The 72089-nt window shown below is 43.3% G+C and overlaps 1 protein-coding gene and 1 long non-coding RNA gene across 2 annotated transcripts; both read right to left on the bottom strand.

Annotated features, from left to right (window-relative positions):
- Positions 1-47818: 47818 nt before the first annotated feature.
- Positions 47819-54126, bottom strand: LOC147575018 (uncharacterized). Its single transcript, XR_015242980.1, has 2 exons — positions 51206-54126; positions 47819-50963 (listed from the first exon to the last, which is right to left on the bottom strand). It is a non-coding gene; the product is annotated as an uncharacterized LOC147575018 (long non-coding RNA).
- Positions 54127-60365: 6239 nt separating this feature from the next.
- On the bottom strand, positions 60366-71700 carry TLR4 (toll like receptor 4). The gene is made up of 3 exons (XM_025923413.2): positions 71296-71700; positions 66778-66944; positions 60366-63278 (listed from the first exon to the last, which is right to left on the bottom strand). Exons 1-3 carry the CDS (start codon positions 71386-71388, stop codon positions 61037-61039), a joined length of 2502 nt encoding a protein of 833 aa, XP_025779198.2. The 5' UTR covers positions 71389-71700; the 3' UTR covers positions 60366-61036.
- Positions 71701-72089: the final 389 nt, after the last annotated feature.

Below are 72089 nucleotides of genomic sequence, written 5' to 3'. Positions count from 1 at the left end.
TTTGTTACGGACTTTGAAGGAGGGGAGAAATTTGTACCTGGAGATATCAGTCATTCTAGATATGGAATAAAATATGACTGAAGTCACAGAGGCAGCCATCATGTACTTCCTTCACTCTCTCTAGACCATCTTCTATACCAAACAACGTGGCATGGGTAATTATCTTCCCCTGACATCAGACAGGAACACTAGGCATTAGAAAGTTCTTGAGACCAAAAGCTGGCAGTTTTTGTGAGATGGTAAGGTCCCCAGATGCTACTGCCCATGGCACAGGCAACTGACCCTATGACACATCCAAGCTACAGGCAGGCAAAGAGGACAGAGCTGAAGGGAAGAGAATGGAAGGGAAGGAAGGGAAGGGGAACCATAAAAAAAACACAACCACTCAATTTGGGAGACTCGGGGCAGGCTGACATTCTCCATGACAAGGCAGGGTGTGATGGCAGCTACAGCCCTTTGCCTGCTAGCAGTGGCCTCCTGAGTCTCTGAGTAACCAAAATTGACTCAGAGCGCATTTGGCATAAGAATTTTAGGGGATTTTTGTGAGCTAATGGTATACCTTATACTGAGAAAGTCAGGCAAAACTCAGGTTCAAACTAAAGCACAGAGAAAGAGACTTTTATGAAGATTTTATGAGCACCAAAATTGTCACAACTTCCAGTGCTTCCCCAATCCATTCCGATAGCCACTGACACCAGCATCAGAGCCCATTATATCACAGAGGTACTTCATGACCTGTTTATTGACTATTACCCCCATGAGAATGTAAGTTCCACGTGGAGAGCCACTTGGTTCTGTATCTTCAGCACCAAGGAGAACGCCTGCACATGATGATCACTCAGTGCTTGTTAAATAAGTCAGCACTCGGGAGGGGGAAAAGGGGGCAGAGCTTGCTGCTCTACCTTTTCCCTTAGTCTTGGGAGGATACATCTGACTGTGTGACATTGTCAGTGAGCCACAACTGGTGCTGTTGACACCCACACCCCAATTCCAAATTCTGTGTGGGTAACCTGACTTCAAACATATTTGGGATGCAATCCCACATCTTCTACTTGGTATGTGTGTAACCCTGGCCCATCATTTAGCTGTTCTGAGATTTAATTTCCTCAAAAATCTTTTCACCAGAAGGTCGTTGTGAAAATCAGATCGTGAAAGTGTGTTGAAGGTGATGATGAGGCAGGGGGGCTCAGTTATCTGGTCCAGTAAACCCCCGGTTACTTGCTGCCAAGCTTGGATAAGGGAGGAAATGGAGAAAGGAGAAGCAAGGAGGGAAAAAAAAAAGGAACAAATAAAAGAAACCTGAAGAAGAGGAAGGGAAAGAGGCCAGGCTTCTCCCACAGAGGAGCTCTAGCCAGCCGGGAGGCAGAGCCAGGGTCCCCACAGAGGCTGGGGCTCACCCCCCTGAACTAATCCTTCATTTCATGCTCCCCAGCCCCTCTGATTGGGTCTGACAATTAGCGCAGCCTTGGCTCTGTGTTTATGGCACAATGCAGGCTCCAGCAGACACCATTAGCCCTGACTTTATGGGGATTTATTCAGACTATTACCATGACTCATACTTTAGTAATGAGGTCTCTCTTCCAGGGGCTCGGTGCTTTGTTGCTAGTGTCCCTCCTCCTTGCTTCTCACAGTGGCCCCGTTTCCATTTTCCTCCCAGAATTTTCTGGCTTCCCACTTGGTCTCAACCAGCACCACAGGTGGGGAGCAGACAGTGGTGTCTGTAACTTGTCTTTCACAAGGATTCAGAGACTCACAGAACCACACAGCTAGACCCAGTCTATAAACAACCAGGGGCAAAACATACAGTATGAAGAAAATGGGGCTTATCTTCTAGAGAGACAGGAGATGGGAGGGAGGGAGGGAGGGAGATGCTGGACCTGCTATAAGAACCGCACTTTGGGAAAATGTTTACATTCCCTTACCTTGCTTGATGTAATTTAGAACATCAGAGGTGGAATGGAACTTAAAAGACAGACAAAAATCTCAGTTCATAGATGGGGAAACGGAGGCCCAGGGCTGGGGAGAGACTCGCCCAGGATCTCACAGCAAATGATCTTCCAATCTTGAATTTGTAACTTCTGACTCCTTTTTCCTGCCAATTATTTTAATTTTTTAATTTATTTATCCATTTAAGCGAACACTTAAATCACTGATCAAGGGCCAGCTCTATCCTGAAGGCTTCCAAGACAATTAGGGTTAGCTTGGTTCCTACCTCCCTTTTGCACCTCCTGAGCCATGAACACGTATACCAATATTGTGGACTTTAACATTGCATTTATAATTTTGTGTCTAAGGGGGCATCTCTTTCCCTGGATTGCAATCTTCGGGACGGAGCTCTGGTCTTACTCATGTGTGTATCCTTAACACTGGCACAAGGCCTGGCACAAAGTAGATGCTGTTTGTAGATACATGTTTGATGAATGAATGAATGAATGAATGAATGAACGAACACACTTTATTTTCTTATCACTTGCTAAGTATCAGAGAGCACTATAGATTCAGAGGACCATTCTCTGTCCCAATTGACTCCTGGAATATGGACTCAGCCCTTTGGGAGGCACATATCATCCTTTCTCTTGTCCTCTTGATCTTTGATTTCCCAAACTACCTGGGGAATATGTACCACCTTCCTTCCTCTCAAGAGACTGATTAGTGCTGATTTAGAAGTTTATGGAAATTGATTTGAACTTGAAGGGGAAGAAATAAGCCCTTCATCCCTTGAGAGCTGACATGACCATTTTCAAGGTTCAAAGTTCCCTTTACCTATTTTAGTGAATCACTGAGGACATTGCTAGGCAAACTGAACCAAATACAGCTTTTAAAAGAAACAAAGCTGGGTCATTAAATCCCAGGAAAAAGAAGGGAAAAGAAGGAGCCAGAAAGATGTTTCACTCACCTGCCAATTTGGATGTTCTCGGGTTGCATGATGCCTCTTAAGTCCAAGGGGGGGCGGAGATGACACTCCAGGGGAAAAGACCCCAAGACAAAGACCCACGGTGGGCTGTGAGTGGGCAAGATACAAACAGGCAGCCATTTCTGCCAGGTAGGCTATAAATCCAAACTTTATTACCTTTTATTATGTTGTTTCAACAGACTCTTAAAGACAGCACAACGGTCGGTTGATAGCTGCACTAAATCTCTTTCATTTTCTCCCCATATTACTTTCGCCTCCTGGATTTTTTTTTCCCCTCTCTCTCTCTTCATGAGTCAAATTTTATCGGTCTTCTCTAGAGGATGGAAGTAGAATAGAAACATTGTTTATGATTGGGAAACAAAACCCAACAACCCCCAAACCCCAAAACTGTGAGCAAGCAGTGGATGTGTATATATATATACATATATATATATACACACACACACACACACACACACACACACACACACACACGTGCGCGCACACATAAGCAGAGGAGAAGTATAAATCCAATTATGGCAAAAGGGGGGTGGGGGGATGGCAGGAATGAACTTAGGAGCAATTTACTGCCACAAAGTCAAAAGGCTGAAATGGGATGACAATAAACTAGGGATCGCAATTTCTAAAAGCCCTGCTTAAGGAACAGAATTCTGTTAAGGGCTAGAAAGTATTTCCAAGAATACTCTGCAATAGTGAAGTGAGGCAGAAAGGCAGAGAGATGGGAAGGTAGAATGAGTTAGTTAGGAAAAAAGTAAATTCTAGGATCTGTCTGAGCTCTAAAGTAAGGCTCAGAAACATTTTCATTACATTTGATGAAGTAATTATTAAGCAGATACTGAACAAACAGATCTTTAATCCACTTTCCTTTCCTTTATTAATCAATTATTAGCATCTCTTAAACTGATTAGTAGGTGCCCATCCTTCTCTGTGACTCACACACATGAGCACCCCCTCAGCAAATGCTGACAATCACCTTACTTTGAAAACCCCTCAATCTACCTTCCATTTATTCTTTTTTTATTGAAAAAAAAAATTTTTACTGTTTACTTATTTTTGAGAGAGAAAGAGAGAAAGAATGCAAGCAGGGGAGGGGCAGAGAGAGAAGGGGGCACAGAATATGAAGCAGCTCCAGGCTCTGAGCTGTCAGCACAGAGCCCAATGCAGGGCTTGAACTCACAGACCATGAGATCATGACCTGAGCCAAAGTCAGACACTTAACTGACTGAGCCACCCAGGTGCCCCTACCCTCCATTTATTCTTAAATAGTCAATTATTCCTCCTTATTGTTGAAACTCCTCCCCCCACCCCACTCTGATGTTTCTCTGAGTCCCTTGCCCTATGTTCACACTGTCCATGTTATCTTTGGTTCATCAGATCTGGAAGACTTTTTTTCATCTTTATTCTGTTCCTTCTTTTAGATATGATTATCAGCTCTTTGAAAACTGGAGTCCTGTACATCTTGAATTCGGCTGCCTTGTTCAAAGCCCAGCCCTACCATTTACTAGCTATGTGATCTCGGGCAAGTTACAGTCCCTCAAGAACCTCTGTTTCTTCATCTGTTATGTGGGGGAAATGCTACCATCTACATTGTGGGGTTGTATCAAGGATTTAAATGAAACAACAAATGAAAAGTGCTGGCCCTGCTATGCCACTTTGTGGATGAGAGGAGATAGGCTCTGAAGTTTCCTTTACAAAGCCGTACGAAAAGTAAACATAACAACAAACTATTTGGAACATCATCAGGTAGGGCAATGCAGTGGTTACAAGCTCAGACTCTGTAGCCAGACTTTACAGGTTCAGTTATCAGGTATACCACTTACTACTCTATCACCTCGGGCAAGTGAATGGTACCGCTGTCTCTCACGGGTTACTTAGCCTCCCTTTGCCTCTATTTCCTAATTTAATGATACTAGTAGTACCTGCTCTATAAAGCACTTGTAGCTACTACATGAGTTGATTCAAGTAAAGTCCTTAGAACAGTCCTGGCACATTGGAAAGGTTTTATACGTGTTAACTAGTATTATTGTGATTAAATGAAATGATACATATGAGGGTCCTAGGTACATGGTAGGAGCTTATGAAGTGGTAATCCCCATGCAGAAAGTGAAGTCTTTCTACTCCTAGGGCCAGACTCTGTTAAACCCAGATAATATCTTGCAAGAAAATGGAATTTTTATCTCCTGGAGTCAAGGTGAATGACAGATCCCATCATTACCAAGAATTTGCTTTTCATTTATATTCCTTATGCTTCAATATTTTGTTCAGGTAGAGCACCCATGAGATCGTGCCCAGAACTTGCATGTTCACCAGATAGGAAACTTTTGTTGTTTCTAACGAGGAAACCAATTCTTCAAGCCTTGTTAGAATTGCCAAACAGGGTTTCCTGCTGGGCGGTTTCATTTACTTGGCATCTCCTGCTGAGAGATACCGGTACCATTCACGGAATGGGGAAGAGAGAAGACAGACAACTGAATGAGAAATACCAACTGAAAGTTGTCATCATCTTCCAGAGAATAGGCACAGATTACTTTTAACAAAATGAATTTTAGAACTTAGACAAACTCATTGCATTTACATATCCTGAAAATGTCAGAGTTAAAAAATAAAATCTTAGAAAGCATCTAATCCTACAATGGCAGCGTTCCAGTTGGTTGGTAGCAGCTGCAGGGAGCAGTAAGGAGAGAAGTATCCTGAGGCTACTTCCTAGTTTGGTGGGAAGGTGCTTTAATCCATTAGCGATGTCTGCCACGGGCAAGGAGTTGGGCAGTGTAGGGCCAACTTGCTGTGTCTTTCTATTCCCCATCGAGTCCCACTTCCTAATTTTACAGATGGGAAAACTAATAACTACTAGTCTGCTGATGTTTTCAGATTCCCTGTGTTGGGAAAATAGGGGTTTAGACTGTGTTCGTTTTTAAATGCCATTTTAGTACATGCAAATTTACTGAGATATGAAGAACTGAATATAAATAAGAATGATTTGTGTATTCTTGGCAGGCAGTTGGATACAGCTAAATAGATTTTATCTAACTCTTGAATAACGTCTGATTTCCTGGATAATTTAAACCTTCTTTTTCCTGTCCCCATTGGTAACTTTGTTTTCAATCTTTACTGCCTAGAACTTATTAATAGTCTAATACTTGTTAAAATATCTACTGATTCTAAAATACTAAGACATATAAATAAAGTAGACTTTACTAAGAATTTAGGAATAAGCATAACAAGAAAAGCATATATGATATTTTAGGAAGTCTTCTAAGAGTTTCAACCTAAAGAAAAGTTTTTTAGGTAGTCTATGGACTACCTGAAACAAAACTTCGTGCGAAGTTTTGTTGCAAACGGTTTCTGTTGTTGCCCTAACAGTAATTTTAGCAATTTGATTTTTTAAACATACTCTCCCTTGTATTATCTCATTTGATCCTCATTAGCCTTGTGAGCCATGGGAGGTAGTTTTATTCCCATTTCTTCAGGGAGAATTGGTTAGAAATACCAATTAAATAATACTCCCCTTCCCCCCTTCTTCCCTCCCTCCCTCCCTCCCTCCCTCCCTCCCTCATCTTGGGAAGGAAATCAGAGATTGGACACACGAATGTCACTGATTTGATCCAAAATTTCAGTCTCCTTCATCTCTCTCCTCAACCCTAATATCCCTGGACAATAAACAGGTATAAGTGAAATTGCAAAATGTTCAGTGCTACATGAAAAAGTGAGATGAAAGGCTAGCATTCTAGAATAACTGGATAAAGAAAGTTACGTCTAGTGGTGGAGTCAGAGGACTCGTGGGTTAGAGGGACTGAATTTGATTCTCCAAATCAGATACAACGAAAAGAAGGAGGTGAGGATAAAAAAAAAAAAAAAAATCTCAGAAGTTTCAGAGAAGTGGTGTAGGCTTCTTACCTTGAAAAGCAATGAGGAAAAAGCTACTACATCATCTCCTCAGCGTAAAAGATGAAAGACTGTTTCTGACTCCTTTTGTGTCTTGGCTGTTATTGTCAATGCTGACATCCAGCCGCCATAAGAGCTTCTTCAGTAGTCAGTGACCCTGCTCAAACATACCACATGGCTGTTAGTGACAAATGAACCTGTTTGTGAATCTGTTCTCTGTCATTTGCTTGATGTGTGACCTCAGGTATATGATTTCACTCCTAGGCCTTTCCTTTTCCTTTTTTCCCTACACTTTGCTTAATCTGCCTGGGAGGAATAATGACATCTATCCACCAGCGTTGGTGTGAGAATCATTACTGACATACAAAGAGCACCTGATGTATAGCATGTGTTCGGTGCATTTGTTTTCTTCCTCGTTTCTTGCTGTCAGAAGTATCTATCTGACTCAAGAGGAAAGAAAATATTTGATTTTCCTCAAGTAGAACCAAGCCTGTAGATGAAAGTATCAGTGCTGAAATTGAACTTCGTGTGTCTGTGTGACATAGGGTAGAACATTTCATCAATTTCTAACTCTGTTCAGCTAGAGACTTAGGGTAGGTCTACAGGAAGGCATGGAAGTGACTCCAAATTAAATCAACCTGGTAAATTGCTCCGGGATTGTGATACTTTGCCATTAAAAAAAAAAAAAAAAAAAAAAAAAAAAAAAAAAAAAAAAAAAAAGACTTAGATCCCCAATGGCTTCCAGCTTGATCTAGCAGAAGTCGTTCTTTAGAAATGTTACTAAATACTTATTTAATGAGTGTGAGGCAAGAGATACAATCTAGTATGTATGAGAACAGATAATGAAAGTTATAATGGGTTCCATTTCATAGAATCAAACTTAATTCATATGAAGTCAATGGAGTGAGAAAAGAAAAACTGGAATTTTAGGATTTCGTGATGAAAAACATACACATACAGCTTTACCTGTATCCATACCTATATATGTACGTATGCATTTTTTTTCAGATACAAGTGGTAAGTCACCTACCATATCTAAATATTTTCTCAGTAAAGATCCTTGTAGGATGGATAAGATACTATTATAACTAGCACACTATTTATTGTCATACATGTGGATGTGTCTAAAGTACAGAGAAATAATTTCCACTATTAAGCTGTCTTATCATTGCCTACCCCACAATCTTTTTAATGGTATATTGAAAAGGCTTACTAAATAAAACATTTTAAATAGTATGTGTGAAGGCTTATTTTAAGCTGCAAACTAGGATGGCCCAGATTGACCACCACCATTAGTCAATGTTATCTGGATACAAATGTTCTATCAGGTATTAGAATGAAAGTTCTCTTTAGAGAAGTCATATGTTGGTCTGGCCATTGCTCGTTGCATTGTAACTGGAGAAGCTTATCAAGTATCATCAGGGCCTTAGTGGAAACTAAAAAAGCCCAAGTAGATGGTGTTTCTCTGTGAGGATGGGTAGAACATAAAAGTTACCTTGAGAAAGTCAGATGGTTGGTAAAAATGGGAGGTTGTGATAGTGCTGATCATCTGACATGGACTAGAGATGGATAAGAGAAGAGGAGCGGAAGCTGGGGAGCCCAGGAATCTGTGTTTTCATATGCTCTTCTGGGAGATTTTGAGAACTACTGGCCTAATGCAAAGTGCTCTATAATGTCAGCTCCTCAAAACTCTCCTGGCCCAGAAAATGTGAATGGGAAGCACAGCTTCCTGTAAAGTGGCAGGAAAGGGACTGATACTGTTCCTTGAGTTTTTGCTTCTTTCTTTGCCTACAGTCACTTGGTCCTATTGTAATATTGCCTGGTGTATGGAGTCCCAATATTTTCTGCCCACTAGAATTACTGAAGAGCTGTTTATTCATTCACTCACTCATTCATTCATTCATTCATCCTACAAATACTTATGGAACATTTATATTAGGCACTGTTCGAGTCACGTAGATGCATTGGCAAAAAAGACAAAGCATTATACTTACTCATCTAGAGTTCACAGTCAAAATGGGATCTCAGAATGTAAACAATCACAATAAGAAAATAACCATAAATATTCCACAGGAAAATAAGAAATTATGAAATAGAAAGCTTGTCTGTGTTGGGGGCGAGGGGTGATTTGAGAGTCAGGAAGTATCTCTCCGAAGAAGCAATATTTAAGCCGAGCTGAAGGATGGATAGACATTACCCAAGAAGAGATGCTAGCCTGTGCAAAGATCTTGGGAGAGGCCAAACCTCAGAGCATGCAAGGAACTATAAAGGGAGTGTGTGGCTGGGATGCAGGGAACAAGGGAGAAGATGTCCTGCTTGAGATTGACACCATATAGGTTGTAGAGATCACAGCATCCAACCTGGGGGGACATGGTGAGCAGGGAGAAGAGATGTAATTTAGGGTTTAAATGATCATTGTGGTCACAGGGAGGAAAATGGATTAGAACAGAGCAGTGGAAGCAAGGAGAGTACCTTAGAGGAGCCTGCTGCAGTGGCTGGAGTGCCCCAGGGACTGATGAATGGCATAACGGGGGGAAGGGCTAACAGGTAGTGCCGTGGCTTAAAAAGCAGGACCCCTGCATCTAGAGCAGGTCAACATCATTCACTGGAATGGCTTCCAAGCTGTGTGGACTCACAGATCCCGGCCCCTCACCAAGCCTTGAAGACCGGATAGAGAGAGTGTGCATCTACGTGCTATTCTTTCAGTGACCTTAAGCAGGTCCTTGCTCAGAAGTCCCTTCTCCCTGGTGCCACCAATCCACTCTTACCTCTTAGCTTCCTTTTCCTAAAAGTGTTGCCCTCTCACTGTTCTTTTAAAGTGCACGTCTCCTGGGGAATTAAAGCTCTGAACTGTCTCTGATAATGCTGAGCACATCAGTTTTTCCTGACAGAGGCAGGTTAAAAGGTTCCTCGGTTACAATGCTAAATGCTCTGACATGACCTTGGTTTCCCTCTGACCCAGGTCAGGACAGGGATGTGATGTGACTGACACTTCTTACCCCACACATGGCCTCTGGTGACTGGAGGCTGACACCTTCACCAGCCTTCCCCCTAGGGTGCCCAGCCATATCTCCCTGTGGGGCTGACAGCAGGTTGGCATCGCTGACAAATGACTCATTTCCAGCCACAGAAAATGGCTTCAATCTTCTTTTCTTTGAAGTCTCACAGATTACGTCCTCCACCCCCTGCTTTTCTGACAACTTCACTCCAGCAGTGCATTATGTTAAAAACCACACTTATTATGCCAGAATGGGGCTGGCACAATTAGAGTTCCGTTTTCATCACGGACGCTGATGTGCTGTAATGACCTGCTTGGATCCATGTTCCTGTGGGCCTTTGACTCCCGCAGAGGGGACCATAGGACCCATTGTCCTCTCCTCAGAAGTGGGAAGAGACTATTCCTCCTTCTTCATTCTCTTAGTGCTATTTGATTACAGCATGCCACCATGAACTAAGTCACCCAAGTCAGAAACCAGGGTACCAGTTCAGGTTCGTGCCCCAACTCTATCCCTCTTAGACAATCAGTCACCAAGTTTCCTTCTTTCCTTTGCTTTGGCGTCTCTCCAATGCCCACTGCCATGTCCCTGGATCACACTACCAGCACCTTTTTAAAAGTAAAGACAGCCCCCAACATACAATATTCTGACTCATGATTTTTAGATTTTATGATGGTGTAAGAGCAATCCATATTCTGCAAAAATTATACTTGGAATTTTGATTTTTGATGTTTTCTCAGACTAGTGATATGTGGTAAGATACTCTCTCATGATGCTGGGACAGTGGCATCGAGCCACAGCTCCTGGTCAGTCACGTAGTCATGAAAGCAAACAACCAATACACTGACCACCATTCTGGACCCACACAGCCCTTCTGTTTTTCACTTTCAGTATAGTATTCAAAAAATACCTGAGATACTCAACACTTGTTACGAAAGAGGCATTGTTTTAGCTGATTTCGCCCAACTGTCTGCTAATGTATGTGTTCTTAGCATATAATGTATACATATACATAATGTATATGTAAGGCAGGCGAGGCTGAGCTAGGACATTCAGTAGGTAAGGTGTATTAAATACATTTTTGACTTAAGATGTTTTCAACTCATGATGAGTTTATCAGGATATAAGCCATCATAAGTCGAGGAAGATCTATATTGCAAAATCCTTGATGTCAATCTCTCTTCCTCCACTCTTGCCCCTTCCTAAATGACCCCCAAAGTAATTGTTCTAAAATGCAGACTTATTCATCTGCATTCATTGTCTTCAACCCTTTGCTAGCTTCCCACTAACCTTGGCATAAAGTCTTCAGTTTGGAATTCAAGGATTTCTCTTTCTCTCAAGCCTTTATACCCCACCCCAGACCACTTTCACCTAACTCCTGTTATGCCCCTAGGGTACCAAGCTACTTGGGTCCGCATACATCCTCCTCTTGGATTCCTTCAAATCTTTGTTCAAGCTCATTCTTATCTGGAATGCGTGCTTTTCCTCTCTCTTAAGCTCACAAATTCCTTCTCATCCTGTGGGACTCATTTCACCTCTAAGATATCTTTCATGACATGCCATCCCAAAGGAATTAAGGGTCCTTTGCGAGGTTCTAAGACTCTTTGTCCCCCTCTACCCTGCCATTAATCTCATTAACATATTGGTTCTTTTACTTGTCTTCTGTCCCACTGAAATACGACCTCCATGAGACACAGCTGGTACATTAGGCGACTCTGTACACCCAGAAACACATACACTGAAAAGTGATTAACTACAGGCTCATCCTTTAGGTCTGCAGCTCAGCTTTGATAATGGTTAGTTATCAGAGGTTAGTGTGTGCATCCTGGTCTTCGATGTATGACACATTTTAGCATCTCTCACAACATTTAATCTTCACAGCAAACCTATAAGAAAGTCATTGTAGCCAATCTTACACAGGAGAGAAAGGAGCCTCAGGGAGGTTGAGATTCTTGTTTGTTTTCATGCTGTGAATACAAGGTGGTGTAGTGCATGTGTACCTGCTGAGGGAAATCTACATGGATTTGGGTGTGAAATGGTTATAGTTACAGAACTAGACCGTGAAGGATCAGAAGGAATTTGTCATTTACTAGGGTGATTAGAAAGATTATTCCAAGCAGAACCAAGGATATCTTCCTACACATTGACATCAATATGAAGGAGGGAGGTGGTTACAAAAAAGTCCTAGACTGAATGCATCTCTGCCAAAGACTAGCTGTGAGTTAGGGCAGTTTCCTCACCTCATCTTCCTCATATGTATAATGGGAATAGTGAAAGCTCCAAACTCCTCTGATCATTGTGAAGACAGCATGAAATAATGTACACAAATTCCTAAAAACATTCTCTGACAAACAGGAATGGCTCAATACACAGCAGCTATTTCGAGCACTGATATTCCAATTATCCGTTATTCTGGAAGAAACTACTTCCAAGCAGAGCACTGTCAACCATTTGACTTTGGGTGTCAGGATTCCAAGAACTGGTCAGCTGGGTGGTTTGTCTCCGACCCATGTGGCATGGACTGGAACGTCCACCACTAGGATGGCTTCTTCACTCACTTGCCTGGCATCTGGATTGGGATGGCATTTGCATAGGGAAAGGATGCTAGTTGCCAGATGGACACTGAGCTTAGGCTGCTGACCAGAGAGCCTACAAAGACCAGATAGACTAGAGTGGTCTCTTCAGTGACTTGGGCTTCTCACAGGGTGGCCACTCGTTTCCCAGAGAGGGAAGAGATCTGAGCAGAAGCCACAAGGCTCTTACAAGATAGACTCAGAGGTTACAGAACATCGCTTGAAAACATTCCCTTGGTCAAGTAAGTCACTAAGGCCAGCCCAGATTCAAAGAGAGGCAATTAAATTCCACCTCTCAATGGGAAGACGACAAAGAAGTTGCAACCATCTTTAATCTACCATACACCTAGTGCTACTGATGCTATTATAACATTAGGAAGCAATAGCAGACACTCCACTGCTGTGAGAGTGTGTATGGAAAGGGGATGATGGGGCTGGGGGCATGGAGCTGCTGAGAAACGACTACACCAATGTGGCAGACTAGAAGGAAGAGCACTGTTCCAACCACTCCGCTACACCCCGCGAAGCCAGTGAGAACTAAGCAGGTGGATTTCCCAGCCCCAGGGGGTGCATATATAAACCAGGGACTCTGGGGCAGCACTCTCTGAAAACAGGTGAGAATGCCAGGAGCATCCCTGGGATTTCTTTTCTGAATCACCTGAAATGAAGCAGCTGACTCTCTCTAGCCTCTTTCTGTCTCTTACACGAGGGAGGTCACACTGAGCTATTTTTCCAAACTGTCGAGGTAAGAGGATAAAAGGTCTCCGCTATCTTGGCCATCACAAGCTGGAGTTACTCATGGGGAACAAGGCAGGAGGCATAAAGAGGACACAGCAAAGCGGATGTTGTACATGAAAGACACTTTCTAGCACAATATAGTTCACATTTCTTGTCCTTACTGACTGTGCTCATTTTTTTTAACCACGTAGGTTTTTGTTACCACAAGATATGTATGGCCTCTTTTCTCAGTTCACTGATCTGGTTTGAAAAAAAAAATAACATATCTCTTTGGGGCTGACCTCCTCTTACCTGTTAATTCTATTAATGCCTCTGTTATAAGCCTACAACCTGAGAAATGCCTAAATAACTTAATGACTTCTGTTCTTATAAATTCTGGACACAGTAACACACACAAAATTAAATACAAATGTCCATTGAGAGACATATGTTCTCATGCACACATACACACACATAAATGTCAGTGTGCCCTGGATTGCCTGGGCCAATCATGGATTTCCCCTGGTGTCCGGGTGTAATTATCACACACACACACACACACACACACACACACACACACACACACACACACACTCACATTTCATTCTCAAACATGTCCCATATGAATGATAAATTATATAGTCACCTTCACTTTTAAACATAGACTCCTTAATAAAACATACCATTCCACAGACACATATACAAACATATATATACCAACATACTGAATTCCCCTTCTCCCCACAAACACATACAAAGATATTCAACCATTGTACAACGTACACACACTCACCAGAATGCATGGATGCCCTCAAATTCTAAGTACGCGCTTTCAAATCCTTACCTAAACGATCCTTCCCACACTAAGAAAACACCCATTCATTCACACAGACAATAACAGGTTCTCATACCCACATACATGGAAGACAAATCCAGGAAGATGATGTGCAAGGAAAAATGACAATAAAATACATGTAGACATACATACTAACACACACCCTCAATATTCGTTACACAAGTGGCACCTTCCAATAGTCCACACACACCCCCATGAACACCCATGAATGTTTGTGCCCAAATGAAGCCCTCACACATACACATACTGAGACAAAATCATGCATGTATATTTTTAATTATGATAGAATCAATCATCTGCTTTTAAACACAAAGCCACATATAGGATATAACAAAGTATACCTGTGCACAGTCACACACACACACACACACACACACACACACACACACACACACACACATACACATTCTGGTCCCAATGCTCCCTTCCTGCCAGAGCCCAGACTTCACTCAGATGAACATCACCTCAGAAATCTCCCCAAAACAAACAAGTTTTCTGTTATTTTTAACACAGACCTCCCAATGTAGATAATTCCTGTGCTTTAGATGCCCCCCACCTGCCTCGTGGCCCAGACTCACTGCCCTGGCCACCGATACAGAATCCAGGAACACTTTTGCAAACCTTTAATTGGTCCCAATCTAGACAGACTAATAGCTCTGGAAATCTCAGACAACAAAGAAATGCCGCATAAGAAGGGTGATCATGAATAATGAAAGCAAAGGACCAGGTGCTGAGTGAAACAACTTGAACTCACAAGCAGGACCTGAGCTGCCTCTGCCACAGATATGCTGGGGGACCTGGGGCAAGCTCCTGTCGCTCTCTGGTCCTGGTTTCTCCACCTGTGATGGAGAGGCTTAGACTCAACAGTCTATTTTGTAAGGTCCCCTAAAAGCTGTGATTCAAAGTATTTGGATGTTTCTGAACCAGAAACTGGCAGCAGGTAATAATTTTTATTTTGATTAAGTCAGGACACTGAATCCTTTGGCCTGAGTGGTCTAGGAAAAGGCATGCAGCGCTTAGAATTGAAAGCCTCGACTTAAATCCTTGCTCCGCCCAGAAAAAATGAAATGAATCTTTAATGATGTATTTAGCAGCAACCATGTGCTATGCTGGGTATGGGGACAAGAGACTCATCCGAAACAACCTCTGTCCTCAGAGTCTAGATGGAGAGAACAATACATCCACAAAGAACATGGGCATCAATTGTTTAAATGCTATGAAAGAGGTATTATCACATGACTATCAAACCACAGTGTTATATTATATCATACCATGCTATTACCGTGTTACCACATCTGCAAAAATCCAGCCCCATCTTCTTTTTCATATCCTCCCACTGCCTGTTTACACATATCTGGATCTCTAAAAATCTCAGGGCAAGCTCCAAAGCTGCTTCCCAACCCATCCATGCTTTGGCACTGAGTCTCTGTTTCTCATATGGCAGGAAGGGCTGAGCAGCCCATAACTGGCTCTTGAAGTTGTGCGGCATTGCATGGCACTGATACTTAATTTCATTACTTTTATCCATCCAGCCTTGGGTACTTCAGCTCGTTGGGTTCCAGCCGCGATTAATTGGTAGATCTCCCACTGACTCCTGATTAGCTGCTTTTGATTAGGGCCTAATGACTTCATTCGGTCCCTAATTCAGGGGGATGAGTTGCAAAACTGCCAGCAAACTGCTCAAACAGAATTACATTTTCCCAAGCCCTGAAGACATCACTTAAACTCTGTGTACACAACATTCTCCCTCCCTCGTTCGTCTTCCCCGTTGCCTCCGGACTGTGCTGCACAGAAGCAGGAGAGGAAGGAAGCTTGTGACCCAGCTCCTGGCTGCTAGAGCAGATGTCACAAGAAAAAGGCCTGGAAGCTGACAGCCTGGCTGCTTAGGAGGAAGTCACCCCCCACAGCACTAACTCCCGCACTGTGCCTGAAGGGAAGGCTTGGCGTACGAGAATTTCCCTCAAGTCTACACCTTCTACCCTTACCGCTTGGCTTCTTCAGGAACAAGATACCACCCCGGAGTTTTGCCTTGATCTTTGGCTACAGACACCTAGAAGCCCTGACCCAGAGCAGAAGTCAGAAGACCTAGAGAAGTCTCTACCCAGGATCTAAATTGACCATGACTGCTGCTGGTCCCTGATACTGGCTCTGACCTCCCAGACCATGCCCCCTGGCATCCTACACTAAGGAGCAAGATGCTCAGAGATACACAATTTTGCCTGAGGATGCAAAGCCCCTGTGATACACGTGTAATGTACAGATTCCCAAGTTGTGAAGACCCACCTCAAAAGATTCTTACCTAGCCCAACGTTTAATTCTACACATTCACATATTTTTAAAAGTAATTTTCTAAATATCTATTTAACACTTATCATGTGCCAGGTCCCATGTTAGGCTCCAGAGAAACACAAATGATCAAGACTCCATCCTTGCCTTCTAAGAGCCACTGTTTACTGGGGAAGCAAATCCTTTGATTGACAAGCCAACAATCAATACTAAGCGTTTGGAACATAACAGGTGGTAACTATAATTTGATAAATTTATATGTGTATATGTGTATACATATGTATACATGTATACATATGGGTATATATGTGTGTGCCTACACACATATGTATATATGGTATGTGTATACATATAAAACACAGAGAGAGAGATAATACACAAATAAGAGGATATGCTAAAATGTAAACCATTTAAAATGCAATAACAAGGGAAGTAATTCTCTATTTCCCCAGTCCTCAAGGTGTTTTCTCCAGAGTCGACTGCTGTTAGCAATTACTTGTGTTCCCTTTAAACATTTTATATTCATATGCACACATTTTAAAATGAGGAAAGCGAAATTCAGGGATAAAACAAAAGAGTAACTTGCCCAAAATCACAGAGTAAGATGACAGTGATGGAGGCTGTAATGGGCCCCATGCACTCATGTTTTATTCCAAGAAATCTTTAATGGCCTTGCCTGGCTCAAGAGACTGGTCCAGCAATCTCAGTATTGGTAGACACAGGTTCAAGAGCACAGCACCTTGCAAACTAACAGCTGAAAGAAGGATGTGGGAGGACGGGGGTTAGGAGGCCAATCGTAGAACATCAAAGATCTCCTATGACTATGGGACATTATCCACACAGATTCTTCCAGAACTGCTAAGTGCTCTCCCTCATACGTGTACATTTCCGCCTTATCAAGGTTTAGCCAGGCATCGGGCAGGTCCTTAGATTATGGTGCCTACCCCTACCTGGCCCTCCTTCTGCACTTGAACCAAAATCTGACTCCAGGCCATCCATCATTCGTCATGCTGGTTCTCCCCCACCACTGGATGATCATGTTCCATTCATGTCCCCAGTATATCCCAAAACTTCAGGACCGGTTTGCAAATTCTTCGTGTCTGGGCTATGCCACCTCACAAAGACCGTCTAAGTCAAATGATTGTCACAACAATAGATAATATCTATATAGGATCGCGCTGCATTGAGTGAGGCAGCACAGTGAGAAAAGCATGAACCTTAAAACCATGTAGACCTAGTGTCTAATTCCAGTTTTACCATTATAATTGATAAACATTGGGCAATTGCAGAGCTTCTAATTTCTTTGTATAAAAAAAAAGAATGACCATATATACTTCTTTAAATGTTTTGTATGTCCAGCATTAAACACTGTGCCTGTCTTAATAAACATCCACTAAAAGAATGAATGGAAGAATGAAAAAATGGTCATTCCTAATTATTAGCTCAATTGGAACTACAATGATAAGTCTTGGGGCACCTGGGTGGCTCTGTCAGTGAAGCATCCGACCCTTGATCTCAGTTCAGGTCATGGTTCTCACGGTTTGTGAGTTCGAGCTCTATGTCAGGCTCTGAGCTGATAGCAGGGAACCTGCTTGGGCTACCTCTCTCTGCTCCTCCCTCACTCAATTTCTCTGTCTCTCCCTCAAAATAATAAATAAACTTAAAACAATAAAATAAGTCTTGATTTTGTTCTTGGATAAGAATGGAGTCGTTCAAGGTAGGGGGAGGTTACAAGTGAAGGCTAGTTAGTGTGCAGAGCCAAGGCATTTTAAGGAACTGTAGGAAAATCAATGCATTTGGAAAAGAAGATTGCTAAGCATTGCTCGTGAGTGAGGTGTTGCCTATGACAGCGTCCTGTACAGATCAGGTCCTTAATACATATACTTAATACATTAGTAAGCACACCAAATACTTAATAAATGACGCTGAGAATCAACATACAGCAAACTCAACAAGGAAGTCTGAGGCGACCACAATAACTTTGTAAAATTCACCCACAATACTTGGTTGAGAAAGCCACAACATGGGTCCACTCTGTGTCCTCTCCTTGCATCCCCAGGAGGCTGACACAGTGCTCCAGGTAGATCAGTGGAAGCCACACACACCCATCGGTGTTAGGTAGAACAGATGTCCCGGGGTGGCTGCTGCAAGCAGCCAATGAATAAGCCTGCATCTGGGTCCTGTACAATCTTAAACATTCTATAGCTTGCTTTCCATGCCTTCACCTCTCCTCTGCACAAATTGAGCAAATTGAGGTGGCAATAAATTGATGAAATGTACCAAATTGCATTTTCTTCAGTGTGCTGAATTAAAGTTTCTCTCCCAGCAAATGAAAGTAGGGGGTTTTAGCCAGGCACTATCCCTGGGGGAATCAGTGATGCACTCTTAGCAAATCAAAGACTTAGCACTGGTATTTTTTGTGTTCAGAGATAGGTTAACGGGAGGGGTCGCATCAGAAGGATGGGGGAAGATAGAAGGGGTTGCAGCATAAATAAGCTGGCCTTTGCCAACCCCCTGCTATGATTCTGCCACGACTCGTGTCTTTTTCACTTGCAGTATTTGTAATTATACCTGTCGTTTATGGAGCACTCACCAAGTCCTAGGAATTGTACTAAGCACTTTACACACATTATTTAATTTAATCTCCATAACTACTCTGTGAGGAGTACATTATTACATCCAGGTAACAGATAAAGAAACTTCAAATCAGAGGGGCCAATCAACTTGCCTGGTGTCCTATCGCAAACTGGTGACAAACTGGGGACTCTAACACAGATCCTTATGATTCCAAAACCCAAATCCCAACACTTTCAATCTGCTCCCTCCCATTGCCAGGCCTGGTGGGAGGTCTTGCTTTAAGGCACAGCAAGGGTGTTTGCTCAATGATGAAACAAACAAACTACAGTAAGGAATTATATTTGTCTATATCCTATATTGTTACCCAGCAAATTTGAGGACACTTTCAAAAATACCTGCAATGAAATTGAAAATGGCAAATAGAAGCAAAATAAAAGGACCAGACCAATGTAAAGAAAATACTGGAACTTAGATATACACTGTCTGACATATAAAGGTTATTAAATCAGCTTGAGCATCCTGTCTGCTGAAGCAAAAAGGAAAACACAATTGTTCGCTAGATGTCTAATATTTATAAAGGAAAAGCATACCAGTTCTTGAGAGGAAATATGCTGATAAAAATTTACCATCCAGTAAAAGATGATAGTATAGTCAACAGGCATGCTGTGAGAGTTCACTATGTGTCAATCACAGAGCTAGGTGCTAGGGATATGGTGGTGAGCTAAATAAGCACGATGTATGCCTCTCAGAGCCTTCAGGCTAGTGGAAAGATAGCCTTAAAACAAGTTAGGCAGATACACATAAAGGACTTGGGGCCCTGGACAAGGAGAATGTGACTGGGAGAGGAGTAGCATTTGCAAATGCCCAGAGGTGTGGGAGAGCATGTTCTGTTCAAGAATCAAAGTTGTGGTGCCTGGGTGTTTTAGCCCACTGGGCATCTGACTCTTGACTTCGGCTCTGGTCACGATCTCACTGTTTGTGAGATTAAGTCCTACGTTGGGCTCTGTGCTGAGAGCACAGAGGTTGCTTGGGATTCTTTCTCTTTCTTTCTCTCTCTCTCAAAAAAAAAAAAAATAGGTAAATAAACATTAAAAAAAAAAAAAAAGAATCAGAGAAGTCCAGTGGCTCTAACAGGAGTAGGGACAGAATTAAAGACAACAACAGAACACACATAAGCAGAGTGTCCTGGCACCAGTTCATGCCAGCTGCCAAGAGCCCATTGTACACATCTGTTCCTACTTGGGTAGTGGTTTGAAAAGTGCTGTAATGGAAACATTTATACCATGGGATTGACTATACACGTAGAACCCTTTATTTTCTCGGGAAGAACTGACCATGTCACCATCACATTATAACCATATTTCAAGAAAGTGGTCCTTCCAAGGAGCTATCTTGAATGGAGAATCATGTGAAACTGAAGAGATCGGAGACAGCTTCTTAGAAGAGATAGCATTTAGGCTAATGATAGGTGAGCAAAAGTCCAATCCAACAGGTTGGCATACGGAATCCAGAGAGTTGAGAACCCACAAGTGATGGGAAAGCACAGATGCGGAACTTTATGGAGAGGCAGCGTGCAGAGATATGAGAGTATCATGCTTATATATGAGGGTATCAGAAGACCTAACAGATCATTGTTACCAACCAGTCAGCAGTCTGGTGTTCCAGAAAAGGAATCTAGCCTCATGAAAAGAAGAGGCAGGGCCATAAGATTCCAAGCAAAAATCAGTCCTATGGTAATGTCAAACTGTGCAGGGACCCAGGGATGATATTTGGAGCCCAAGATCAATGGCTGTCCCTCTTAGGAAACTGAAGGAGTCCAGCAGCTAGACAAATCTGGAGGACAAGTACATAATCTAGTGCAGATTGACCTAGTCTCTGTTTTGCATCTCCAAGTTTTGTGATGCATGAAATAGGCTGAGGTTGAGGCTATGTGTGAGCCTCTAGTAACACCAGGTGTGTGGAGAGGTGAGGCAAAAGCAGGAACAGACTAGGATTTGGTAATTTGGGGAAGGGGATGACTGGTGAAAAAAGGGGTGAGGGCAGAAAGCCACGGGGGAAATATACAAAGCAGCTTCTGATGAAGAAGAGTGGCAGTTCTAGGAGATAAAGTTGGAAAGATTAATTAGGGCCAGCATGTTAAATGCCTTAAATACTTGGCTAGGAGGCTTTGACTTTACCCAGCAGGCACGGCAGGAGGGGGCTGGGCAATGAAGGTATCCAAGCAGGGCCATTAGTGATGTGCCCAGAGCCATGCTTTGAGACTAATCTGGTACTGATGCATACATGTGGGACTGGACTGGGGAGAGGCTAAGGGCCTTGCATTCTCATACAAGTCCAGCTGCACTATGCTAACAGAATATGCTCCTAAAAAGTGGTAAGGGAAATGGCAGCTGAACATGGTGAGCACCATTCCCCCCATATATATACATATATACGTATATACATATACGTATATATGTATATATATACGTATATATGTATATATACGTATATACATATATATGTATATATACGTATATATGTATATATACGTATATACATATATACGTATATATACATATATATATATATATATATATATATATATAATTTATTTTAGAGAGCATGAGCAGGGGAGAGAGAGTGAGAGAGAGAGAGAGAGGGTGGGAGGGAGAATCCTAAGCAGGCTCCATGGCCAGTGCAGAGTCCAATGTGGGGCTTGATCCCATGACCCTGGGATCATGACCTGAGCCAAAATCGAATTGGCTGCTCAACCAACTGAGCCACCCAGCTGCTACACCATCCCTCACTATTTTAAACCCTTTTGCCCTTTTTATGTATTCTTCTTCTGCTCCCAGAACACCCATCAATTTACTGAAATCCTTCTATTAACCATAAGATTGTTGTATAAGGAAATAGTGCCCCAGAAAATTTTGCTGTCTTATAGTTTTCTTGAAATTTTTAAGTTTTGCTCTGTGTAAACATGGCCATGGTCTCTTCCAAAACATATGTACCATTTTTTTTTCTGTGTTTTTCTTCCTTCAACTGAGACCAAGCATTGGAAGTAAGGTTGAATTGATGAGGAACCCTTTCATTCCTTCTAAAATGCTACAAGGGGTGTCCTATTACAATTTCACTGAAATGACATTTAAGCAACTTGACCTCAGAACTCCATCTTTTGCAAACTCATTGGCATCACTATGGAGATAAATACTCTCATAAAAGTAATCATTGATGAGTATAGTAATATTCCTGCATTTGAGTCAGAAGATTTGGATGTAAATGTTGGCTCCAACACTTTGTGAGCTTTCAGGCAAGTCACATGGCCACTTTGAACCTCAGTTTCCCCCTCTGTAAAATGGAATGATTATGTCTGTCTTGCCTGAGACAATTATTGTGAAGATCAAATGAGACAATGTGCAAGAAAGATTTTCTCTTTCTTTCTCTTTCTTTCTTTCTTTCTTTCTTTCTTTCTTTCTTTCTTTCTTTCTTTCTTTCTTTTTTTCTTTCAACAGTGAAGGGCTTCTCAGGTGACAAAAAGCAATTCCATCATTGGTGGCTCCTTTTCTTTGGGGTCGCCATGTACTTCCAAGCCCAAAGGAAAAGCCTCATTCCACACTGTATGTGTAGACACATTTTGAGGGACCAACTGACCTTATTGACTACAGGGAAACCATAATTGTCCTCAAATCCTGGTACAGCCTCTTTTCTCACTTGAAAGCCAAGATTCAAAGGAGAGGTAAGGAAATTGGCCTCAGATAATGAATCCCCCTCCTTCCCTCACTCACCTGACTCTGGGTTGTAGATGGCCAGGAAGGTGCTACTCCTGATTCTAGAAGCTCTTCCCTCAGCCACTGTTGGCTCTGCTTACTTTAGCTTCACCCTTGAAGGCTCAGGAATGGGGAGGGCACAGCCTCTGGATGCTCCAATCTCTGGCATCTAGGAGGGATACTGGAAGCCTTTCTCCCAAGATGAGACATCTCTGTCAGAATATCTGAGGGGACATTTATCTTCCTGAAACACACACCAATCTGTCAGCCCTGATGAAGATAAAGGGATAAGGAGCAGAAAGGGAAAGGAAAGTAGCCATTTGGATGGGTGCTTGGTACATTCCTGGGGTCATGCATCCTCCCCACACTCAATGCAAAGAGGACAGCTGATACAGCACTCAAGGAGGTGAAGGAAGAGGCCTGAGAAGTGCCATAGTACCTATGAGAAAGAGAGTCAGAAGTCCTGAATTCAAGGGGCACCTGGGCGGCTCAGTCGGTTAAGCATCTGACTTCAGCTCAGGTCATGATCTCACGGTTTGTGAGTTCAAGCCCCGTGTCGGGCTCTGTGCTGACAGCTCAGCCTGCTTTGGATTCTGTGTCTCCCTCTCTGTCTGCCCCTCCCCCACTTGTTCTCGTTCTCTCTCTCTCTCTCTCTCAAAAATAAATAAACATTAAAAAAAGAATTAAAAAATAAAAAGAAGACCTGAACTAAAATCTCAGCCTGGCCACTTCTCAGCCAGGTGACTTCTATGAGCTTCAGTTTCCTAGTACACAAAATGGACGCATTGCTGGTTGGTGATGTTACTTCCTTCACATATCACAGGCTGGCCTGACAACTCCATGACATAAGACATGTAAACACACCTGCCCCTATGCCTTCCCCATAACACCATCATCCCATACCCTGAACTGCATCCCGCTCGTCCCGTCAAAACTGCCCTGTTTGTGTGACTGATGAATCTGCCAGTCCTGGATTGTAAGCACGTTGGTGCAAATGGTTATTATTTCATCGTTCTGATAAAATAGGGTTGCACATTGGCAATAGCCACATGAGGTCTTCATTCTTTAGTTTCCTAAACTAACGGGGTCCTCCAGAATCCCCGCAAGCCTGCAGAGGATGGAAGGACAGGCCCAACAGAGACTGAGCAGGCAGGCTCCATTAACCTGACCCTGATTTCCACTACAACAGACCCTGTATCTGTTTTACATATGGGATTTTCTAGCAAGATGTCTTCTGAATACAGCAAAGGTGCTGCAAGGAAAGACCGAAAAAAAAAAAGATAATAATATTTGAAAACTACCTTAGAAGTGCAGTGGCAGTCAGGGGGTAACTTAGGGCAGGCCTCTTCAGAAGTCTGTCAGGAACTTAGCATATCAAACATAAATATGTTACAAATGGGTAGAAGAATGAATGAACGTTTTAAATAGGCGACGCATTCCCAGATGGAGGCAAGGAAGCTCCAACGTTACTGAGCTGACCAAGCTTTGCTGCCATCATACAGACTCTTCACCTGTTTCTGCCACTCTTCTAGATGTCACTACTGCTGTCCCCACACATGGGCCCCCAGGATCTCCACAGGGGGTGATGAAAGGGAAGGCTAAAGCATCAGCAGTTTCATTTTATGCTGAAGGCTTCCTCAAGGAAGGCCCATTTTTCAGCTTTTATCTTATGAGACTATCAGAGTATCTGTGATTCCCCAGAGGACACGGGGACGCGTCAGCAATGCTGTCTGGCTGGGTCTCAACTCACCTTCACAAGTGAGCAGTAATATATTACCAACCACAGCAGTGGTGTGCCAGGATCTGTATAAGTATGTACGAGTATTTTCTCTTTCCCCGGATCGATATCCGTACCTCTCTTTTAAAAATGAGAACAGTGAGGCTCCGAGCAGTTTAAGCAGCTAACCCAGAGTCATATGACTGCTTAAGTGGTGGTGCTGACATTTGAACTCAGAGCTTTCTTCCACTCCCAAAACTAACTTCTTTTATATTACACTAAGCTGACTTGCTCATTAAATACAGCCTCAGACCTTCAAACAACCCTGGATGAACACTTCTCTGGGAAGTGCAGTGTTACACAGATTTTAGGCCACTGCGTGAGCTCCCTCCAGCCGCTTTCAGTAACTCAAACAGGCATGTGCATGCAGGAATCCTTATACTTCTACAATGACTCTAGTCAACTTATAACACATGCAGTCTCCTTGGGCTCAGTCGGTGAAAGACTAGACACGAGACCAAAAAAGTAAACGAATGCTTGAAGGAGTGCACGGATGAATGAGTGAAGGAGAAATTAAGTGACTGAATGCCTAAGTGAATGAATGAGCACGACATCTTACAAAACCCTGAAATCCAACTGTGAAGTCAGTGAGTCATGTCAGTGAAGCTGAGACTTAGGACAGACGTGAGAAATTATCCTGGGGTGGGGGGAGTTCTAGAAGGGAAGCACAGAAATGCTCACAGAAATAGGTGAAGGCTGAGAACACAGGCCTGTATTGTAGAGCGGGAAGATGGCCACGGAGATCAGGGCTAGGCTGCTGCAAATGTAAGTCACACCTAAAAACATATAGGCAGAGCTTTCACCGTGGTGTAAAGGGAGAGGCAGCAGCTAGGACATCCAGCTTGGTGCCTTTGGCTCGTCTCACTGCAGGCTTTGCTCCAACCTGTGTCATCAGGAACAGGATTCAGATAATGGGAGAACCACAGGTCCTGGGAAGATCAAAGACACACGCTTTTATGCCTCAATTAACGTTCCCCTTGTAAGGCTTTCAAACACAATTTAGCTTTTCTCTGCTGGGCTGGGCGAGACACAAAGACAGGCCCTGGGTCTTTTTGGAACGCGGAGCCCATGAGCCAGTGTCTGTAATTAACAGTTTCCTCCCACCAAAGGGAATAAGGTTTTGGTACACAACATAGGCTGTATGTGAGAATGCAAAGGACTATTCACAGGGTACTGAGTGGGCCTTCTGCCCAGGACTGCCTGTCATAGCCTGATAAGGCTTCAGGGCACAAAAAGTTTGAGGTAGGGAATTAAGAGATAGAGTTGTAATCAGGAAGAGAGGAAGAGGGGTGGGGACGAGGAGGACAGCAAGTCACTGTGTGTGGACAGAACATCCACTTAGAGTCAGAAAACCTACATCTGTTGTGTTCTGGCTTCCCCACTTTCTGTGTTGCCTTGCGAATTCACAGAGATCTTTCAATCATACTTTCTTGTAAGAAGGGGCTAATAAGATCGCCCTCAAGGACTGTGGCATTGAATCTATATCCCTTTTTTGGGGGACAGTGTATCTCAATATGCTCTTCCAAGCTCATACTGATTCACTGATAAACTTTCTGCGAAACCCTGAATAAGCCATTGTCCTTCCAGACAGAGGGGTGTCCTGGAGAAGAGCACTTAACATTTTCTTTTTAACCCAAGTATGATCTGTTTGATGGCTTTGGATGTCATGGGGTGGAACCATGCCCCTAGAGCCAAGAATTGACTGCCACATAGACTGGGATGACTTGGAAAGAGTTGGGGTTATAAACGTCTTATAAGAATATTAAAGCAGAGGCCTCAGGTGGCTCAGTAGGTTAAGTGACCGACTCCTGATTTTGGCTCAGGTCATGATCTCATGGTTTGTGAGTTGGAGCCCGGCGTCTGGCTCTGTGCTGACAGCACAGAGCCTGCTTGGGATTCTCTCTCTCTCTCTCTCTCTCTCTCTCTCTCTCTGACCATTCCCTGCTCCTGCGCGCATGCTCTCTCTCAAAATAAATAAACTTAAAAAAAAAAAGAATTTTAAGGCAGTTATACTGAAGACCACAGTAAGACTGGTGCAAAGGAAGGCACTGGAGACCTGTGCACGTTAAAAACTCAACGTTTGGGCAAGGAAGAACTGACAGAAACACAAGGGAGCGGAAGCACACTCGTGGAGGCGCAGGTCGCACAACTTCTGGAGTTGAGGGGGAAAGTCCAGATGGCCACTGTGGGTCAGGCACCTTCTCTGCGTTAAGTGGCGCAGAAAATTCAAACCCAATCTGTCCTTCTCAGCTCTGTCTTCCCCCTCCTCCTTCCCACTGTGTGGAAAGACCCCTCATTCAACCGGGGACCAAAAGGCCTTGGGCAAAAGCAGGAGAAAGGGGGTTGAGTGGCAGCGACCCTCCCTTCGCTAATAGAAACTGGGTTTCCAAACCTCAAACAGGGTTTGAACTCTCCATGTATCTGTCTGTTCTTTGCCTCCCAGATTGGGTCCCTCGGTAAGGCGGGATCACTGAGTGTTGAGAGAGAGAGAGAGTTATATATATCCCAAAGAAAAACTTTCAATGCTCTCACTTCAAACAGCCCATTCATCCCCCCACGGCCGGCGAGGACTCCGGGAGCCGGGCCCGTTTCCTCCGTAAATAAAGGGATGGAAGCGTGGGCGAGAACACCCACCAGACCGTCTCCTCGCTTTCATGCTCGCTGGCAGCGCGCGCGGGGGCCGCAGAGGCGGGCACGTGCGCGCCGGCCCGGCCTCCCCGACAAGCCCGGCTCGGTCCTCCAGCGCGCAGCCGGGGGAGCCCGGCCTTTCAAAGCCCCGTTTTGAAAGCGGCCGGCGGCTTGAAAGACGGCTCAGATGTAATTTGCGCGCGGCGCCGGCGGCACCGGGGGCTCGGCGCCAGCGGGGGCCCGCGGGCCGCCCCGATCCCCGCAGCGCGCCGTCCCCGGGCCCCCGCGCCCCCGCGCGGCCCCGGCGCAGCGCCCCGCGCGGCCGGCGGAGGCGCACTCCCTCCGGCGGGGCCCGCCCGCGCGGCGCCCGGGCCCCCGCAGCCCGCGCTAATGAGCTCCGCCAAGAGTGGTTACTGTGGCACGGCTGCCCACGGGACTTCGGGGCATCGGGCGGAGTTTTCAGTGCTTCTTTTAAGTTCGCTCACTTCAAAGTTTTCCATTTGAAGCTGTTGAGAAAGCCTGGTAGACACAAGAGAAGAAAGAACAGCAAGATGTTTTGAAATAATGTTAAAACCCCCAAACACCCTGAAAAAGAATGCTTCAAGCAAAGAAATAAGGGAAGGGGCGGGGGGGAGCGGTAATTAAAAAAAAATAAATAAATAACTCCAGCAATTGAAAACGACGAAGGCGTTAAGGGCTGCCTCCCCTCCTCCACCTCATTCCTGACCGGATACATTCTATCTAAGCTGAGAGAGACTTGGAGAGGGGGAAAGGTGGGAGCCTGGGGCTTACCAGGAATTGAGGTAAACCCAGTTGAGGGGAATTGAGAGGGAAACCCACCAAGGGGAACTGCGTTGGCTTCTAAGAGTAAACCACATATTTCCTCTTTGGTAGTTTTGTAGATTGGCAAGTCAGTGTGAAAATTATCCATCCCCCAACTAGGCTTCCTTGTTACGCACTTCCCCAGCGTCACTGGGGACACGGTTTGTACTTTGCTTCATCACAGACTGGAAACCACAGCCCAGAGACTTTAGGTACTTGACCCAACTTAACACAGCCTGGAGTGCAAAGGCCTGGATTCAAACACACCGCTGTGTTTTTCAACACGCCTTTCTGTCTGCAGGTAAATAATTAAGGAGATAAGTCAATGAACACATGAAATAAAGACAAAGGAAAAAAGCTGACCGAGGTAGGATTCCAATCCAGTGCTCTAAAGAGGCTGGCACCTCAATGCAGACACCCAGTGTATACATGCATTCCTATTTCCCAGAGGAGGTGACTGAGACACTGAGAGTTTCTGCCCCTGCCCAGGCTCATTTACCTAGGAAACAAGGACCGAAGCTGTAGACCCAGGTCCATCTAACTCAGGTTCATTCTTTTTATGACTGCATAATATTGCCTCCCGGAACTCATAGCAGAAGTGCAAGTTTAAATCTGACTCATTCAGAAGGTTTTCAGATCCATCGTAAAGTTTCCCTGTGCAGGGCATCTGCTAGGTGTTGGGGATGCAGAGAAAAACAATATAGTTCTCAGCACCTACTTTGAACGAGGACATCATATCTACCATATCCCCGTGGCAATTGACGATGTTAAAAAAAAAAAAGGCATTCCAACACTAGCCCCCACAGTTCTTCAATGCAAGTCTTTCCTTCAAACAGACTCCCATCTTAGACTCACCTCTCTCTACCTCCACCCATTCCTTCTATGTTGCCTGTTACACTGAAAACTTTGAAGTAAAACAAAAGTATTAGTAACTTTTGGCAGGACCCAAAAGAGGGGCAGTTACATATCCAAGATGATTGAATAAACTTCCTATCCAGTACGAAGAGTGTTTTACAACATCCTTCATGGTTCTTAAAAACCTACAGAAGCAAGAACCTGAGTACCTCTGGGGGCCACCTCCTTCCAGAGGCACACAGTTCCAAGTCCCAAGGATTTCTTCTTAGGCGAAACTGGAAATTCCACCCACAATTCTAGTCTGTCCATTGAAATACACACATTCAGTCTGATCTCTCTTTTCCTGGCTTTTTTTTTTTTTTTTTTTTTTTTTTTTAAGTTGCATCCCTCCCTTAGCCCCACCTTAATCTTTTCTTCTCTGAATTCAATATCTCTGACACACTAGATCCTTCCTTGGAGAATATGATGTCTCAAGTATGTCAACATCCCCAATCACTCTCTTCAATAAGATCTAGACCTTGTCTACATCCATCTTAAGGTAAAGATGCCAGAGAGAGGCAAAACTTTGGTCCCACCAGAGCGTTATAGCTAAACTTCTATTTGGGCATTCTACTTTTACGAATGCTGTCTGAGTTGCGTTAGCTTTCCTCCACCTTGGGAAGGGAGGATTTGGTGCCAGCAGCAATATTGTTAGTTCATCTGCATCTCTGTTGGGGACAGGAGGAGCAGGTAATTAATTGTTTCTCTTCTGCACTAGGCAGCCGGCTTTCTTCGGGAAAGTTGAGCATCCCTCATCCAGCAGTGGTTTCTGCAATTAGAGCTATCCACAGCCAGGAGTTTGATTAATAGCTGGGAGGTTTCTCCTTTGCTGACAAATGAGAAAAAGAGAAATCAGATAGGGAGAAGCTGAATGCATTTGCTTAGCACAGGGTCTGGCTAATGTTCTTTCCAAAGAAAGAGCTGCAGTAATTTCCTAGGGACTGGCAGGGAGGGAAAAATATCCCTTAAAAGTTTGCAAAGTAATGGATCCAAAAAAACAGATGTGCCTGTTCCTTGGGAGCAGAGCGGAAAGGGCTATAATCTGAGGTCTCTGTTGCTGGAGAGGGTTGCTACGCCCAGAGCACAGATGGGGAGATAAGGCCCAGAGAACAGGACCTGGTTTTCCCAAGGTCACACAACCTGCCAAGAGCATTGAAGCCAGTTGTTGTTGAACTTTACATTCCCCACCATCAGAGAGCCACTTCCTTCCAGCTGGAAGAGAGGGATTAGATGGTTGTGCCCAGCTATCACAATGAAAGAAGCTAAAGCCCCGAATCCAGGACCGGAGACCCCCCAGCTCAGCGCTCGCACGCTCTCTCTCTCTCTCTCTCTCTCTCTCTCTCTCTCTGTCTTTCCCATATCACAGCTGCTTGTGGCACAAGGTGTATTTAGCAGCCTAGAATAAGATCTGTAAGAGAGACATATGCCACTTTATAAATTCCACTCACTGTTCCTAGTTTTTCCTTCCAGGATTGTCCTGAATAATTAAAGTCTCCCGCTTCTTTGCAGATCAGGAGACAGTGACCCTGTTATCCTCCTCTCCCTACTGAGTACCTCAAGTTCCTGGAACCTCAAAGGTCCTGGAAGGGATGGAGTTGGGGCAGGTAAGAATAACTGGCCAACGAAGGAAGTCTATGGGCTTATGGGACTTGGGGCTAAGCTGTCAGCATCAACACAGGCCAGCAAAGGAAGCAGAGGTGGGAAAGGTAAATGGAGGTTGCCCCAACTGCTACAGGCTCTTCCTGGGGCTCAGCCAGAGCCTGGAGACAGTAAATGTGTATAAATCATTATATGTCTAGGCAGAAAGCTAACCAGACATTAGAACCATCAGGAGATATCAGGGGGCGGGGAGGCTGGGGTGTGTAAGACCATTCCCGTGAATTCTTGTGGATTTTGGATCATTGCAATGAGATGGCTCTTAAAAGTTCCCAGGCCCTGTTCTTAGAGGTGTGCTTCTGTTGGATTTGCATTTTTAAATTTTTTTTTTCAACGTTTATTTATTTTTGGGACAGAGAGAGACAGAGCATGAACGGGGGAGGGGCAGAGAGAGAGGGAGACACAGAATCGGAAACAGGCTCCAGGCTCTGAGCCATCAGCCCAGAGCCCGACGCGGGGCTCGAACTCATGGACCGCGAGATCGTGACCTGGCTGAAGTCGGACGCTTAACCGACTGCGCCACCCAGGCGCCCCCGGATTTGCATTTTTAAATAGTTGGGGGGGGGGGGGGTGGGAGGAGATCAGAAGAAGAATACTATTTTATGACCTGTGAAAAAGTATTCAAAATTCAGATTTCAGTGTCCACAAATGAAATTATATGAGAACACACCTGTCCCTTTATTTACATTCTGTCAGTAACTGCTTTTGAGCTGCAAAGCAGAGTTCCATAGTCGGAGCCAAGGTAGTAGGGCCCACAAGCCTGAAGTACTTACTGTTTGGCCCTCTGCAGAGAAAGTTTCCTGGATTAAATCCTTCTAGTTTCTTGCTGGCTGTCTCTTCTAGGCTCCGTGCTGTCCTGGCCCCCTGGCTCTCTAGGCTGTGCACAAGGGAGTTCTGTGAGCTCTAGATACATAGAGCTCATATAACCCATAGGTAGGGTGCCCGCGTCCTCTGACACACGCATGGTGATAATTCTTCATGTAAATGTGGACTGATAGACAATAGTCTCCAATTCCCCACAGAGAGTTGAAAAAACTCTTTTCCCTGGAGTGCGCCGCCCCCCTTCTCTGTGCAAACGCACGTGCTCTTTGCAAAGCCCTAACAATTCAAGTCATAATGGAAGGGAATCTCACCCATTTTATTGCCATAGTTACCAAGATTGCAAGTTTAGATGCTGTATTAGCAGTAAGTGCACGGTAATAATAGAAGTCAGGGAGGAGGGGACGAAAAGGATTCTGGCTCCTGTTTCTCCCTACAGCATCCTTCAGGGCAAATATACCAGAGACAGTTTGCATTAAATTGCAAAGTTGGCGGTTTTCTTAAAAAAAAAAAAAATCCAAATAATTGCTTTAAAATCTCCTGTCTTCTCCTGACTGGTTAACCCTCACGCAGCTCGCCTCATCCTGAAACAATGAAAAGGAGGTTAAAAGAAATATAAGTGGCCAGGGTTACCATGGAAACCAAAGTGGAAGGCAAGTGAAAGTCAATTTAAGGTTTAAATGCATATGAAGCAGATGTATATGTGTGGACATATTTGCATATAGATATCTATCTCCCCTCCTCTCTGCTCTCCATAATGTGCTCTTCCTTCTGGGCCCACCTCAGGACCCTTCACCTCCAGGGAGATTGTCCTGACAATTTCAAGCCCCAGTAATCTCTCTCTTCCGTTACTTCAGTTGAACTGCAGTCTGGACGCAGGAATCAACCTTTTAATGCACACTGCCCTGTTAAGGAATCACAAGACCCTTCAAGGTCACTGAATACTCCGCGCTGTCTTATCTCTGTGCCTTTGCCCTTGCCGTTCACACCACCTGGAATGTCCTTGCTCACTCCTTCCACTTGACTAGCATTTATTACCCTCCTTGTCTCAGGGTGAACAGCAATATCTGGGCAGTTCTTTCCTCCATCCCTCAGTGTCTCTGTGCTGGGTTAAGGGCCCCTCTTCAATGCTCGTGTAGCCCCTACCACAGTTCTGATTACACGGAGTGTGAGTGCTGCTTGCAAGATGGTTGCCCCACCCCTTACCCTCCAGATCAGGAAACACTTCAAGACAGAGACTGTGTCTTACTTTGTGGACCCTCATTACTCAATAGAAATATATATATTGAATGAATGAATGAATGAATGAATGAATGAATGAATGAATGAATACTAGAATAAATAATTTACATTGCACAACTTAGGTCAAGACATGCATTTCCATATGCCAAGAACAGTTGCTGATAATGATTATCGTTGCTAATTGTTACTGTTCTCTTTAAACACACAACGCACAACTTTCCCCTTTTGAATCTAAGAGGAATCGGGGATATTTGAGGAAGGTGCAGAAAGGTAAGCTGGAGAGAGTGGAGATGGGTAAAATCTTAGCTTGTGAAAAATGGTTAAAGGACCCTGGCCACTGTGGCACAGATAAGAAGCTCGAAGCTGTGTTCCACTGATTTCATTTCTCAGAAAGTTTTGGGACTGAACATATCCTCTAAGACTCCAGAAAGTAGACACAGGGACAGCAAAGGAGAGTCATAGAACACAGTTTGTGTTTCATATGAAAAGACTTACAGAGCTTTAAAACTGTTCAGTATTAGAAAAGGCTATCCTGTGAGGTAGTGAGTCCTCAACCACAGGGAGTATTCAAGTGCACATGGAATCATCATATCCTTCAGGACACTAGGGAATGAAAAGTATGGTGTACATTCGGCAAATTACAAAGAGAAAACTAGATGTGGGGGTGATGGAGGCTGTGGTGGCAAGGAATGACAAGAAATATGCAGGACTGAGTGGAAGAAATTAAAAATGTGGCTCACAGACTAAGCGTGAAGAACTGTTTATGTTTACATTTTTTCTGTAGGAATGGGGAGCGTGGGAAAGGTTTGATGTGGAAAGTTACATGATCATTGATATGCTTTTTGAAGATCATTCAAGATTGGCTGTGACCCAGAGGGATGGAGGGGATAAGCTCTGAGTGTTTAATATTATGCAACTGCTCCAATAGCCCGGGTGATACAGGCCCCGATTAAGGCAGGGGCAGCAAGGATGATGAAGAGCAGGAATGCTGGGGACATAAATCAAAGCAGAAGAGACAGGCCGTATCACCCAGTCCCTCTAAGTTGGTTCCACTCACTGTCAGCCACCCCTGTGTTTGTCCTCCTGGAAAACAAGCCAGTCTTACTTGTTTGCAAGAGCAGCCTCGGACTGTCTGCTCTGCTTCGAAGGTTGCAGTCACCTTGAACGGATTCCCCATGCAGCTCGGTGAGAAGCAGAGCCTTCCCTCTGCTGCTCTGTCAGCTCCACTTTGCATCAAAACTGCTTTGTATGTCACCAAGTTATTAAAGTTGTGGATTGCAGTGCTGTGTCAGGCGATGTTGTTCTGAAACTGGGTCAGCGAGGGCTGTCTCTCCAGCAAGACGTGGGCTCCTGGTGTCCCCGCATGCCAGCCCTGGCTGCAGTGACTTCCTGGCTGCCTCTCCCCAGCCGGCTTTGAGAGGAGGACATCGTAACCCCGTGGATTGGCCTTTCTTTTCAGAACCTCCAGTGGCAAATAATGCCTGACACGAAGATTGAAAGGGGTTTCTCTGTTCTCCTGGTCATTGTTTTTGCTCACAAGGATGGCAAGGTCTTGTTTTTTTCAAGTCTCTTTTGAATCATTCCTTTTCATGGATAGACCAGCTATACGAAGTGAAAAATAAGTTGTTTCAAAACCCTGAGCATGCAGGTTTCCCCTCTGCTCCAGGAGGCCCAGAGACTGAGGGGGAACAGACGCACACAAACGAATGGAAACGTAGCTAGGGAGCACGGGGGCATTTCAGAGAGGGACCCAGAACTCCACTGAAGAAGGAGTTGTCGCACAGCAAGGGAGACACAGAGATGTGGATTTGAGACCAGAAGGAGGAAGGAGAATTCCTAGTGGCCCTCCTCCAAGACAGGAAGCTACTTCAGTTTTTTTCCAATTTGATCCCATACATCTTTGTTGAACGTGTACTCTGTACCAACTGTAGGATAAACAAAACAGACAAAAACAAAGGTTCCTGTTCCTGTAGATCTTCTATTCTAGTAGAGGGACAAAGACCATAAGTGATGAATGTGTGGTAGATAATTAAATAACATAAGTTATATGCAGCTGATTCTCTTTTTAAATATTTTTTAAGTTAATTTTTTGAGAGAGAGGTGGGGAAAGAGCAGGAGAGGGGTGATAGAGAGGGAGAGCAAGAATCCCAAGCAGACTCCGCACTGTCAGTGGGGCTTGAATCCTCAAACCATGAGATCACCACCTGAGCCGAAATCAAGAGCTGGACCCTTAACTGACTGAGCCACCCAGGCACCCCTATATGGAGTTGATTCTTGCACAACACAGATTTGAACTGCATGGAACCACTTACATGCAGATTTTTTTTTTTTTTTTGATAAATACAGCACAGTACTATAAATGTATTTTCTCTTACAATTTTCTTGATAACCTTTTCTCTAGCTTACTTTATTATAAGAATACGGTGTATAATACATATAACCTACAAAACATGTGTTAGTTGACTGTATGTTATCAGTAAGGCTTCCTGTCAACAATAGACTGTTCGTAGTTAAGTTTTGAGGGAGTCGACCGTGCAGGGTGTTGGTGCCTCTAACCCCGTGTTGTTTCCAGGCTCAATTGCAGTATGTTAGAAGATGATAAACTATGAGGAAAAAATATATGTGTATATATACAGACAGAGGCAGAGAGAGAGAACAAAGGAAGAGAAATGACAGAGAATAGGGTTAAAGTTTTATAAAGGGTGGTTACCATAAGCCTCATTGAGAAGGTGATATTTAAACAAAGAATCAAAGAAGTTAATAGAATTAATCAAATGGCTTATCTAGGGGAAGCGTGTTCCATGCAAAGGGTAGAACCATTTCTAAGGGCCTAACTCAGTGTGGCTGGCAGATCCAGGATGCAGCAGGGAAGACAGTGGGGTAGGAATCCTGGGGAAGACAGGAGTAACAGTAGGAAAGTCAGAGCAGAATGGAGGGCAAGATCAGAGAGTCTTACAGATCCATGTAAGGACTTCATCTTTCACCAAGAGTGATATGGGAAGGCATTCCCAAGATCATGAGCTGTCAGCAAAAGGTAGAACATCACTGAGAGAGAACATTCTACAATAGTAGTTCTCAACTGGGGATGATTTTACCCCTGAGGGAGCAGTTGGCAATGTCTGGGGACATTTGTGGTTGTTACAACTGAGGCAAGTATGCTATTAGCATCTAGTGGATAGAGGTCAGGGATGCTTTTAAATTTCCTACAACGCACAGGACAGCCCTCCTCAGAGAACCATTACCCACTACAAATAAATGTCAGTAGCCAAAGCTGAAAAACCCTACTCTAGAAGGAAGTCTAGCTTCAGATGGCTGGCAGTCTACATGTTCTTTGAATAAAATGTACCAGCACTTGGGGCTCCTGGGTGGCTCAGTGGGTTAAGCGTCTGACTTTGACTCGGGTCACTATCTCGCGTGAATTGAAGTCCTGTGTCAGGCTCTGTGCTGACAGCTCAGAGCCTGGAGCCTGCCTCAGATTCTGTATCTCCCTCTCTTCCGGACCCTCCCCTACTCATGCTCTGTCTCTCTCTGTCTCAAAAATAAATAAACATTAAAAACAAAAAATGCACCAACATTTTTAAGAGAACCTAGCAAGGCCAACATATGCATTAAACATAATAGGAATAGTTCCTAGGGTCCATGACAATTTTTTAGGGCTACTAAAACTTTTACTGTTTTTATATCAAAAGAAAGAATATATACTTCATCCTGAGTTATAGTCATCTTTATACCAATGCAGTCGTAAAATATACTTTTTATTTATTTATTTATTTAGTTAGTTAGTTAGTTATTTTTAATAAATAAAAAAGGAAGGGACCCATGAAGGCATATGTGCCTAGGGCACCAGAAGTCATGCTGGCCTCCCCTGATATTAGACTTGGGACAACTGTGCCTTCTTGAGTCTTCCACCCCCTAGCTGTGTTCCTAGGCCTAAAGATTTCAGTCCTGTCCTCTGATACTTCCTGTCGAGGTGTGTAAAGTTATAAACACAACTTACTACCAAGTTCAGGCAGACGACAGACATTTTGTTGGAATCAAGAAGAACACGATCAGAGCTAGAAGGATCTTTAGAGCTCCTCTGGTCTGGCCACCTCATTTTCCAAGATATGGAAATCAAGGCCCAGGCAGGGGAGGTGAACAGACCACATCACACACCTAATTTGTACCAGAGTCAGAACTTGGGGGATTAAGGTTCACTTTACCAGCTTTCATTTGGTTTATACCAGTTTCCTCAGAATGAAGTTGATGTTACCTGATGGGAAAACAAAACAAACAAACAAACAAAAAGCAATGCTGAATGTCATGCTTTGTTATTTCTTATCACTTCTCAGTTTTCAAAGCTCTGTAATATACTAGTTTGTTTGATCTTCCAACAACTCTATGAGAAGGGGTTGGAGAGAAGACAACTCATATCTTGCCTGTTTCTGAGATGCACAAACAGATTTGGGGAGTCCTCGTGATTTCTCCTGCATTACAGAGCTAATAAGGGGTGGAGTACAGACTTGAATTCCAAGCCATTGACATTTCTTTCAGGACTACCTTCCAAGCCATCACCTTTTATTAGTCTTGATAGGTCACATGGTGCCTACATCAGACTCTGTGTTTAATAAATGCTTGTTAAGTGACTAGTTGAACTGTCCTGTTCCATAGATTAAATCATGCTCCCAGAAAAACAACAAATCATGTGGTCAGTGCCTGACACATAGTCATATGATGTTGGCCTTATTCATGGAAGTGTCAGCAAAGAATGGGGGATTGGGAGGCATAATTTTAGTTCACGTTTGTTTTTTTAAAAATCCCAGCATGCCTTAGTTTTTTTTCCCCTGGGCCATTTTCATAAGTATAAGAAAATAAGTACAACTTTAAAGAAATAAAAATGATAAGATGTCAAAACTCCAAATTGTCTAGGAACTACTAATTGAGAGAGCCAAATAAATCATATTACTCTAGTGATTTGCTTGTCTTCTTGCCTGATATTACTCTCATCCTCTGGGCTGGGGCCATTTAACCCTATACCCATGCTCCAACCTACTCCACACTTAGGAACAAGTCAGTGCCTGGCCTATAGAGATTGGAAAGATTCTAGATCAGCAGCTCAGGGCCTCAGCACCAAATCAGTCAGCCAAGTCTGTTGGGCCAAGTCTAACCTAGTTCTACACACTGGGACCAGAATGCCTGGATGGCCTGGGTCTATTCCCCAGCCATATGGCCTAATTATAGAAATGGGGAAACTGGGTCTTTGTCTTCTTCATTCTCGCATTCATCACAAACTTAGAATGAACATCTACCATTTGTCTGCATGTGTTCTTACAATTATTAACAAATGTACGTCTAGCACCTACTCTTTGCTAGGCATTGTGTCTGGTGCTGAGAAACAGAATAAAAGACTCAGCCTAGCTCTCTGAAAAGTCCTAGTCTAGAACAATGTGTAGGATGTATCCCTGTAAGTAAACTGTAAGCTGCAAAATAATGTGATTGGACATACAAACCGAGCAGGGACAAAGCGCTCTGAGGACAGACAGTGGGGAATGACTGGTTCTGTTTACAGCACAATGGGGTGGTTAGATAAGGCTTTGCAAAAAAGTGCAAAAAAAAAGAAAATGTCACAAGAGGACACTTCAGGGATGATGTTAGTTAAAGGACATTCCAGGTCAAGGGAACAGCAAGAGCAAAGCCAGGCACGTATGAGGGGCCATGTCACTTCTGAGAGACGTAGAGATATCCCAATGATGATAAACCCCAGTGCTGAGTGCTTCTGATGGCCCAGGCAATGGGTTGAGTATTTTGCACAGAGGATTTTATCGAGTCTTCCTTCATTTCTGAGATTTACCTGTTTCATAGATGTCATACCTTGCACTTACAAAAAGGTGCTTGCCATCACGAGGAAGTGGTAACCTAAGCAGTGCATAGCCATTGCGATGGACCAGTAAGTAGCGGGGCAGTGTGATCTGTCCATCTACAAAATCCTATTCTTAGACCTATGCTGTGCTGCTTTCCTATTTTACTGATGAACAGAGGGAGGCCTGGGGAGATGGATTCCTTTGCTGAGGATTACACAGCTGTGGTAAGCTGAATCTGAAAGTAGGCCTGGGTCCATGTGCTTTCCACTACCTAAACTGTCATTCTGTGCAGGGATTTATTAAAGAGATTTCAGTGTAGAGACAGAAACAATACCAACCCCCCTCTCAAGTTAGTGACAAGAATCCAGCTACTCAGCCTGAAAAGGAGTGTTACCTTTATGATGCAAAATAGATAATATCAATGCAAATTGGCCCTGTGTCCTTTGCATCTTGAAAGGGAAGACTACCCAGCTAGAGTAGTTTCAGGGAAAAAGGAAAAGGAAAGACAGATAATGGGCTGATGGAAGAGAGATTTGGAAGTCCTTTGGGAAGGAAAAGGAAAACTAAAGACAATGGATTTCACATGGAAGCATTTGGGAGTTGGGGGCAGACAGGTAGGAGCAAGGAATATACAAGATGCAAGAAATAAAGAGGACAGTGAAGGCTGCTCTTGTCTAGAGAAGCAAACAGAACACACATCAGTAAAGACGACTTTGTCTGAAATCCACAGAGGAGTAATGGGAAGGGGAATTGTGAGAAATTAATGGAGGAAGAAGCAAAGAGTGGAGACTAGGAGTCCCGCTGGTGAAGAAGCACACATCCCAGTAGAAGGAGAAAAGCATGGCTGAGGAAGTTACAGCCTGAGAGAAAAGGAGTCACACAAAAAGGAAAAAGCTAAGAGGCTTAGAAAGGAAGTCTTGGAGGAGGTAAATAAAATCACACAAACAGAGAGAAAGCACAACTCAGAGTGGGAGACATACACTACAAAGAGAAAACAGAGCTTGTGGGCTCTGAGTGAAGAACAAGTAGAGATCATTTGAGCAAGAAGGCAATGTGGATTCAGAAAATGTAAATGATTCATGAAAGGAGAGAGGGTCCATAGCTAACATTTATTGATCATCTGTAATGTACCCAGTGTTTTACATATGGTCTATCACTTAGTTCTCCTGTTGTCAGCACGTTTAGTCATATATTCCAGATCCCGCAGCGATCATGTGTCTTGACTAAGGTCACTCTTTCAGTCATACTAGAGCTAGGACAGAATTGAGGGTGTGCCTACGTCGAGACAGTGCTTTCCCCATATTTCAACCTGTCTCCACGAGGTCTGATGGCTTATACACTGGTCACTAGAGAAGAGCAATGGAAGATTGGAAATTCTATTTATTTTTTAAATTTTTTTTTTCAACGTTTTTATTTATTTATGGGACAGACAGAGACAGAGCATGAACGGGGGAGGGGCAGAGAGAGAGGGAGACACAGAATCGGAAACAGGCTCCAGGCTCCGAGCCATCAGCCCAGAGCCCGACGCGGGGCTCGAACTCACGGACCGTGAGATCGTGACCTGGCTGAAGTCGGACGCTTAACCGACTGCGCCACCCAGGCGCCCCTGGAAATTCTATTTAACATACTCTTTGATGCAGAATACCACCAATGGTGGGGCACCTGGTAGCTCTGTTGGTTCAATGTCCTGCTCTTGATTTCAGCTCAGATCTTGGTCTTAAATCATGAGATTAGAGCCTGGGGTTGGGCTCCCTGCTGGGCATGGAGCCTGCTGGGGATTCTCTCTCTCTCACCCTCTGCCCCTTCCCCACTCGTGGTCTCTCTGTCTCTCTCTCTCTTTCTCTTTCTCTCTCTTAAAAAAAAAAAAGAATACAACTAATGGTAATATTATGTCAAGTGTTTTGCATAGCCCTTGGAATGCAGACATCACTCTGTAAATGTTGGTTCCCATGATTTTATTTAGTCAGAAATCAGACCTGGAAAATTGATGTGATTTTTGTGTGAGCAAGAATAGATACTTTAAAGGCTAAAGGGAGAAAATGCTGCAATTTCTGATAATTTGGCTACTGAGAGCTGGTCATAAGCATCTCTTCCTAATTGCATGTTTGGTGACATCGTGTTGGAATCGTGAAATTAGCCATGGTGGAAATATTTACACCACAGAAACCAGCCAACAGTCAAGGCTTTCTGCTTCCCTCCCCTGCCCTGGAGAGCTGGTTGTTAAACATTCACCAGCACACCAATAAATATTCCCCATGTGGGTGGGAAGCTGCATGATCTCAGTTATATAATAGGAAAGGACAAACATAATGTTTTTTAATGAGTTTGCCTTTCCCTAAAACACACACACACACACACACACACACACACACACACACACACAAATATATTTGTAGAAGCAAAATGAATTTTTTGAAACAGTAAAACAGATTTATTTGGAAGAAGATTTCAACTGTCTAAAGGAAGAGGAAGGCATTGGGAAATGGAGAAGTATGACCTATGAAGCTACATGTTTAAAATTGGAATTGAACAACAGATCCTCAGACACATATGTTAAAATTCTGAAGTGTAATAGTGATATTTATGAGGGTAGCTTCTGGAGTAAATGCCTCAGGATTTAAATTCTGGCTTTGCCACTTACTAGCTGTGGAATCTTAGGCCAGTTAATGAACTTCTCTGTTGCAATTTCATCGGTAAAATGAGGATAATCACAATGCTCCTCTGAGGGAGTCCATGAAGCAATGCAAGTCAAGCTATTTACATAGTGCCTGGGACACAGAAATCACTCACTAAATGCTGGCTCTAGGACTGTTCTAAACCACAAACTGGGCCAGGTAAATAGGTACAATGTATGTGCAAGCAAGAATAGCTGTGGTAAGAGAGGAAACAGTGCTCCTTCTTCCGATCATTCTAGGGTAATAGCTAAATTAATCTTTCAAATGCTGGAATATTTGACCATAACATCAAGCAGATGCTTAAACTCCTCTTAGAGCTGGAGAGGAATGAAAATGCGTTAAGAAGTTCTTAGTTTCTTTCCTATGGCATCTAGTGGATGGTTTCTATCACTACTTCTCAAATCTGCTTATTATCAGAGTCACCAGGTAGCTTTAAATATATATACTTCCTATTTCTAACACAGAAAAGTCTTGTTCAAGTCCTTAGGAGTTGAGGTCATGAATCTTTCTCTTTTCTTTTAAATTTTTTTTTTCAACGTTTATTTATTTTTGGGACAGAGAGAGACAGAGCATGAACGGGCGAGGGGCAGAGAGAGAGGGAGACACAGAATCGGAAACAGGCTCCAGGCTCTGAGCCATCAGCCCAGAGCCCGACGCGGGGCTTGAACTCACGGACCGTGAGATCGTGACCTGGTTGAAGTCGGACGCTTAACCGACTGCGCCACCCAGGCGCCCCTGAATCTTTCTCTTTTCTAAAGCACCCTCTCCCTAGGAGATTTTGGTGATCAGCCACGTTTGGTGACCACTGAACTATATGTCATCTCTGTGTCTATAAACCAAAGCTAAGGTGTTTTTTTATCTCCAGCGGCCAGCCCAGCTCCACCCTGGATGTTTCTCTTACACCAGCCCCTGCACCAGCATTTCAGGCCACTGACAATCGAGGTGAGAACTGTTGGGGAAGTCACAGCTTGCAGGGAAGATCATTCCAATTCTGGTTAGGTCTGGTTCCCATGAGAATGATGGCTTGTGCTGAATCCACATCTGTCTGCCTTCCCTTTGAAATCCATTTGTCACGGTAGCTGTATCTCTCAGGGTCAAATAGAGCCTGTGTAAAATATTAAGTCATCACACAGCCTGGCATCTTGGGAGGGCCTAGAAGATACCCATGGGAGACTTTAGGCCAGAAATCCTACTGGGGTTCAGTGTAGTGACAAACTCTGGGAGCTATTCAGGTCGGAGAAGGCTTGCCCCAAGAAAGAGAGTTTTAGCTGGACCTTGAAGGATAGAAAGGTTTTGAGGAGATGGAAATTGAGGCTGGGAACTAGGGAACCTCCAATTTGTAGGAAGGGATGATGAGGGACCATAAGGCAAGCTGAGGGTCAAACACGACCTAGCACACCACCCCCTCCAAAGGGGAGATGCGTCTAATATTCCTCAGGAACTCCTGGCTGCCCAAGAACAAAGGAAAGGACAGAAAACAGATGGTGAAACTGTTAAAGAGTCTCCATCAGTTTACAAATATCTTAGTACAATTACAAAAAAAAAGGGCAGAGGGGGGCAATCTTACCAATAGCCTAAAGTCCAGGAACCCTCTACTGTCTTAATGTTAATGCTTTGCTAGAGGGAAAGACAACCTTAGCTTGACAATATGTAGTCCTCTAGTAATCTGTGAGTCTTTAGCATATGGAAAATCCCTTTAAGAAACTTCCTCTTAACTTTACCTCCCCCACTCCATAGTATATAACCACTCTTCACAACCCCAGTGCAGCTCTTTCTGCCCATGCACTGTCCCTGTGCTTTAATAAAATCACCTTTTTGCACCAAAGACATCCTTAAGAATTCTTTCTTGCCCATCAGCTCTGAACCCCACCATCACCCCAAAACCCCATCAGCATGATGGGAGGATTTTAAGCCCATGAGAGCCAAGGGGGTGCCTTGTAGTCATTGAGTGGGGCTCTAGTATTTATATAGCCTCTATGATATGCCCCATTCTACTCTTACCTTACTCCATTACCACCCTAACCTGAGAATGTAAGCAACCTTATCCTCACCTTAGGAACAAACTGAGGTTAAGGAAGGCCATGTGACTGTCTTGAAGCTACCTATGCAGAAAGTGGTAAAAAGAAGGATTCAGACCCAGTTTGGCCTGTCTCCAAGTCTCAGGAACCTTGAGGCATAGGACTAAACCCCAGACAAATAAAAGAAAGGTGACAGCAGTTTTATGCAAAGAAACTAAGAGATTATGTAGATAGAAAAAAGGAGGGGAAAAAAAAAACAGACACACGCATCCCCACACACATGCACACACACACACACGTGAATGTATACCAGTACTTATTACAGTGTGAGAAACTTCTCCACTGTCCTATGGCTAATATATTCTGGTCCAGGTTTAGGGGATCTAGGAGAGAATGACTTGTGAGCTCATAGGAAGTGAATGATAGCATGGGAATTACCAATAATCCTACTCTCCTCTTTCCAACCCTCCAAGGGACTAAGAGGCCTGTTTTGCTTTTGTTTTCTTTTTTCAGAATGGTTTCTTTCCTTGCATAACCACTGACCTAGATTGTGTCTCTCTTCCCTCTGGTGTTTGGCCAAATGCAACTGGAGACATGACGAGACTGAGCCTTTGCTAGGGGATACAGAAATAATAAAAACAAAGCCGTGCATGTTAGGCGTTTACATTCAGAAGGGCCTCCTGTCTCTTCCACTTGGGGCTTTTGCTCAAATTAAATTACCTTCTGCCTGTTGTCACCACAGTTCTATATATATCTAGTGCTTGAGCTATTGAGACGAATGAGCAGAGCCCACATTGTTGGGTCAGACCACAGGAGACACTGCTGCTGCTTTCTCCCAAAAAGAACAGATTGTTCTGTGGCCCTGAAGGTCCCATTCTATGCTTTATGAGATGGAGATAAAAGGGGCCCAGGTTCCCAGGTCTCCTGATCTTTCAGTCCTTCTGTCACAAGATCAGGAATCAGGATCCTCTTTGACATTCAGCAAAGCTGATGAGGGTATGGCCTCCGTGCTCCAGCTGACTGGCCTTTGGCTCCCCTCTTCCTTCCATCCATCCACCACTTGATCCTCTGATCTTGTCCCTTCCTGGAGAAAAGAGCTTCACCGTTTCCCAATACCTTAAACAATTTCAGTGTCCTTCCAGATCTGGTCCCCTGCTATTTTTCCAGCCCTTTATATCCTTTATGTCCCCATCCTATTGATGGGGTATTGAACTGGGAAACAAAGGCAGAAGGAAATAGCAGATAAAATTAAATTTCCTTATAACCTGCAGCCCATTGACAAATACTTGAGGCAGGAAGAATGTTATATTCAATATATTCAATATAATATTCTTCCTGCAACTCCCTACTGTCTTAACGGTTTGCTGGAGGGAGAAACAACCTTAGCTTGACAATAGCTAGGCCTCCGGATCCTTTGAGCCTTCGTTAGCATATGAAAGTCCTTTTGGAGACTTCCCCTTGCCTTTACCTCCCCCTAACTCCCAAGTGAATAATCAGTCACTCCTCACAATCTTTCCCTGTGCTTTAGTAAAATCAACTTTTCCGGGCGCCTGGGTGGCTCAGTCGGTTAAGCGTCTGACTTCAGCTCAGGTCATGATCTCATGGTTCGTCGGTTTGGGCCCCACATCGGGCTCTGTGCTGACAGCTCAGAGTCTGAAGCCTGCTTCAGGTGTTCTGTCTCCCTCTCCCTCTGCTCCTCCCCCATTTGTGCTCACCTTGCGCAAGCGCGCATGCTCTCTCCCTCTCTCTCAAGAGTAAACATTAAAAAAAGAAAGAAATAAAAATAAAATAAAATAAAATCACCTTTTCTCATTGGCTCTGGACGCCCACCACCACTCCAAAACCATGTCAGGTATCACTTATTGAGGGCTTAGTATGTGACAGTGTGCCAATCGCTATTAATTATGTCTCTTTATTTTACACCATTCTGATTCTCTGAGGCAAGTATCTGTGCTATCTTCATTTTACCAGGCAGGATGATGAAACCTAGGAACAGAGGAGTTAAGTAACCTGCCCTGGGTCACACAGCTTATATATAGTACATCTGGCATTTAGGTCTGTCTGTCACCCAACTCCATACCCTTAATCACTGGTCTTTGCCTCCAGTGTATCATGCTACAGTGGGGCCAAAGTTCATATGTCTTTCTCTCTTTCAACTCAGTCAACAACTCTGATAGATTAAGAACAATGTTTTCCTTCTTTTCTCCCCATTGATTCTACTCCTGGCAGGAACAAAGACCTGGCAGACATTACAGAAAATGTTTTCCAGATTGAACTCTATTCTGTCTCCTTGTGGTAGAGGCATGGCAAGAAGTAGAACCTAGCTCCAGAGTACTTCAAATCACGCTTCAGTGACCTCTGGGCTTGCAATGATCTAGGGCTCAGTTGTCCGCTGCTCTGTGCCTTGTGTTGCTATCTATATAATGGGACGGATAAATGAGTGCATTCACATCATGCACATTGAAGAATGCTGGCCATGGAGGAAGCTCTCCCCATAGGTAAGCCCCAGTTAGCAATTGGCTGCCTGGTCAGCCATGGCACCACGTGTGCACTCTTAGGGAAGGGTCCATTCCACTGCCCTTTCCCGTATACTATGCTTGACTTTGACCTTCCTGAGCGAGGAGGGCATGCTTTGTTTTGTTTTGTTTTGTTTTTAATATCACTCCCCTTCAGAGCCTGGCAGATAGCATGAGCTCAGTCAAGGTTTTTAAATGAGTTGGCAAGGGATTCTGGTATTAATGTCTATTCTCCCTTCTGGGCTATGGGGGGGGGGGGGCAGGGAGGCTACCAGATAGGGATTCTCAGTTGCTTCCTCCAGTTTCCATGCCTGTAAGAACTCCAGTCTACTGCTTCTGGATGCCCCATTGAACATCTGCTCAGAAGCTGGTTACAGAAGCTGACCACACATGAACCATGTAGGAAGTACGTGCCCGGCACCATGCTGAGTGTCTTACATGCACTGCCCTATTTCTTGTAAACACATGACATTAAACACCCTAGTATACTGGAGAGGAATGGGTGAGCAGCACAGACAAACTACATTACTGTGGAGGTCATAGAGGAAGGAACCTCTGTGTGCATTCCTTAAGCATTTCCTACCTCCCAAACAGCTCAGTCAGTGACTTGTAGAGGGGGGAACAGCCAAGTTGGAAAAATAAGAGACTCGGCAGGAAACTTCTCCAAGAATGGTGTCCCTACCCCAGGACAATGGTTTTTTGCTCCCAGCTGGCCAAGAGCTCCTGATGAGCAAAGGGCGGAGTCTGACTCCAACTCCCCTTCTGGACAAGGCTCTATTTCACCTCCCCACACCTGCGAAGCAACAAGTATCAGCGCTTTTCCACATCACAGGTGAAAAATACTAGTCCAACAATGATGCAGAGGAAGGCTGACTTGGGCTCCATTTAAATCTTTCTATCCCTTCCCCTGTCAACAGAGCTGTCAAACCATGAAATGAGACGCTCTGGAGAATAATCAGCCCCATCCCTGGAGTTGCAGGTATAAGCAGAACAGTTATGTGTAAGAGATATTGAAGGGAAGGGTTTGGAATCAGGATGGATTCCTGAATCCACATGGATTCCAGTCTTACATCTCACTGGCTGTGATATACTGGCTAAGTGGTTTGGAAGAAGCCGTTCAACCTCCCTGATGGTCATTCTCCTCCTCTGCCCAATGGTGATGATGACAGCCACCTCTCAGGGCTTCTGGGGACATTAAATGGAGTGACGGCTGTAAAACACCCAGCATTACTGCCTGGAACATGGTAACAGCCCAAAGGCTGCCTTATTTAGTATACATGAAATTCATAGTTATTTATGTTTTTCATTAGTATCATTTTAATTCTTACTGTTTTAAGATAGTGGGAGGAATTCCTACATTGAATAGAGTGTTGAACAAAAGTTTCTAAAATGACCACACACACGCACACACACACACACACACACACCACAAGAGTCAGCAGAAATGCTCCAGTTATTCCCCCACACGTTTCCCCACCCACATCCTTCCACCTCTGCCCAGTTCTTTTCTTATCAGTCGTAGTGGTTTTCATATCATTTTGCTACCGCTAACTACCACCTCGACTCCGGTGTCTGCCTCATACACAGGCAGCGTCCTGCAGTGGACCAGGCAGATGTGATTCCAATCTAGATCATGCCTCTTTCTGTCCCTGTGACATTACGCAGAGCAGGAGATGTGTAGAGAGACACAGGGGAGCCCAGGCCTAAGCCTGCCATGTGAACACACCCTGTTGTACAGAGTCCTTTGGAAGATTTCTTTTTCTGGTGTTCCCCCTTATGTCCCTATTGCTCAAGTAGTATCTCCTTGAGGGCAGGAGGTAGTGGTCTCTTCTCTCTGTACCTTTTCACCATCTGGTAGGAAACTGTGCACTCAGTGAATATTCTCTGGTCGCTGGCTCTACAGCTGCTAATATCTAAGTGATTGATTTTAGTCAACTGCAGTGTCTCCTTCGGGGAAGTAAAACTGCCATGTCATGAATCTTTGACTCTCTGGCATAGAAATAGGGGAAGGAGAAATTATATAACCCTGTTATGCAACTGACAATGGTTTTACCACCAGTGACACATTCCCCTTACTCAGTGACTCCTCCACCCCAGATGTTGTGACATTCCAGAATGTCTTGTTTCTTGAAATGGAGGGTGGGGTCACCCCCAATTCTCAGCTTTTAAAACACAACAAATCACAAGTCACAGTTTCTCAGATCTGATCTATAACATCCCCATAGTCACACAGCCTGGTTGCAGCAACACCAGGATGAGAATTTGGGCCCTATAAGTTCCAGACACTGCAATCCAGTGGGCCTGATGCTGGGGAATTATCTGGGCTTTCATTCTCATGGTATCTTCCCCATCTCTTAACAAAAGTACACAAAAAGAATCAGTATTTTTTAAATGTTTATTTATTTTGAGAGAGAGCACAAGGGGCACAGAGAAAAAAGAGAGAGGGAGACAGAGAGAGAGAGAGAGGGAGACAGAGAGAGAGAGAGAGAGAATCCCAAGCAGGTTCCACACTGTTAGCAGGGCTCAATCTCATAAATCGTGAGATCGTGACCTGATCTGATATCAAGAGCCAGACACTTAACTGAGCCACCCAGGCACCCAAAGAATTAGTATTTTTGAGTGACTGTTGGGTGGCTTGCCCTTTATTTGTGTTAACTTGTTTAATACATTATCCTTAACTGAAAGATGAACAAACTGAGAAACAGTCCGTTAGATGACTTTGCCAGGGTCAACTGATGTCAATTAATGATTGGCATCTACCCAATTAACTATTTCTACTATGTTCTTTTCCACCCCTCTGTGCTATAGCCATGCCCTTGTATTAATATTTCATGTGTGTGCTATTTCTTTTATTTTAAAAACATCTCTTTATTCATTTTTGAGAGAGAGAGAGAGAGCATGAGCTGGGGAGGAGCAGAGAGAGAGGGAGACACAGAATGTGAAGGAGGCTCCAGGCTCTGAGCTGTCAGCACAGAGCCCAACGTGGGGCTCGAACTCATGAGCCATGAGATCATGACCAAAGCCAAAGTCGGGCTCCCAACTAACTGAGCCCCCAGGTGCCCCTATTTCTTTTCTCAAGAGTTTCTTTTCCTCAGCCTCCACTATGATCTACCTGCAGAGCTAGTCTTTTAAAATGTCTAGGTCAAGGGGCACCAGGGTGGCTCATTCGGTTAAGCGGCCGACTTAGGCTCAGGTCATGATCTCGCGGTCTGTGAGTTCGAGCCCCGCGTCAGGCTCTGTGCTGACAGCTCAGAGCCTGGAGCCTGTTTCAGATTCTGTGTCTCCCTCTCTCTGACCCTCCCCCATTCATTCTCTGTCTCTCTCTGTCTCAAAAATAAATAAACATTTAAAAAAAAATTTTTTTAAATGTCTAGGTCAAATAGCACCCCCTCTGTAAAGCCTTCTGTGATTGCTTCTAAGCAGAACAAGCCACCCCCACCCCCGCCATGTTGGCTTAAGAGTGTGTGTGTGTGTGTGTGTGTGTGTGTGTGTGTGTGTGTTAATTATTTGTTGGCACATCTCGCTAACCAACTTGAATCTTAACCCCACAACTTCGGGAACATGTCTTGTTGTTTATCTGCCACCTCACGTGCCTTGCAGTGTGCCACCGTAGGGTAGCTTCTCCGTAAATAACAGATGGAAGGATTAATAAAATAAGGACAACTTTCAAGGAGATAAAGGAAAGTGAGAGCTTTACTCTAGCTAATGAAACTGCCAGCAAATCTGAGAGGTGGGTAGGTCTCAGTATACTCATTTTACAGCCGAGGTGAACAAGTCAGGTTCTCTAAGCCTTGGCATCAGAAAACAGATCTGATTCCCGAGCTCGCATTCTTCCCAATATGTGAGAAGAAGAAAAGGCACATTCTTTGGGGGAATGCAGTAGGCATTGTCACGTGCAGAAGCAGGTAATGAAGTTCACAGGTAAGAAGGGAAGGGAAAGAGTAAAGGGAGAAAGAAATTCAAAAACCGAGAAGGCAGGATACTGGCAGTTCACGACAGAGTGGGAGACAGGACTTCCCGGGCAAGCACCGACTTTGTGCCCAGTAAGAAGGTGCGAAGGAAGGAAGATCGGAGTGACATTTAGACAGATGAGAATGGCACCAGAATTGAACACCAGATAATTGGACAAGTTTCTTTTCAAAACTGTTCTGGGAGCCAGAAAAGGGCAAAGACAGGGGCCTGCAGCAGGCAAAGGAGGAAGAATGATTTAGAGGAAGATGCCACAGCTTGGGAAGGCGGCGGCTTGACCTCGCCGCTTGAGAAGGGAAAGTGCCTGGAAGGTCTGGCAGCCTGGCCACTGAGCGCATCTTTGGTGGCTGTTTGCAGTGGCATATGGCTGAGGGGTGATAGCAGCCCCACGGTGATAGAAGGACAGAAGGGATAGTGGTGGATGGCATTTTAAGAAAGAGAGCAGGAAGGAATGAGTAACCAGAGGTCTCTGCTATTATCAAGCGCCAATTATGAAATTTACACAGAGTGTTTACTCTTAACTGGCAAGAATTCGCAGATGGTGGAAAACACCAGGGGTCAGACCGTGCCTCCATAGCTAACTGTTTGGGAGCTTGTGAGATATCACTTTACATGTCAAGTGCGGCAAAGGGGAAGGATAATAGCAAGCGTTGTAGTGCAAGGAGGTGCTTGGATTTAGACAAACTGCAGTTTTCTCCTTAAGGTAATTCAAAGTAGCCAAGTAACATGTTGCTAAAATATAGAAGAGTCTTATAAAACCGACACATGTGTTAATTTTGCAGCTTTTTAAATGAGTGGGAAAGCTGGGAGGTATTCTTGGTTTATACAATTGAACCATACAATTTGGAAGAGAAACCCTCCCTTCAAGGACTTTTGAATCCAGTGTGATACTAACTTTTCTGATTTTACATACTACTTGCATGAACTTTCTTGAATCCTCTGTTCCATTTGATTCATGCAAGTGATTCCTATCTGTCAAAGTGCCTGTATAAACCATGCACCCCACGGACAAAGAGACACCAAGGGACAAAGAGATCGAGAAACTGTTTGTTAAACAGATAGTGGTGAGGTCAGTGCACCATCCAGTTGTCCTAATCCCTTCTTCCATAGTCTTTCACCTGCCACTCAACTCGGTTGATAGCTGAGCCTTTACCAGAAATGAGGGTGAATGGGAGAAATTATAAATGCATGAATAAACCCTGAATTTACTATTGAGTCTCCCATTTTCATACAATATCACAAGTTTTAAGATGCTAGAACCACATGTTAAGGGTGATGGAACATCTGTATGATGGAGTTATGCCTGGAATCATAGATAGAATGGCCATAAAGGACATTTACTCCAACCCCTGCATTTTAGAGATAAGGAAATAGTCCTGGAGAAGTGAACATACTAGAATGTCAGAGAGCTGGCCTGACCCTCAGCAGCCATTTGGTCCATTGCTTTCCAATAGGCAAACTTTCTCATGCAATATCAATTTTTTTTTCCACATCTGCGTACCTCTTGCATTATTCATTTTGTTTTCTATTTTTGTTCTTGATTTTTTCCTAAAAAGGCTTGCATTATAAACTTAAAAATATTTATTTTTTATTTTTTTTTTATTTTTTTCAACGTTTATTTATTTTTGTGACAGAGAGAGACAGAGCATGAACGGGGGAGGGGCAGAGAGAGGGAGACACAGAATCGGAAACAGGCTCCAGGCTCCGAGCCATCAGCCCAGAGCCTGACGCGGGGCTCGAACTCCCAGACCGCGAGATCGTGACCTGGCTGAAGTCGGACGCTCAACCGACTGCGCCACCCAGGCGCCCCAAACTTAAAAATATTTTTAAGGGATCATATTCCTTACTATTTACAACCTATCATAAGTAGGAAAAAAAAAACATGAGAATATATAGATAATCATTAAAGGTAGTTACTCATCTGTTAACTGCATAAAATCATCTCGATTACCAACATACCACACTTTGGAAAATGCTGGCACAGCCCCAGTGTCTCATTTCATAGACGAGAGACTTGAATCCAGGGCAAAGCTCTCACCCACACTACATCTGCCTCTGCTTACTTACCTAATCTCAGCAGCAAATATTCTAATAACTGAGAAGGGTGTTCCCTGTTCTTTGGGGTTAGTTCCCAGACCTGGACGAGACACTGCAACTACGGCCAATCCAGCCAAAGATGATGTGTGTAAAGGATACACAGCTCTAGCCAGAGAGTTGCTCTCTGCCATGAATTTCAAAAGTGCTCTTTGCAGTTGGAAAGTTTCTACAGCAAATACCTCCCCACTGGGGAGCAGTACACTCCACCAGAGGATTCAGGATCTCCGCCTTAAAGGACAAAATCTACTGAATATCAACCTTCAGTGCTCACTGCCCCACTTGCCTCCCAACAATATTGAAAAAGAGGTTCCTGGGAAGACTGACAATGACTCAGCTAGCCTTTGCGTCGGAGATCCTGGTGTTTCCCAGAGAAAACTATTTTTGGAATCTTGATTGTCAAAGGCAAGCTGAGTGGTCAGTTTGTGAAAGTACAGCGGGCAGATTTTATTTTTATTTATTTTGCAATAAAAATCAGAAAACCAGAATTGGCAGCGGATGGCTCAGAGAGCCCAGAGCAGACCATGACATGTTTCTGGTATAAGCTTATGCCGGGTCTCAGCTATTCTAGAGCGTGAAGAAGGAAAATCGGAACCACACTAGGAGGAACTAGGAGAAGTGGGCAAGAGCCTAGGTCACAAGATCTAAATGGATATTGTAAGCTCAGAATCAACTAGGCCACCATTAGCATCCCATCGGGTCTGACCTGGGAGGATGAGGGGAATAACCATACAGTGTGAAAGAAAGAAACTGTCTGACCAATAGGGAGTGTCTTATTTCCCTTGATAAGAAGGATCACATATTCCATCCCGTTGACCTTGCCTTGGCTGTTATGAATAGTAGCAATAAATCTCAAGGACAAAACCAGTAACCATATTAAATGTGGGGTATTATCCTCCATTTTCTATTATGACTGTCATTCTCAGATCTGTCTGTGCCTTAAAATCACTTGGGCAACCTTTCAAAATACAGATTCCTTAAGCCCCATCTCTGATACTAAATCAGAATTTTCAACAATAAAGATCATAAACACATCTAGAAAAATGGATGGAAATAGATAATTAACGTCCTCAAGTGATTCTTAAGCCAAGCGCTTTTTAAAAAGCCGGAGGTGGTAAACTTCATCATCTTGATACACTGCTTCCATTTTTAATAGTTCTATTAAAACTATCTCAATTGTAAGCTGCCTAAAGTCCTTGGTGGAAATAGATTGAGTACAAATGAAGGGTGAGGGAAGATGCTAGAAGAACATAGAACAGATAGAGAGAGTGACCTAGAGACACAAGAAAACATGGTAGGTTTAGTAGCTTAATGTAACTTTGGGATTTTGGAACAGAAAAGAGAGACTTCTGTTACCCTTCTAAGAAATGAAGTCAGAGACAGTTTCTCTGGGGATTTTGTGAGAAGTTCAGAGCCTCTAAAACTTTTTCACATCCTTTTTTTAAAAACTCCTTATTTCCATATAGTGCCTCCCAGAAAATCCCTTTAACAGTAAGTGCTCATTCTTTCTTTGTGTGGAGGTGAGAAGACCAACAAGAATCTAAAGGGAAAGATAAGATAGAATCCTCTGAAGAAGATGGGCTTTGCAACCGCATCTCACAGGGCCCCCAGGGAAATAGAGGAGCGAGGTTCTTGGGGGCAGTGGATAAGATCCAGGCTGGGTTTTTTTAGGTCAGTCATGTTGCTTGGCTCATGGGAAATGGGGTGTCATTAGTGTGAGACAAGAGCTCAAATTGGCAACTGACTGGTTTTGATTTAATTACATAGTGAGTTAGTTTCTTAAGAGCATACAACACAATCCTTTCTCCTAAACGTGGGTTTAATTTTCAACAAAACACTTCTCGCATAAACAACATGTCGTTTCCAAACCCTTATTGCCATTCCCAGAACTGCTTGCAGCCTTTCAGAAACCCATTATTTTATAATTATAATCAAGACTATTAGGACAGGACAATTTGTGCCAAAAAACACATTTACACTCAGAATTGTCACTTAGCACTGTCACAGGGAGGTATCATCTCTATTTCTGCAGAGATCAAGGCGAGGAGCAAACACTGCCTTTTAGACTTTCCATTTCTAGATGGCATGGGGGTTACTGACCTTGTCTACATTATCCTTCAGTCCTTCTCCCCATGGTAGAGTAGCCAGGGCACCATGGCAGTCGTTACATGGCGGAAGGAATGTAGCCCTGGGAATCAGGCCAGCTTGGGTTCACACCCTATCCACCCCACCTTCCAACTGGACAATTCACATTTGCCCCTCAGTTTCTTAATCCAAGAAATGGCAAAACTTGGTAGCTTAGCTACCAAGTACTTGCCCAATAGGGTCATTTTAACAATTAGGTGAATTAATACACTGATTAGAACAGTCTCAGGCACATGCCGAGGGGAAGAAAACAGCAAATGTCAGTTATTATTAATACTATAAACTGTGTGACCTTGGATAAGTGGCTTATCCTCTCTGAGCATCCATTTTAGCAATGAGGAGAGTAGTACCTAACTCACAGGGGATCAGTAGCAATCAGAAGAGAATGCTTGGTGCTCAGTGTATTTGGTTGCTTTTGATCAACTACTTAGTCCACAGGGTTTCCCTTTGAATTAGAAAGCTTGGGGATCTCCTTAAGAGTGTGTGATTGAGGGGCGCCTGGGTGGCGCAGTCGGTTAAGCGTCCGACTTCAGCCAGGTCACGATCTCGCGGTCCGTGAGTTCGAGCCCCGCGTCGGGCTCTGGGCTGATGGCTCGGAGCCTGGAGCCTGTTTCCGATTCTGTGTCTCCCTCTCTCTCTGCCCCTCCCCCATTCATGCTCTGTCTCTCTCTGTCCCAAAAATAAATAAAAAAAACGTTGAAAAAAAAAAAAAAAAAAAGAGTGTGTGATTGGGGCGCCTGGGTGGCTCAGTCGGTTAAGCGTCCGACTTCAGCCAGGTCACGATCTCGCGGTCCGCGAGTTCGAGCCCCGCGTCGGGCTCTGGCCTGATGGCTCAGAGCCTGGAGCCTGTTTCCGATTCTGTGTCTCCCTCTCTCTCTGCCCCTCCCCCGTTCGTGCTCTGTCTCTCTCTGTCCCAAAAATAAATAAACGTTGGAAAAAAAAAATTTTTTTTAAAAAGAGTGTGTGATTTATTCCAACCAGCCGGAAAGTCCTTAGCTTTTGGAACTTCCCCCCATAACCTCTGTTAAATCACCAGTCTGTGATTCCATTCAGGAAGTCAGACTGACTAAGAAATGATACAGCTACTTAAGGCTGTTGTTTTCAGGAAAATCATCATCTTCTGGGCTTGATTTGTCCATTGTTAAACAGCTTTCATCATGCATATCTTTGATTCACTTTTTCCCAGGCTCATATGGCTGTGGTATTAATATCCAAAAGTAGCAATAGTAATAATTCCCTTCGGTTAATATTAGTCAAAATTACGATGGTGAGATAGGAAGTTTTATGCTTTTTTTTTTTTTTTTTTTTTTTTTTTTGAGAGGACCGTGCTCTGGTACAGAACAGAATTAAATAGACCTTGCTATGAAGTGGACGTGGCCTTACATCCTAACCACAGAACTTGCATTTGTTAGCAGGTGACACATTAGAGAATATCTTTAAGTGTCAGTCTTCTCATCTGTAAATTTGAAATAACTAGTATCTTCTTAATTCATTGATGTGACAAAGCAAATGAGTTAGTACATACAAAGCCTTTACATGAAATGATTGGTTAGTTAAATCATTTTAACTAACAGCCTGGGTGGCTCAGTCAGTCAAGCGTCCGACTTCAGCTCAGGTCATGATCTCGTGGTTTGTGGGTTCGAGCCCTGTGTGCGGACAGCTCAGAGCCTGGAGCCTGCTTCAGATTCTGTGTCTCCCCCCGTCTCTGTCCCTCCCATGCTCATGCTCTGTCTCTCTCTGTCTCTCAATAATAAATAAATGTTAAAAAATATTTTAAAAATAAAGGTAACATTATTATTGTCACCATTATCATTATAGCCCCATGAGGTCTGCCAAGAAGGTACTGTTACTCCTATTTTATGTATTGAAATCTGAGCCTCCAAGGCGCTTGAATGGCTTTCCCATGGTCATATAACAAGTAAATAGAGCGCCTAGACCAGATCTCACTTTCTACCCTCCCAGGTGGTTCGCTGTCTGCTACAGCAGGATTCTGCTGCATTAAAAATAAACAGAATATGGCTTTTGCCCCTTTGTAAATTCTGGCAGCAGCATCTGGTAATTCAATGTGTTTCAGAGCTAGGGCTCTTCCTGTGTTCTCTTTCCAGTCTCCCTCCCCGAGATTCAATTTCTTGAGTAAGCCTCCTGCCTTAGAGAACTTCAGGATGCCAGGTTTCTATGTCAACTTCATGTGAGGCTTGGGATATTACCTATTCTTCAGGTGGACCCTTCAAGTGGGTAAATTTAGGGTTGTGCTGTGTCTCCCTTTCACTCTCTCTTTTATCTTCATAATAGCCCTGTAGCACAGGAGAAACTTACTTACCCTTGCCACTCAAGAAAAGGAATTAGAATTAGCATAAGAAACTGGTTCCAAATTATACCGCGAGGGGCACCTGGGTGACTTGGTTGGTTAAGCAACCAACTTCAGCTCAAGTCATGATCTCATAGTTCATGAGTTCAAGCCCCGTGTCACGGCTCCATGCTGACAGCTCAGAGCCTGGAGCCTGCTTTGGATTCTGTCTCCCTCTCTCTCTTTGCCCCTCCTCTGCTCAGCTCATGCTCTGTCTCTTTCTCTCTCAAAAATAAACATTTAAAAAATTAAAAGCAAATAAATTAAACTAAAAATTTCAAAAAAAAAATTATACTGTGAAAGTGTGGCAGAACCAGGATCCAAACCCAAGTGCGCCATACACATCTACTGGGCTAACAGCTCCATAAACAGGTCCACATAGAATTTTGTTTTTATCTACACCCCCTATATTTAGTAACAACAGCTAGAATGTTCCACGAGAAGAAAGTAAAAGTCAGACTTTCTAGCCACTTCTGATTTTCAAAGCATCTATATTCTTCTTTAGTTAGCAAAATAGACTCTTAGTGTTTTAGGTGGTAGGCTGAAATTCACACTCTCAGACTCTGAGCTATTGGGGTCCTCTCGTTTATCTAAGCCAAAAGAAGGGAGAATAACACTGCCAGTGGGAAACCCAGTGCAAGGTTCATGCTATGTTGCTCCTCCTCTAGACTGTCCAGCTTAAATCCTGTGTCAAGATACATTGCTAAAGTTGATGAACTCAGACTATATCAGCTTTATATCAAATTGCTTTCCAATGTCATTTAATGAAGACACTGAAAGGAATGGCCGTATATAAAGCCATGTGGCAGAAAGGATCACTGAGTACAGGGTGGTAGGTAATTGCTATAAATACAGAATCAGCTGGGCCCATCTGGAAGGCCATTTGGATGGGCCTATTTGCTTGAAAGCCCTGGGAGCCTCATGGACAAGAATGTGCTCTATTGGAAAAGAGCACTGAAGTGAGAAGGGCTTAGTCCAGCATCATGGGAGGAAATGGTTGATTTCATGGACAGCCTGCTGTCTCTTACACAGTTTAACCTTTGGCCCAACACCCATCCTTTGGTTTCACCATCGTAGCTCAGTTCTGGTGTTGAGTGCTGGCCATAACAAAGAGAAAATAAAAATAAAGAACAGTAGTACTAAAATCTCTATAAGAAATAGAAGGAAGGCATTAGAGAAACCATCTAGCATAGCTGACTTTTAATTTCAGAGAGACTTATTTTAAATCCAAGCTGTGCATTTACTACTAGCTATGTGACTTTGGGTATGTTACTTACAGTTTCAAAGTCTTTGTTTCCTAATGGGTAATAATGCTGATATTACCAGAATCAATCTCATAGTCATGGTATGGGAATTTAAATTAGATATCATACATAAAGCAGTAGAGTAGGACCTAAAAATAGCCACTACGGGTAAGTAACTATTATAACTCCTCTTCCTCTCTTCTGCAAAGTAACTTTTGGGATACTTGGAGTTAAGGAACCGAGTGGAGGAAATAGTTGAGACCATCTATGCAGACAACAACAGAGACAGGAAATAGCCATGGAAAGCTAGAGCCCCAGATACTGCATGGGTGGCAGAGAACAGTGGCCTGGGACCTGGGGGCCTTGACCAGGAGGTGCAAAGGACAACATCCCCTCTGGAGATGTTTCTTCATTCACTCATTAATTCTTCAAATAGGCAGATGTTGTTCTGTCTGCTGTGTGCAGGCCATTGACCTCAGGGCTGGAGCAACAAACGATGCATGCACATGCCCTCTGCCCTCACAGAGCAGTCAGTCATTTTTGTGAGAACTGTGTTTATGTAAGACCCTCCAAGGACCTGCTGGTGATTTCTAGAAAGGTGATAAAGTCCAGAAGGGGTCTAGGGTTCTGACAATCCTGTGTGTGGGTGGAGGCCAAGTCAGAAAGAAACTGCCTGATTCCAGTTACAGTCTTCCTGTGGTTCCACAGTTTGGGAAAACAGCAATTGCTAAAATATTGTTTTTGAGAAGACCACTTAGTGTTTCTTTCTGTTCGCCCTGCATAAAGTCCCAGAGGATCGCTCCTCCATAAAAGTAGTATCCCTTATATGTGCAATTATTTTGAATACTTACAACAGTTTACAGAGTAATATTCTACCCTCATTTTGTATTTGAGTTGGCTAGACTCTCATAAAAGTGAAGCCCAAAGCATACAGGATACATGGTGAATCTGAATTTTGGCTTTCTCCAGAAGCCACACTACCCAAAACACCAGCGGGGGGTGGGGGTGGGGGGTCTTTCCAACGGTTGAATGGGAAAACAGTATGCTAAACCTTACGCTTAGTGTCTTCCTTTCCCCTTTTCATTCTTTGTCCAGCTTTTCTGGTTCTAATCGGTTATTGCCCATTTGAATCTCCCTCACATCCTTTATGGAAAGAAATGTGTTGTAAGTAAATCATTTGATATATAATATGTATTGCATATGTATTTGCCTAAAGATTCATGGTTTCAGTGAAAAACCCTTGACTAGCGTCAACCACACAGAAAACTACAGGGGTTTCACTTCTTGTTTTACCAACTCTCAGCATGAAGCAGTGGGGTGTAGTAGAAAACTGAGCTGCCCTGAGGAGGCTGGAGGCCCAAGTCCAGGTCCTGCCGTTCACTTACACTGTGGCCTATTGACAATAAATTTACTTCCTTTAACTTCAGGTTTAATGTCAGTAAAATGAGGAAACTAATTCTTAACCTGCTACCTCACCTCAATGATAAGAAATTTATATGTGGTCGTAATTGTGTGACTATATTCCAAGTTGTAAGGTATTACACAAATTTAAGGCATTCCAACTAGTATTACTTTCTCTCTATTCCACTCTTCATGTCTTTTCAATCCAGAGGACTTAAATAGCTGCAAAGAATTTGCCCTAGGCCTGACTTTCTTCTTTCCTCCCCTTACATTTCCGTCGTATCATTTCTTTCCTTTCTGGTCTACCTCACCTGCAATTTTCTGAATTCCCATCTGGGAGAGGAGGCTGATGGGAAGAAGGCCAGCATCAGCCTTGTATACAAGAAACACTCTAGTTACATTTTGATTTTCCTCCATGGAGTCTTGTATGTTTGCTTGAACTAACACACATGTGCAAAACACACACTCACTATAGCGTGGACACGCGCAGAAAACACATGCCTTCAGGCATACTCAGAATCTAATGTAGACATTTGTATATAAGTAATCACATACAAACACAAGAGTAGAGAACCTAACTCAGACAGCTGTAGGGGCACCTGAATGTCTCAGTCGGTTAAGCATCCGACTCTTGATATCAGCTCAGGTCACAATTTCACAGTTCCTGAGATGGAGACCCACATCGGACTCTGCACTGACAGCATGGAACTTGCTTGGGATTCTCTCTCTCATCCTCCCCCGCTTGCTCTCTGTCTCAAAATAAATAAATAAACGTTAAAAAATAATAAAAATAATAAAGCAACAGCTGTAGACATTCACATCAATCACATATTCCCCTTGCAATATAATCACACTGTTCCATACAGACATAATCACACAGACACACACACAAACTCTTGCATCCACACACAGACAGTAATACTTAGAGACATGCACAAATACATAGATCCACTATCCACTTTCACTACCACGTAAGACTCAGAAGCACACCCAGCTGTGTGCAACACCTCCCACTATATTGCAATGAAAATGCACTCTGAAACACTCCGTCACAAGCACGCTCTTGGGTGTGGCCATGTTTTCAGTTTTGACAAGCATATTTTCCAAGTGTCTTCACTGATCTTCCTTTGAATGTACCATTCTGGGGAAGATAAGTGTGTGCTCTTCGAAGAATTCTCCTCAACATGACCCACTTTACCCTCAGTGACATTATTTTCTCAGTCATAACATCCACTCCTTCCTAAATGTGGTCACAGAGTGATACCCAACAGGAAACAATGTATGCTCCCCACCTTAAACTATTTCACAATCCCTGAAGGCTCCACCTGCTGTCAGGCAATATTCATCTGCTGTGGAAGAGACTGCTGCAGCTCTCGTCATGTGGTCACCTCAACTGTATCAGCCATATGTTTCTAGGACCATCAAAAAATGACCTCCTGAGGCCATCCTATTTCTTGGCCTGCCCTTAGCCTGAATTGCTCTTTATAAGACCAGGAATTTGGACTTGTCCCTCTCTCTTACAAAAAGTGCCACTTTAAACAAAATCATTGTAATGCTTCCTTCATGACAGTCATAGCGTAGTAGTTAATAACTTTAGAGTGACATCAAGTGACAAAGTGATGGAGTGAATTTCACATATTTTCTTGAATGATAGTGCTTAAATATGGAAATTTCTAGCATGTCTCTAAAAGCCTTATTTATGGTAAGAGTTTATAGAGAAGACATGAAAAATGAGAACTAGATTTATAAAAACAAAAATATATCAGGCACAGTTAGTTAATATTTAGAACATACAAAAGAAAGACCAGGATGTTTGTGGATATGTATTACTCAGATTTCCTTCGGAATTAGTTACAGACTTTAGCCTATGTAAGGAAACAGGTTGAAATTGGAGGGGAGGTGGTCTCAATCAGGAGCCTTCTGAGTTATCAAGTGGAATTTAAATTGCATTCAATAGAAAAGGGAAAAGTGAGTAAAGACCTCATTCAGTTAAATTTAAGCTGGCTAAAATGTAAAACATGAGGTAGTTTCCATTCAGAAGACTCAGGTGAAGAACTATACCTTCTTCTGATTTCACTAGGGCCCAGGGTCTTAGGTCTAATTCAGTTTGATGGGGTAAGTGTTGAGTTGACTTTCCCTGTCATGGACTCCTTAGCTGATTTGGTTGAAACATCCACCTGGAGATTCTGTAATTTAGCACAGTACTTACTCCCCCTGCACTGTAAACCCCATGAGGTCAGCAGTCCTGGGTTCCTCGGGCACCACTGAATCATCTGCCCTTGGCACAGCGCCAGGTATGTCACATTTAATTCTCATTTAGTGAACGAAGGTACTGGGTCAAGCTGGGCAAGAAGCACTGCAGGAGTGTTTCCTCCTCAGGCAGAGGTTACTCTTCCACGCTAGCTGCCTTCTGCATCTGCCATTCCTTCTGGACTGCGTGGTTTACCATCCAGCAAGGCTTTTCTGAGTCGTCTCCAGAAGATGTGCCTCCCCAGGACACTGTCCTCCCACTCCAGGTAGGTGTTCCTGTTGAGAAGGCGATACAGCTCCACCTGCTGCCGCAGCAGGGACTTCTCCAACTTCTGCAGGACGATAAAGATGATGCCGGCACGGCTGCTCAGAAACTGCCAAGTCTGGGCAATCTCATACTCAAAGATGCACCATCGACTCTGGATAAAGTGCTGGGACACCACGACGATAACCTTCCGGCTTTTATGGAAACCTTCCTGGATGATGTTGGCGGCGATGGCCACACCAGGAATAAAGTCTCTGTAGTGAAGGCAGAGCTGAAAAGGGGGCACCCCCTCCTCCAAGTTCTTTACCAATTCATTCCTCACCCAATCTTCATCCTGGCTTGAGTAGATAACGAAGGCGTCATAGGTGCTTTCACCTCTGCTATACTTTTTACAGCCAGCAAGAAGCATCAGGTGGAAATAGAACTTATACACCAGAACCACCACCAGAGAAACCAAGAGTACAGTGAAAACCGACACAGTAATGATGGTCTTTCTCACCTGACAGGTAGCATTCCTAAAATTCAGCATGGGCATGCCCTGCATGTCCAAAGGTTTTGCACACACCATCTGTTCAACTTCCACCAAGAGCTGCCTCTGGTCCTTGACCCACTGCAGGAAACTCTGGTGTTCACAAACACAAGCAAAATCATTCCGAGTAAGATTTAAGGAAGATAGATTACTTGGAAAATGCCGTAGTTCTTGCTCCTTAGAGGCCACTATACGATTAAAACTGCAGTCCAGAGTCTGGAGGGAGTGAAGAGGTTCATAAGGAAGTGTATCCAATGATAAGAGGTGGTTGTGACTCATATTTAGCAACTGAAGTTTAGGGAGTGAGTTAAATGCCACTTGGGACACCTGTTCCAGCTGACAATCAGAGAGGTCTAGAATGGTCAAGTTAGTCAGCTCCATGAAAATATTTGGAAGGAAGTTGTCCTGGAAAGAATTGCCAGCCATTTTTAAGATTTGGAGGCTGATCAAGCCATTGAAGATGCCATGGAAGGCAACTTGGGTGTGAGTGTAAGAAATATCAAGGTAACGGAGGTTTTTGAGGGGTAGGAATACTGAAAAATCACTGACCTGTTTCAAACTGGAATGCTGGAAGTCTAGGTATTCTAACTGTTCTAAGCCCAAGAAGTTTGAACTCATGGTAATAATATTGTTGAAGCTTAGATCTAAATGCTTCAGTCTGGTTGTCCCCAAATCTCTCTCAGAACAGCAACTCTTGAAACTAAAGTCATTTCTACTGAGATCTAGAAACTCAAGGCTTTCCAACTTAACCTGAGTAAAAGTGTTCCCAACTTTGTTGGCAGAGAAAACAAGCTCCTTGAGAGAGTCCAGCTTCCATGTGGGAAATTGTTCAAATTCACAGTTAACCAATTCTAACCGTTGCCATCCGAGATTTTTAGGGAGCTGTTTTAACCCGTTGAAATACAGATGCACCAGAGAAATGGTAGAAACGTTTGCCAAACAATTAAATGAGTCAGTAGCGTCCTCTGAGAACTTGTCAAAGTATGCTATCCGGAATTTTTCTATGATCAAATTGCACAGTCCCTCCAGGATAGATTTGTCAAATCTTTCCAAGTTCCTTTCATTTTTAAATTCTCCCAGAACCAACTGATGGATCTGTAAACCTGCCAGACCTTGAATAGAAGCTTTCATTACATCTGTACTATTAAAATTACTTCTCAAAATCAGTTCATGGAGCTTAATTTCTTTAAAGGCACCTGGTTGGATAAAGTCTAAAGGGTTTAGGGACAAGTCTAAAGAAAGGTTGAGTAGAGGCTTTTGATGTAGAACCTGTAAGTCTTTATGATAAATATTTTGGATCTTGTTATTGGAAAGATCCAAATACTCAAGGTTGGGCATGTTAGATAAATATTCAGGTAATTTGAAGGAATGGATAAGATTGTGAGCCACATTAAGCTCCTTCAACGTTTTGAGATGTCCAATGGGGAAGTCCTCTAGAGATGCTATATTTGTCTCCACAACCACCAGCGTCTGTAAACTTGATAGTCCAGAAAAAGCTCCTGGGAATAACCTCTGGATAGGATTTCCTGTCAATATCAAGATGGAGAGGTGGTTTAGGCCCTGATATGCATCATCTTCAATTATTTGAATTTCACACCTACAGGGAAAAGAGATACAGATTATATAATATTTCTGCTGAATCAAAACTCAAAATGGAGTAACCACCCCAGTCACCTAGCTCTTCACACAGATGTGACATGCCATATGATCTATGCCATCGACAAAGACATGAAGCAGGACAGATCATGACACGAGCAAATAAGAAACCCCACAGATGCAGTATTATTACGCTGGACACAATGACAAACTCTTTTTAGCACACTAGGCACACGTGCTAAGCAGAGGCAACACATCCATCAGAAAGAAGTCAGTTAAAGATCAATAATTGGGATACGTGAAGACTGTATGGCTGATAGAGTATGTAACCACCTTGGATTAACTTTAGCTATTTCCTGCCATACATAATTGTGATTGTCCATCAGATTGGCACAGATGATATGGATAGCTGTTAGTTGTTAGGCATGCTAAATAACCGGTCAATGTCAATTTTAAAGACATAAAAAATTACACATTTGTGTTACCCTCAATGTCTATGCAGAGTTCTCCATGTATGATAGCTAGATATTTGAAAGTTGTGGTTATCACAGGTAAATGTTAGTAGTAACAGGTGATGGGAGTGAGTTGTATGGAAGAAAAGGAAAGTATACTATGAAACCTTATATGGAAGGAATGTACCTAGACAGAGGGGACCAGAGCAGGCTTCCATGAGAGCACTTAAGTTGTAACCTGAAAGATGAGTAAGGATTACCAAGAAAAGGAAGTGAGTCTGAGGTAGGCAACAGCCATGATACATGGAGGAACCATAAGAAACTGCTTCTGTGTCTGGAGTACAGAGAGGGAAGTGGAGGAGTGTGAGACGAACTTGTGGAGAAAGGAGGGTACAAAGCAAAGGCTTCAAGACTGGATAAAGGATTTTGAATTTTATCTCCAGAGGAATGGAAGCCATGCTGTATACAGTGTTCATAGAGGTGTCCTACAGACAAGGTTCTTATCCAGCCAATGAATGGCAAGTCAATGGTAAACACCTGCCAGTCCTACAAGTGCATGACAGTTAGAATTTGCAAGTGAGTTATTTCCTAGTCCAACCTGAATCACGTTAACAATTTCTCCACTTGTCCTATCCCCTCCATGTGGGTCATGGGTAATCAAAGCATTTTGGCCCAAGCTTTTGTTATCGATTGGTAATTCAATAGAAGGTGGAAGATGCTATAGAAAGAATACTGGAAAAGTGGGCAAGATATCTTAGATCTGGTGTCTTTGATGTCCTCTCTCTCATATCACATGATTTTGGAAACTTCCTCTCCGGACCTCAGTTATCACCTTTCTAAATGAGGCAGCTAAACTTGATTATTTCTCAAGTTGTAACCTATAAACTTATGTATATTGCTGTGTGCATCAGATGACTGGAGAGGTCTTGCTGTTGCTCTGTCTCATCAAAGGGGGCTCATCACTTTAGAGAAACAGAGCATTAAGATGAAGAGAACATTTAACTTGGAAGCAGGAGATGTGACTATGAATCTCTGCTGCAGCAAGCTCTACAAAACGTAGAGAGTGAATGTAGATACATTACTTAAACTCTCTGTACTTCAGTTTCCTTGTCCAAAAAAGCAAATACATGTGTCAATAGGTTTCCATAAGAATAACAGGGTGCCTGGTCTATTATAAAGCATCCTAGAGGACTAGTTGAATCACTATATGTGAACATTGTGAAGGGATATGAGAAGGGAAAGGATATCTACAATACTATGTTTGTCCTTGCCCTAAACCGTAATCAAGAGAGAGAGAGAGCTGGCCTCTCTTGAGGCACATAGTTAAGGCCTCTGAGAAAAGTTCCTTACGTATTCCTTATAAAACACATGGTCTGATGAGAAACTACTTCTTGCTTTAAAAAAGAGGAGGGGAGATCTGTTTATCTTAATTATAGTTCTTGAAAAAGTCTTATTCAGAAAAATGAAATTCAGAAACTAATGAAGTGCTATAACAATAGTAATATTTTTATTCTCACAAAGTCTGCCTTATAAGGTTCTTAATATATATGCATGTTAACATCCACGATCACATTTAGCCCTGTGTGGTAAGTTTCATCATTTCTGTTTCACAGATAAGAATACTGAGGGGCGCCTGGGTGGCGCAGTCGGTTAAGTGTCCGACTTCAGCCAGGTCACGATCTCGCGGTCCGGGAGTTTGAGCCCCGCATCGGACTCTGGGCTTGATGGCTCAGAGCCTGGAGCCTGTTTCCGATTCTGTGTCTCCCTCTCTCTCTCTGCCCCTCCCCCATTCATGCTCTGTCTCTCTCTGTCCCAAAAATAAATAAACGTTGAAAAAAAAAATTAAAAAAAAAAAAAGAATACTGAGACTCAGGGAGATCAAGTGACATGCCTCAGTCCATGTGGCTGTAAATGTTGGAGGAAGATCTGGCTCAGGTCTTCTGAGCCCCACAGAGCTCTCTCCTCAACCCCCACTGCCTTTCAAAACACTCCATTCCCTCTTTGTTATACACTTTCACTGTCCAAGTTAGAGTATAAAACATCAGGTGTCCCCTCTTCTTTCTATATAAAGATCTGCTCTAAAGAAGGTTTTCATGCTATGGTCTTAGAATTTATTAAAAGTTTCTATAATAAATAGCCATATATATAAATGCTTCTGCATTTTCCCCAAACTCTTATATAGAATATGATCCATTATCTAGTACATTTTAAAGTAAGGCCCTAATGATGAAAATAATTTTAGAATCCAATTCTCTCCCCAAAATAATGATAATAATTTCACCTGCCCTAATAAATGTTACCTTTCCCTGAATCAGAAAAGAAAAATCTTAGTCACTGTTCTTTCTTACAGCAGATATTTTTCTTTGATCTTGCCATCTTTCTTCTTGGGTTACTTATATCTTCCTATTTCCCTATCTCTATCACACTTTCAATATTCTAGATATTTTTTTGAATCCTACTCAGTTCATGAAATCTGTCTTGATTACCCACTGCAGAGAAGGCCTCTCTTTTGAACGACACAACATTTTGCCTCTAGTTTGCACATAGTTTATCCCTTACTGGTGTGTATTCCCATGCTTATCTCAGGTTCAAAAATCCCAAATCAGAATCAAGGAACATTTATTGAATGCCTACTATGGGCCTAACATCATGTTCAGGATTTTAATATGTTACTTCATTCAAGTGTGTATGCCCTCTTTAATAGCTGGAGTTGTATATATCAATAAACTTTTATTTCCTAGTAGACTCTATACTATATAGCAAATAGTACTCAATAAATATCTGCTGGTGAAAGAGTTTGAGTCAATTTTCTCCCCTGTCCTAAAATCAAAAGATAGAACTGTTCTTAGAAATTGTCTTGTCCAGGCACTCATTTCACAGATGAGGCAACTGAGACCTGGAGAAAGGAAGGGGCTTGTCCAAAGTTATACAGCAAATAAGATACCTGCTGAATGACTAAGTGAATAAAGAGGAGACTCCTGACATAAGAACAAAATGATAGAACAATGAGCATTTCACCTTTGCCGTCTGTAAAATCTCAGTCATTACCTGGATAAATCCAGCACCTGCAGTTCTGGGAACTTGGAGAAACTATGGCTGCCTAAATTTCTCAGGGGGTTAAAGCTCATGTCCAGGTCCTTGGTTGATGAGGGGATGTTGTCGGGGATTTTGTGAAGATTCAGGTCCATGCATTGGTAAGTAATGTTAGGAACCACCTGCAATGATCACATGTTAGATACAGTGTCTTAATACATGCACCTCAATGGACTGCCCTCTCTACACCCTTCTCCTAAGCCAGACCCATGGAGACCTCCTGGACTGGGGCCATCCAACCATCTTTCATCCATCAATCCATCCATCCATCCATCCATCCATCCATCCACTCATTCATTCATTCATTTATCCACTCACTTTATAAAATCTCTTACTCTAGATTTGGAAGGGGAGAGAACTTCCTATGTCCTCTTTTCTAACCTCTGCTATCACAATGGCAGCATTTAGGGAGAAGCAGGGGAATCAACTGCTGAAAGGCTAAGGCTCTGGAGTCCAGAAGCCCTGAGTTTCACCCCAGTGTTCCATGGGATTTGGGGCAAAACCTTTTTTACACCAAGTACCCCACAATTGTATACAGCCTCGAGGAGACTATCAGTTCAGGTGCCTGGACTTCATAGTCATAACTCAATTTTTGCCAGTTGCATTCTCTCTTTTGGCTGATTGACCTTTGAGTAGGTAACACAGAAATGGGGAAAAATCCTTCAAATGCTTGGACTTCAGTGGTGTAACCTAGCAAATAAGGCCAAGTACTTTATGCTCCCTTGGTTCCTATGCTTGTTTCCATCATATTCCCCAAATTCTTTGTAGGCCTTGTTCTCTAACTTCCCATTTAATTTCTGAATTCTCTGATTTATTCAACAAAATTTCTTGCTTAAGCCAGCTAATTTTGGTTTTCTGTTTAAAACCAAACCAAAATAGAATCTGTTAAAAGGATGAAATGAAATAAGGTATTTGAAGAGATTATCCCAAAGCCTATTACAGTGTAAATGATCAATACATGTTAACATTTATTGTTATTAGTTATTATTAATCCCCTACCATATGTGGGCCTATTTCTTATATGTTATATACTTTAATCTTCAAATAAACCTTTTAAAGAAGAAGAAGTCAGAGTGATGGAATAATCTGCATAAGGTCTTACAGGTCACGTGTGCAGCTCTTCACTTCATCGATGGGCATGTCTCTGGAAATGCTATCCCCTGTAGGAGCCTCCCAGACCATACCGTCTCATAGAGGATGGTACCAGGCATCCTTCCCTTACGCTCTGTCATCTGCCTTCGCAGGGTGTATCACCATCTAACATTACACTGTCTATGTGATTGTGCCATGTGTCTTTTCATTACCCTTACTACATTGTAAGCTTTGATATTCTTGCCCTCTGCTATGTCTCCAGCACTCACAGTTGTGCCTGGCAAATGGTGAATGCTCACTAGGTATTTATCGACTAAATGAGAGAATACCTGATTGAATGAAGATTTGCTTAAATCCAAATTGTAGCCATTTTATCTAAGTGCTACAGACAGTACAAAGACCAGTGTGAAATGGCTCCAGACTTCAAGGAGCTTACAGTCTAGAGGAAGAGCTAAGATAGGAACACAACTCATACTAGTGTAATGGACCGTAAACCAGGCCTGGAAATTTTTTTTCCCCAAAATAGTTCCTTTGGCACATAAGTGGTAGAGGTCAATTCTGGATCCAGGGATTATAGAAGGCCTCTGAGAATGAGAAGGTTTCAAGGTGAGTCTTCAAGGATGAGCAAGATTTGAATATGTGGAAAGAGAAAGAAGGAGAGAATAATGTAAGCAAGAAAAGGATGGAAACTATTTCAGAGCGGCTGGTCCATAGTGGGAGAAATGGATCCTCATCCAGTGCAGAAGATAGAGCCCTGTGGCAGTATTTTTAATCATCTAAAATATGTAAGTTGAGCAATTTCTATGTGCTAGGTACTGGGTATAGTCTAAGCTTTGACAGTAGGCATTTCTTGTAATTCAGGTGTCTGGTTTAAGCTTTTAATTGGGGGAGGCATCAGCTTCGAAGAGGGCTAAGATAAACACAACACCAGCCACATGACTAGATAGAGCCAGGACTTCTTCCCCCACTGAGCCTTCTTTTTTTCCCCCTCTACCTCCTCCCTTTAACTCCCTGCTGTTATGTTTTAAATTCACCACTAAGAAGGGAGCCAGGGAAACCCTAAGGCCCCATTCTCAACCCCAGTAAAAACAGAACACCATACGCTTGAGCAGTTTTTCTCTCTACCCTCAATATTGAGGCCACATGTGTGGCCCTACATGTGCTATATAATTTCCAGGTCTTATAAGTTATAAATTTTTAGTTTTTCAAAGTTTCCAGATGGTTATTGCTGAAAGGTACCTTACAATCCGAAAGAACCACAAGGGCTGGTCCAACCCAACATTGGTTATTGATAGACTGAGACCAGCACAAAATGCTGTGATATAGTGATAAATAAAATCAGCAATGTTATCCTTCACTTACAGATTCCATTTTAAAAGAACGGAAAAATAGTGAACAAATACACAAAAAGTATTTAATGATGTGCTATAAAAAGTAAATCGTCATAGAGATTAGAGGCAAATATGGGGCATAGGGAGTTCTACATGAGGTGATCAAGGAACACTTCCAAGAGGAGGTGACATTTTAGCAGAAATATGAAGTGAGGGATTAAGTCATGATGATAACTAAAACTGCACTTTCCATCATGGTAGCCACTAGCTACACATGGCTATTGAGGATGAGAAACAGTCTAAATTGAGAGGTATATTAAATGTAAAATACATACTAAATCTCAAACACTCTGTGCCACAGAAAGGCTGTGAAATATTTTATTAATAGTTTAACATATATTACATTTTCAAATAATATTTTGAATATATTGGGTTAAATAAAAATATTAAAATCAGATTTATCAGTTTTTATTTTTTCAAAGTGGCTATCAGAAATTTTAAAGCTACATTTTATACTTAGTTAGCTACAATTTACTTAAGTACAACTTTGGCTAAATTTAGTTGGCTACATTTATTGTTTAAATAAGATGATGTGACCCACATGATATTGCCTTTGGGCAGCACTGATTTAGGAGCAAAGCATTCTAGCTAGAGGAAGGCAGTGCAAAGGCCGTGGGGTAGCAAACTGTCCTAATAGCACTCAAAAGTTATCACAAGTTGTTAAGAGGGCAATTTGTTGGAACTGAGACTTAGGCAAAACAACAAATAAACAAACAAAAATGTGCAGAGTTAATTAGAGTGGGGGACTCCAGAGGCACGCGACCAGTCACTATCCAAGACTCAAGGCCAGGAAAACTGAGGACCTGCCCTAGGGTGGCACTTAGGGGATAGGCAGGGTTGGACAGGTTTTGGAGACTGAGAATATGGGGTGTGGGAAAAGGGAAGGTGTGATTTTATCTAGTGGTGACTTTGATTAGAGGACCATCCCCATTAACCTAACAGCAGGAGGGACACAGAGGAGACAAGGAGTAGGGCTCTGGACAGGAAATTGGAGGAAGGGAAGACTTTGAGATGACAAATTTGTCTTTGTTACATATGGTATGTATTTCCCCCATGGTATTTCCGCCATGCCCTCAATCTCTGCACACCACTGGTTATGCTTTTCTTGAGTTTCTGACCCTGTCACACATTAAATCCCAGGACATTCTCTTGGTTATTGGGTCCTACCATGGGCTCCCAAAGCACTTGTGAAAGTCCATGCACAGGGTGGGGAGGGACAAAAGAGATCCATCATGAATGAGATTATGCAAAAGTCGGTTGGTATTTCACAAAGAAAGAAGCCATTGCATTAGCTGTCATTTTATATGGTTCTTTCTTCCCCCACCCCTTGTATCTTTTTTTCTCATTTTCCATTTTGCCTTCATTTCTCTTTCTCCCCTTTTCTTTTCTAAACTCCTTTCTTTTCATCCTTTGGAACCAGGGCTAGATCCACAAGTCTGAAATCCACTTAGAAATTTCTCCCTATTAAGAGAAAACACACCCCCCCCCCCACACACACACCCCCCACACACACACTCACACACTCCTTCCAGAGATTGAAAGGGGTGAAGTGAGTGCTTGAAGCTGAGAGTACAGACCACTAGCAGAAGGAAATGACAGGAAGCAGAATTCTTACAGCTCTCTGTTTAAGCGGGTATTATTATAATGCTTTCATAGATGTGAAAACTAGCTTCAGAGAGGTTTAATAACTTCTTCAAGATCACACAGCCCAGAAGTCAAAGAACAGTGATTTTAAGCAGATCTGACCTAAAGCCCCTATTAGCACTTAAAGTCCTGAATGGGACATGACCCATGGGCTACCTGTTGGTGCCATGGAACAACGAATTGTTTGGTCCCTGTGCCTTCTCAAGTCCTTAAGGTAATTTGACTCTTTTTTGCAAATGAAATTCGGCAACTAGCAGGGGATCCACAGTGGGAAGTTCTGAGCAGAGAGCAGTTTTTCAGAAGCAAGACAAATCTCATAGGAGATGAGCTGACACTAACCACATACCTCCACACAAGGGTCCCAGCTCTCAGGTCTCAGGCAGGAGAGGAAGGCCATGGCTGGGATCAGAGTCCCAGCCAGGCGGGTAGGAGGCATCATTCTGGCATTTTCTGTGTCCACAAATGGCTCGGTGAAACATGACACGCTGTATCCGCCTGCTGGTGTGGCCTCCGGGGTACTGCCGCTTTCTCTCCCCTGCTCAGTGCCCTAGGACAATGACTGTATTCAAAGCAACGCTGCGTTCCGAGGCAAGAGGAAGTGAGAAAGGCAACCTTAGCATTCTGGGCTTTTGTTTCTCTAATATTTATGTCCCCAGTCACAGGAGGGGAAGTTAGAAGAAGAAGAAAATGTCTGCAGATCAGTGGTCCAAGTAACAGCAAGAGGAAGCTGACTTTGATCCCGGGAAGTCATCTGACCTCCTGGTTAGTGAACTTAGGAAAGCAATCAAACTGGTCAAACAGCCTGCGCAACAATCCAGGACGTGGCTTTCCAGTTTCGTTTTAGTACAGGAAACTCACTGTATGTATTCATTTCCTAAAGCTACCGTGACAAATTACCACACACTGGGGTGGGGGTGGGGGGCTTCAAGGGCAGATGTTTATTTCCTCATGAAGTTCTGGAGCCTGGAAGTCTGAGATGGAGGTGTGGGCAGGGATGACGGCTCTTCAGGCTCTCTCCTCGGCATACAGGTGGCTGCCTTCACTTGCTCTTCCCTGTGTGTGTGTGTGTGTGTGTGTGTGTGTGTGTGTGTGTGTGTGTGTCTGTGTGTGTGTGTGTGTGTGTCTGTGTCCCAATTTCCC

Source organism: Puma concolor, chromosome D4, assembly GCF_028749965.1.
Source record: "Puma concolor isolate L17-30 chromosome D4, mPumCon1.1.hap2, whole genome shotgun sequence".
NCBI classification, from domain to species: Eukaryota; Metazoa; Chordata; class Mammalia; order Carnivora; family Felidae; genus Puma; species Puma concolor.
This window is presented reverse-complemented; position numbering and strand designations above follow the sequence as displayed.

Coding starts and splice junctions, on each gene's coding strand:
- TLR4 (XM_025923413.2), bottom strand. CDS start 71,388: ATGATGCCTCCTACCCGCCTGGCTGGGACTCTGATCCCAGCCATGGCC. Junction 66,945..71,295: donor GCTGGGACCCTTGTGTGGAG/GTATGTGGTTAG, acceptor TGATCATTGCAG/GTGGTTCCTAACATTACTTA. Junction 63,279..66,777: donor CAGGTGCTGGATTTATCCAG/GTAATGACTGAG, acceptor TTTTCCCTGTAG/GTGTGAAATTCAAATAATTG.